The sequence below is a fragment of the Haliotis rufescens genome, unplaced genomic scaffold, assembly GCF_023055435.1.
Source record: "Haliotis rufescens isolate VD_foot unplaced genomic scaffold, xgHalRufe1.0.p SCAF_8, whole genome shotgun sequence".
NCBI classification, from domain to species: domain Eukaryota; kingdom Metazoa; phylum Mollusca; class Gastropoda; order Lepetellida; family Haliotidae; genus Haliotis; species Haliotis rufescens.
Window position 1 is genome coordinate 31180820 of NW_025964372.1, and position 71972 is coordinate 31252791.

Sequence of the window (71972 nt, forward strand, 5' to 3'; positions counted from 1 at the left end):
CTAAATTGAAAACACAGTTGGTTGGTTGGTTGTTTAACGCCGCACTCAGCAATATTCAAGGTATATGACGGCGGTCTGCAAATAATCGAATCTGGAACAGACAATCCAGTGATTGATATCATGAGCATCGATCCACGCAATTGGGATCGATGACAAACATCAACCAAGTCAGCGAGCCTGACCACCCGATCCCATCAGTCGCATCTTACGACAAGCATAGTCACCTTTTATGGCAAGTATGGGTCGCTGAAGAGCTATTCTATCCCGGCTCTTCACGGGTGGAAAACACAGAAGGTTTAGCTCCATTCTAAAATGACCGGTTTGATCATGAGTTGGAACTCTATGTAACGTTTGGTTGACCGAGCAGGACACTCCATATATGAAAAGATTGGTTTACTTTTCTATACTTTTCCATATAATGCAAACATAAAATATATAACAGAAAACAAATATGTATAACAATGTTTCTAATTATTCAAGTGACTATCTTATGTTTAATTGTTAAATATTATCTCATTGAGATATGTCACTGAGAACTTCAATTTGAATATAGCCATGACCCCTCGAGTCATAATGCACTCGACCAAGAGCTACTTCCGGCGAAGTCAAGCAAATGTCGTCTATGTGTTAACTTTATTCGAGTGAAATTTATTAAAACATATCTGAAGACTATCTGAAAGGAGCACCAAGTGCAGATGCATATCAGTGCGCGGTAAAGTGTCCGCCAAACCAGCTGTTTCAGAGGGGATTTATCCTGGTTTGAAACCTCTGACTGACCAATCAAAATCGAGTATTTTTCAAATTCATGTTAAAATATGTTACCATCAAGTAAAAGCCGATTACTTTAACAACTCTTTCGTCAAATTAAGGTATCAGCTACAATTCCCACTAATGGAATTTGATATCAAGATTACGTCTCCCTCATTATTTTATTTAAACATATGTAACTTGTTTAGTCACAATACTTTAACAACTGCCGATGTGACTATAAATGACATACCCATTCATTTAGCGCGTGCCGAACTGAACTTCCTGTTTGGTCATTTTGGTCTCTTTTCGCGCATCGCCATGCAGCGCATTGAAGCAATCAGGTTCGTATGTAAATTTTGTGGAATGGTTGGCATCGTCATGGTTTCTTATACGAGTAAGCAATACACAATTACTTTGATTTGTCCTAATGAAAATAAAGATATCCAGACAATCGTTTTGAACACTTATTACCCATCTGGATTCAGGGTTTTAAAAACCTCATCCTCAACCGCTGCTGGTCTGAAGAAGCGACCATTTGGATCCCGTCGACAGGCTAGTTGCCTTGGTGTCATCGTGTCAACAGCTCACATACATGAAGCTGGAATATTGTGGAGTGTGGCCTTAAACAGCAAACAAACGAAACGTTTGAAATAAGACACATGGAAGACCACACTCGCGGTTTATGATGAATATTTATGTGACATCCGAGGAGTTGAGGCGTTTCAGGTGAGTTCGCTTCTAATTACTTTTCCAGCAGAAAATTCAAATAGATGCACTGAGGGCATCGAAGAGTTACACTTGGGCCAAGGATCATTCTATTCAAGCGTACATGTTCTTAGAACAGGTTTATCTCGGTATTATTTGCTACCAGCTTTTAAGATATTTGTAAAAATATTGTCCCCCGCCACGAAGTGAAAGAGGGATATAGGATTGGGTGCTGTCGGTCCGTCACGTTTGGTGTCCGGAGCAGAACTAAAAAAACATTAACTATCTTTACCAAACTTGGCGCACAGATAGGTCTAGTTGGACTGGTGCTTTTGATAGTTTTAAATGTTTGAAAAAAATATTTTTCGTGTTTCAAATGCAACGACTTTAACTTAGACTGAAAGTGGCGGTAGTACTCGTTTCCGGTGCAGGTCTTAAAAACCGTTCTATATTTCTTGCCTTGCAGACAACCGGGCATGTCATATTGGCGGGTGATATGATTATTTTTTGCTTGTTAATTTTTTACCTTGTTAAGAAAGAACAACAGAATGCAATCATAAAAGGTGAATATTCTCACGCGTTGACGTTTTGAATTTACTCGTCACGACAAAGGCCATGGATCGATCGATTCCCCACGCGCGAATTTGTGAAGCCCTTTTGTGTGTCCTCTCTTTAATGAGCACAAAACCCTCCTTACTTAAGATGTGACAGCTCAAACGTTCAAAGACTGAGTCACATTACAAATTAGGAATAACACACTTGTAAACAACGATTGATATCGTACACGTTAAAGACAACGCTCGCGTTTAATAATGAATGTTAATGTGATTGTACTCCCTTGCCGCCGTCGTCAATCGAGATGATAAATATTCAAGTAGTTCCAGGTGTGTTGTCCTGTCCTTAGATGTTTCATTTTGCTCGTTGTTAAACAGCAATATTCGAGCTATGTGGGGGCAATCTGTAAACAATGGAGCCTGGATGAGACAATAATCCAGTGATTGAAATCATGAACATCGATATACGCAATTGGGAGGAGCGATTTATAAGTTCAGTCCCATATAGTTGCATAATATTAAAAGGTTTTGTTGTGGTCTGTTACCTGAAAAACGTACAAACATTGGGAACGTGCAGCGAAAAAACACAAAAGCCATGATCCATCATGATATGAGTATATCAGCAGTGAAGGCATCTTCCCGAGGCACGCGTGTCCACTAGCCTATATCAAAGCCTAGTTTCTACCCTTGCCACATCAAGGCATTTTTTTGGCCCGACCCTTGCGCCCACCCCGCGTAGATCACGAATTGTGCCCCTTGACATGAAAATGCGATATCGTCGTCTAACGCGCCGCGATTCACTGTGCAGACACGCCGTTATATAACTGGAATACTGTTAAAAGCGGCGTTAAACACAACTCACTCACTCACTCAATGTGGAATTTAAAAAAAACAAACTATTCAAGTTTGAGCAATGCAATTTTACACAATGTTTTACTGGTCAGGATCTCAAATGTGTTCTAAAATTGGTGTCAGTTTACATGTTTATGTCCCTTGCTTCATGTTTTTCAACTTATTGGGGACCAGTTTTCTGAGCAACTACTGAAATTACATCAATGAAATTACGTCATCAATTTGTCCTGTCAATTATATTTTACAGAGTTATGGCCCTTGCTCCGTGCTTTTCAACTTAGTGTATTGTGTGTTCAAAGTGGATACGTTTTCTCACTACTGAAGTTTTATGAATGAAAGTTTGCATGGTTATCTGAGAGTTACGTTCGAAAATTTGGGTCCGTGGTTGGTTCCGTTTATTGAGTTTCTTGATTCATGTTATGTTACTTAATGCTTACATCTTGTCTACAATGGTGACAAACTTTCTCAGAAACTACTGAAAGTAGCTTATCTAAGAGACACTTATGGTATCTAAGGTTTTCTTTCCAGAGAAGAGGCCTCTTGTATTAATTTCACATTTAATCATTTTTTCAGATACCATGAAGCAGCCAGTGTGCCTATCTTACCATAAAGCTTAACAGGACTCTTTTCATAGTTTATACAAGATGAACAAACAAAATTCTAATGTGCACCAAGGCGGGGATAATGATAACCCTGGTTTCTTGTTCCAAACTACAACGAAGCTGGTTCCACCTCTGGGGATCGAAATGAAACCTCATATAACAGCAGGAAATATAGATCTTGATATTTTTACGCCATGCAAAAAGCTGTCTTCACCTTCTTGGCAACTCGTCTAACCGGAAGGACTTACAAAGTTATGAAAATCTGATAAAAAGCAGTTAATACTTCGGCATTCATATGTCCAACTGAGATCCAAATACGACTCTTATCTTCTTTGTTGGATCCAACAATGGTGGAACAGTTGCTAGTGAGATAAAAAGATAAAAAGTTCTATTTACTGATGAAACCAAGTCTTTTAAAATAGCCTTGGGATTTATTCAGAAACATATAAAATACATCTTAACACTTTGTCATCTTCTCTAAATCCTTCTTCTCTAATTCCTTGTAGTGCCCAAGGGATCTTAAAACAGGCATCTTGAAACATCCAAAACATCCAACAAAATCTTCATATTTTAAAATGAAATCTTACTATTGTCCATTGTTGCTTAACTAGCCATGGTGATAATGCTTGTAGCACAAGAGCTATTCAAATATAATGATTTCAACAATGCCGCAATGCATGTGCCCATAGTTTGATGCAGAAAAGGTCGAACACCCAAGTAAGGTCTAGTCATGAATTTAAACTAGCTAACACCTCCTTTTCGTATGACGTCAATTACAGACACATTTGTCACGTTATGAATATATACTGAAGGCCGAAGATGCTAAAATCTCTCTCTCCACCCAACAAAACAAATCTGAAGCATGATATACTCTAAGTTATTTCACAAACTGCATATACTTGACGGGCAAAAACGGCATTAGCTTACTGGACCTCCCAAATGCACTTTCGTTGATAATGATCGAAACGGCTTGCATAGTAGTATTTGTCCTGACTAACATCAAGCCAGGTCACAACCTGAGTGTAGCAACCGTTTACTTTGGTGTCTATTTCAAAAGATTTGCAAACATAGGTTGAAGCTTCATTGCACAATTGAACACACTGCGCAACTGAAAATGAGGAGGTTCTTTTCTCTTTATCTTCTTGCCAAATAACCTGTCCCGGGAAATGGTTGTAGCCTGTCCCAAAGGTGGTACACTCTGAAAGAACGATGAATTTTTATTTATACACTGAATATTAGTTGGTGTATTCATCTGTCATACACAAACTGAAGAATTGGTTTTCAACAACCCATGCTCGTCGTAAGAGACGACTGGCGCGATCGGACTGTCAGACTCGCTGTCTTGGTTGATGCATGTCATCGTATCCCAACTGCATAGACTGGTGCTGATGATTTTAATCTTAATTTTAATCTGATTGATTTATTAGACCGCCGTCATATAGCTGGAATATCGGTCGTTGTTAAACAACAAACAAGCATACACGATAATTCCAGAACAGTATCATACTCATGACCATACCCGTTAAAACAATTCAAAGTGAAACTGATGACGGCGACGCTAAATGACATTCTTTAACAGACGAACATCTCAAAGATCGCAAGGTTGTGACACCCCTTTGCTAAAAAATAACATTTTGGCATGTGCAATATTACACGTTAAAGTAATGTTAATGTACCTCTTAAGTCCCTGCAAACTGCTCTGGCCACATCCAAATCGTACCCTATATTACATGTACAGAAACCATCACGGCAACTTGACGTCGGAAATACAGCACAGTCAGCACTCTCTGAGCATGAACCATCGGCTGAAAAAAAGAACCCAAAAGTCATAACACTTGATATTCATATACGTATTTCCTTCCTGATAACTACCTTATGGGGATCCGTGACACACAAGGTCACCAATACCATAGTGAAAATAGGAATCGGGTTGTCAGGCTCTCTGACGTCGCTGATTGTGTATGACTGGTTAATCTAATTTAAATCAGATTTTTTAACTCCGATACGATACCTCTCTTTGAGGACACGTCGCGTCTTTCTTATCAGCTAATCAGCTCCGAGGCTCCTAAATACACAAGAGTGATCGAAGCATTGAGTCCTGCTTTGATGATTTCTGTATCTCGAAAACGAATATAATAGAGAAGTCCCGAATGCAAACCCATAAAGCCACGCGCTCTAAACATATTTCTCCAACTTTCCTGCAGTCTACATTTTTTCACAATATTTGAGGTATACTCGAGCAAGCTCTCTCTACCCAGATTTCATAGAGCGTCATATGACTCTTGCTCAGAAGCTGTTTGATGAAGGTTAGAACATTCAAGGCCGCGGTAAAGCTTTTAAGGACTTTTCCAAATCGGACGCATCAATCACAAGAATCAGTTCGATGTAATTCCCTATTTTGACTTGTGCTCTATGTTCCTGTGTTTTTCAGGTGCCTTTAAATGTGTGAGAGGTGCACCGGTGGGGCAGGATATGCTCACCTTTTCGCGAACGCCTATGAAAACATTATTTATAAAAACATGCCCATTATGTAGTCGGAATAGTACAATGAGACTATGGGCAGAGATTTCCTATGAATATGGAAATGGTAACGTCACTTACATTTTCAAACATACTGTCGTTTCGTAGCGCCGTGCACGTGGCTTCTACATCCAAAAGGGTGTATGATTGGGGGAAGATTGGGGGAATATTTGTGTTCTTCTGCTACGATGGAAGTTTTCGAAGCCGAATCGTTTCAGAAAGCTGATATCTGATTTGCTTAATGGCCCACGCATCGTCCGTTTAGAATTGGCTATCAATGTTTACTTAGGGTTCACCTGACGCGACCTTTATTGGGGTATATTATCGGTTTAGAAGATGTGATCTTAATGAGATTGTATGACTTGATTGCCTGGTCAGCATCAGACGACATTCACTCAGGGCCCGGGAAGATCAGGGGAAAAATAGGTTTTCAGCAACCAATGCTTACCGGTAAAAGGCGACTATGCTTGTAAGAGGCTACTAACGGGGTCGGGTTCAGGTTCGCTGACTTATTGATGCATGTCATCGTATCCCAATTGGGTGAATCGATGCTCATGGTCAAGACTCGATTATTTTCAGATCGCCGTCATACAGCTGGAGGAACATTCACTCAGAAGATGTTAATGCTCCATCAAATGAATCTGCTCACAAAGCGCAGAAAGTGTCTGAATCTCATTATTAAATTACAATTTTCAACTTTTGAGTTTTATTTGAGCGCGCTCTTTCAACACAGATTTCAAAGAGCGTCCTGGGTCTATTCCTCAAATCTTATTTAATCAGGGTTACATCCCTCAAGGCATCACTCACTCAGTCACTCAAAGCCTTTGTAAAGCTTTCAAACAGTTTTAGAGTTGACATGCGGCGAACATTGCAGGAACCAAAATTATTTCCGATACAATCCCCAATTTCGACCGTTTGTTCAGATGAAACCTTGACTTGCCTGTGCATGTATTTTTTCTGCATAATATACTTCAAGCATGGTTCACCGACCCAGTTTGCTGTCAATATGTTTAAATGAAAAAAATTACGTATGTACAATAATGTTACTTACGAGCTGCTGTGGAAGTGGTTGTAGTGTCACCAGGGTTACTGTTAGCTGTGGTGGAAGTGTCGCTCACTTCAGCAGGGTTACTGTTAGCTGTGGTGGAAGTGTCGCTCACTTCAGCAGGGTTACTGTTACCTGTGGTGGAAGTGTCGCTCACTTCAACAGGGTTACTGTTAGCTGTGGTGGAAGTGTCGCTCACTTCAGCAGGGTTACTGTTAGCTGTGGTGGAAGTGTCGCTCACTTCAACAGGGATACTGTTAGCCGTGGTGGAAGTGTCGCTCACTTCCACAGGGTTACTGTTACCTGTGGTGGAAGTGTCGCTCACTTCCACAGGGTTACTGTTACCTGTGGTGGAAGTGTCGCTCACTTCAACAGTGTTACTGTTAGCTGTGGTGGAAGTGTCGCTCACTACAACAGGGTTACTGTTAGCTGTGGTGGAAGTGTCGCTCACTTCAACAGGGTTACTGTTAGCTGTGGTGGAAGTGTCGCTCACTGCAGCAGGGATACTGTTAGCTGTTGTGGAAGTGTCGCTCACTATAGCAGGGTTACCGTTAGCTGTGGTGGAAGTGTCGCTTACTTCAGGAGGAATTATGTTAGCTGTGGTGGAAGTGTCGCTTACTTCAAAAGGGTTACTGTTACCTGTGGTGGAAGTGTCGCTCACTTCAACAGGGTCACTGTTAGCTGTGGTGAAAGTGTCGCTAACTTCAACAAGGTTATTGTTAGCTGTGGTGGAAGTGTCGCTCACTTCAACAGGGTTACTGTTAGCTGTGGTGGAAGTGTCGCTCACTGCAGCAGGGTTACTGTTACCTGTGGTGGAAGTGTCGCTCACTTCAAAAGTGTTACTGTTAGCTGTGATGGAAGTGTTGCTTGCAGATACATCATTATTAATATAAGTGGTCGGAGCTGCGCTGCTGACCCCAGGGTTACCGGCAGTAGTAGTTGAAGAGACACTTGCCACACTTGATACCATCTGTCCGTATGTATCGATACGCAAGCAGACATGTGATGAAGATCCTGTCACTGGGACACAGATGTGCTCGTTCCTGCAAGGGCGATCTGAACACGGATGGTCCTAAGAAAGAAGCGTAATGAGTGAGTGAGTGAGTGAGTTGGGTTTCACGCCGCTTTTAACAGTATTCCAGTTATACCACGGCGTGTCAGCTTAATGTTGGAGGAAAGCCCGAAGTGATGAAGGTCTAAGACGTGAAACCCACGAGCACGGGTATGGTGCTGACAAACCTAGAAACATAATCGGGGCGAACCGGGATTCGAACCCACAATCATAGGTTTCTGGCGTGCCCAAGGGACGCAACTCTGCACAGCGAATCGCGGCGCCTTAGACGACTGGGCCACCCGTGCCCCCAGAAGCGTAATGAAGCATAATTAGCGCTCAGTGTAGCTGCAGCTCAACTTTTATATTAGTCTGTCATACAGACCCTGATACAAATATATCAAATACAGCCCATGCAAGTCTATAATTTTTGGCAAGTCTAGATTACTACAGTATCTGAAAATGAAGAGAGACTCTGGGCTCTCATTTATTATATTTTTATTAAGATAATTGAACAACTGTTTTTTTCTGTACGATATGTTCATTTCAGAGACTAGATTTTTGTCTACTTTTATATGTCAGCAACACTTTCTTACATTTGCATGTATGTACATGAACCCTATTCCTGCCATACATACATGCGGCATTATATATTATCAATCGATAATTCAAATTACATTCAGATAGACCAAATCATTATTATTATACCAAAACCTTTCGAAATGATAGATCACTAATTTATCTTGGATTACAATGAACTACGGAACCTATGAGACCGATCTCTGGTCGATTATTACCAATATGCTGTCTTACCTGTGAAGAAATTACTTGAACAGGCAGGAAAATATTCGTGTGAGAATCCTGTAAACTTTGATCCTCAACACTTCGTGAATTTAACTGACATTCTTTAGCCGTTCTGATCCAGTTTGACGAAACGCACCTTGTTGAGTAGACGCACAGCCTGTAGCACTGCAATAGGGAAGTCTTGGAAAATATTTTAAACACGGCACCAGGGAGGATTCTGTCCTGAATCGCATTTTCTAAGTACAGTCCCAGTTTATCACTCTGGCAAGACACGAAACAGGATGAAATAATTACCAATGTTACGACGCTGACTGTACCCATTTTTTCAGAGCCTTTACTAATGTTTCTTATGGCTGATGCTACTGAGCGAAGAGTAAAGGCAATGAGGAGATACTAGAATCAATTTGATGCTTCTGAATTAATCAATAATGCATATAAAACTTACGCGAAGTAAGTGGACCTTGTCTTACATCTGCAACATAGACTTACGATCGTTGACGCTTCGATCTGAACTGAGGGGGAAAAAACTATACGGGGTTTGTTTTTAGTGAATTGGAAATTGAAAGAACTGGTGTTGAATTGTATTATGTCTAGCTAACAGTTTGTGAAAAGTAATATATTAGTTTCATGAAAACTGTGGTAAGAAATACATTTGCAGCTACATGTCTCTAATCATGTTGTGAATGTTTGTGCCGAAAAAAGTAAATTTATTGAGTTTCAAAGATAAGGTGTCTAAGATACCATTCTGCACTTGTGTATCTTGCGATTTGTTTTGAATTATTCAAAAATCTAATTATATTTTCAAAAATGCAACCATATACAGGTATTCTTTGCGTCCTGACAAAGTGTCAGTACAGATGCTTTTCTGACATAATATTGTTCTCTTTATGTATTTTCAATTGAAAATGAAACATATGATAAAATCAACTAAGGGGTATGGTTTACGTTGCTCCTCAGTCTACTTGAGCGGAAGGTCCCTGGTTTAAGGCCTGGCCCCATTATATCAAAATATTTTTAAATGTGGTACTTGTTGTTGCCTGGCTTTCAACATTAAGGGGATAACACAAGGGCGCAGAAGTCAGTATAATGTGTCTGAGTCCGGTATCTTGTTATTGTTGAGAGCAAAATGTCAAGATTTGTCAGTCATTAACGTTATGCGATGGCATTAGAGGCACAGACACCTGTACACTGGTTCATCACTATTCGCAGGTACAGTTCAAAGCTCTGTACATTCTACGGTGTGATTTATATCAGTGTATTGTTTGGCCTTTTTATAACTAGGGGCGGTCGGGTAGCCTAGTGGTTAAAGCGTTCGCTCGTCACGCCGAAGACCTGGGTTCGATTCCCGACATTGGTACAATGTGTGGAACCTATTTCTGGTGTCCCTCGCCGTGATATTGCTGGAATATTGCTAAAAGTGGCGTAAAACCATACTCACTCACTCCTGGTATAAACTATAAATTATTGAAGCGATAAATTCTCCGAAATCTTATGCCAGAAGGCGGTTATGTTGACCTCCGTTTAATGTATGTCTGCATTTTTGTCATGGGCCTAACCAGTCGGACATCGGAGTTGGTAGACAAATATAGCTCTTTGTGTCATATTTGGTGGAGTATAGCATCTGTGTTTACATCTTGGAGATTCAGTGTAATTTACACATCCCTTGTTGGCGCTCCATGGTTGATGGGGAGCAGGGGTGCTGAATTATTGTTTCTTCATCATGTCACTTCAACAACCTGGTTTAAATGAAAATGAAAAGACAATTCAACGGAAAATAGATTTCAAAATGTAGATTTCTGTGATAGATTTCTGGTGATTGAGGCTAAGGATCAAATACCCATTTAACTAAACCTTTTTTCCATTTCAAAAGTAATTTCTAGTATTTCTTGCGAGTTTACAAATGTCACTCGTCTTCGTGGTGGCTCCCCTTTGCGGGAATATTTACAGAGAAACCATCTCCAATAATCGATTATCCTTTATCGATGTTCGCATATGTTGTGGTTGCTGTGTCTGCACGAAGAACATTAAACTCTTGCAGAGGCATTATTAGTCGGAAGAAGAAATTACTGTATTGTTGGAAGACTAGGCTGTCACAGCTGTTAAACGCCTCACCGTCAGGAAAGGGCCGCGTTGACAACACACAAACATTAATGCTGACCTTTGCACACTTATCTATTCCACATTCTATTAAAGCTGGTAATACCAACATCGGAATGGAGGCGAATGTCACTAATCCACTCCGATGCTTCACATCAAAATCATACCCAACTCTCTGGTTTCTTATCGCCATGGTGACGACAATGATGGTACTCGTGTCAAAGACATCAAGTGTGCTGACAGAGGCAATTACCGTGCTGCTGCATCAATGTACTGCCCTTTCTGGTAGACAACATCAACATTCAATGCGAACAAAACATTTCCTACACTGACGCATAAAAGCTGATTTAATAGCCAGTCAACAACACTCTCAACCCTGAATTCTTCCGCAGCTGTCTTCCGACCTGTTTGCTCACATCTCCTTCTGTCCAACAGTCTGAACTTCAAGCTCTCTGTGATTTACTCTTCAATCACTGTGGGACACCATCGACTTTGGTTTAGTGCTCAGCAAGTAGCAAGGGGAAGCTTTTAGAACAACAACGACTTGTGTATATCGTCGGATCGTATGTTTTCGGACGGCAATGATGTTTATTGGTATTTCTCGCCCTGTAACGAGCCGTGTGACGCCATCGAGGTAAGAGCGCTACCTGGAAGCGCTTCCACAGTCGTCTGAACAAAATGCTTCGTCTAAAACTGCCAAAGGTAAGTACTATAATACAAAAAACAAAGAAACGTCTCAGAATGTATCACATACCTCAGATTTAAATGTGGTTGAAAAAAGGTACGACTGATTTCAATCGGCTAGCGATGCGTCGTCTGGTAACTCGAAGTGGTCACATGGCATGAGGGGTTTCTTTCACCGAATTGTGAATATATGGAAACGTATTTTGGCCATATTTTTAACGGTTTTTTTTGCATTTTCTAAATTATGGTGTTTTTCTTATTTCAGTTTCCTTCTCAACATGGAGGGGCGGTCGGGTAGCCTAGTGGTTTAAGCGTTCGCTCTTTACGCCGAAGACCCGGGTTCGATTCCAAACATGGGTACAATGTGTGACGCCGATTTCTGGTGTCCTAAGCCGTGATATTGCTGGAATATTGCTAAAAGCGACGTAAAACCATACTCATACACTCACTCTCAACATGGCAAGGATTCCTACAGAAATTTCTCTTCTGGTACACTAACTAAAGCATAAGATGTTGTCACTGAAGATGTTGTGCCAGTCCGTAAAACTGCGTATGTATTTGGTGTCCCAAGATCAACTTTATTTGTCACAATCAAGGGGGGTGTTGACAAGCCATGCACTAAGTCCGGACCAGAACCGTTTCTAACTTGTGTGGAGGAAAGCAGCTTGGTTAATCACATACAAAGTATGGCAGCTTTCGGCTATGGCTATACAAGATTAGTTGTGTTCATTACAACAGATCCTGCTGTTTACCTTTGAAAGAAAAATAAGGCTTGTTTTTTATAGTTTCTTAAAGAGGTGGCCACAACCTAAGGTTCAGAAGCCAAGATCTCTTGAGATTCAAAGAGCAAAAGCGACATCCAAGAATTATGTATGTCATTATCGTAACTACTTGGAGGACATATTGGACAGTTATGATCTGAAGGACAAACCAGAGCGAATCTACAAAGTAGATGACAATGGACCGATTGAACACCATATGCCTACGCTCAAGCACAACCACAGTTATTGGATGCGGAGATGCCATCGGAAATGTCATACCTCCTTTTTCATCTTCAAAGGGAGACGTAGCATGAACAAGCATTTTGCAAGCCTGCCCACATGGAATGGCTGGCACTGTTAGCGATTGAGGATAGTCCAACAGTGAAAGTTTGATCTGAAAGTAAAAGAGACATCTAGCTGTTCACTTACTCAAGGATGCCATATCAGCAACACCTGAAAGACCACTACTTATTCTGTATGACCAACATAGATCTCATATCAATGTTGCTTTGTTTAGATGGACCAAAGAAAGAAATATCATCTTGTTTGTATTGCCAGCCCACTCATCACATGTTCTCCAGCCGAAGGATGTTGGGAGCTTCGGTCCTTTTCTGAAAGTTTATAATAAAATGCGTCACAGATATATGCCAGAGAATACAACCACAGGTGTCAACAGGTGTTCAAGTATGTTCTTTGGGCTTGAAGGCATACCTTACTGCCCTGTCATCTTTTCGGAAATGTGGCATTCATTCCTTCAACCGAGATGCTCAATGTACGACCCAGCCAAGATATTTGTGGAAACTGCAGAGACAACCGTTGATGACCAAGCAGAACATGTAGAAAAGGATTATATTTCTACTGAAGTGTTCTTTGAAGAAATTAACAGGTCAACTTTCCAGAAAAAAAGACAACAAAAAAGGAGAGTAATCGTACTGCTATTGGTGATGCCAGAAGATTCTGCTTTCGCTGAAATTCTGAATATTCAGAAACTCAATCCACCACAATCACAGAAAAAAATCAAAGGATTCCAGGAAAGCATCACCGACAAGCACTGTTGAAAGCTTCCGCATGCCGACTACAGATACGACGCGACAGTTTCTTGGCGTTTACAACCCAAACCAACCGTCAACATTGGGAGTAAGCCACGCCCCACGTTCGATTGACCCTGGGCTCTGAACTTTTCCGCGTGTCAGCAGTGGACTCATCTAAAGTAATGCGCTCCAGTTAGAGTTGTGTGGATGTCACAATGACTGCATCACACTGTTAATGTGTTAAAATCCTATTCACGCTGAGAAAGTTATTTAAACTTTTCTTGGGGCTAACTTTGTATTTCATTGATATGATGACCAAACGTGGCCACCGTACATTGACTGGATTACCCCATCTTCCGCCAACCAATCAGGCCTCCAAAAACGTATGACGTCACAGATATGGAGGGTTTTGCGCCTGCCGGATTCCATCGAGTGATGTGCCAAACACAAACATTGTAAATGCTCGGATGTTGGCTTGTTTTTAAGACAAAAGTTGGCATTTACAGGTGAGTGAGATGTTTTACAGTTGTTACGTTATTAGCGACACAACTAAGAATGTTTCCTTAGCGTCCGAAAACCAATAACACAGGGATACATAATGATGACTCAAAAACATATCTGCATCGCGGCACAGGTACTTACTCTGCTATCGATTTATCAATATAGATTCAGACCCACAAAACGAATTTGACTGGTCAGTCCACGAAAACGTCTGTTGGAGTGGCTGTGTTCCTGACATCTAGAAACCCATGACTTCAGATCTTCCTCGTTCAGCAAATTGGAACTTTACTTTGGCCAACTGCCATTGTTTGAAATACATGCATCACTGAGCTTCATACTTCTCTTGGACAAGCTCATGATACTGCTGCAGGGGCTGATCAGATCAACTCTTGACGCACATACCTCAACCATGTTAAAACCCTTCTGAAAATCTGTTGAAATATGGACATCGGGTAATTTTCATTCATTAGTTGTACCCATACCAAAACCTATACCAAAACCTGGACGTGATCATACCGATCCCAAAAATTATCGACCCATTTTATTGACTAGCTGCGTTTGTAGACCATTCTGTATCCCTTATGATGGCAGAATCGCGATCAAGCATGACAAGGGATAAATATTTTCATCTTTAGAGGATCAAGTTTCATCTTTAGAGGATCTGTTTGATCAAATAAGTCAGTGCTTATTTAATATGTGTTTTGTTTTTCAAGTGATAGAATTAGATATTTGTTTGATAAATTGATACAATACGATTATTAAATGAGATTGTTTCTGGACGTGCCCTTGACGGGGGTTGACTTAGCGTAAAATTGTATTCCCCCTTGAGAGGGTATGTATACACAAGTCACCCAAAGTATGTTAATGTATATCAGTGTTTAAATCGTAGAACATTGTTTGTTTTTAACCTCCTACTAATCCTTGTCAATAATCTCCTGTGATGAAGGGATGATGTTAACCCTACTTGGGTCCACGCGAGTGGCAAAGGTTCCTGGTATGGTGGCCTAATCTTGCTGATGATATATTGCCCAAGTTTATAATGTATCGTTATTAATATTTAAATGTTATGGTTATATGACAGTTTTAAAAATATATATGACACTAAGACCAGAACAACGTGTGATTAGGGTTTTTGTTAGATTCATCCATGTATTCAGAAAGCATTCCCGTTTAGAGATGAACGGTTTCTCACAAAACATACAAATACTTTATTTTCAGAGAGGCTCGACGCTTCTCATTGTGTCAACCACTGGTTTGTCTGGCCCACACTCGAAAGTTTTTCACGCCAGAGCGCTACGCCTGGAATATTTCTGAAAACGGCATCAATCAAGGTTTACCTGAAAATATATATTGATGGAGACTATTGATTGATAGCGGTTAGCAGTTCTTCAATTTTTGTCGCGTGAACAACTGATTCACCGTCATGTGGAAATAATGAAATAGTATTGAAAATAAAAGCGACAAAACCCTTTCCTTATTCTCTGCCAAAATTGTCGATTGAACGATTCCGACCAAATCATGAGGATATGTACGTATATGAATCACTATCATTGTGATAAATAGTGATAATACCCGTCACAAACATGCACTCACTTAACTCACTTAAGTCATCATGGTACATATATGGAGAGTCAGAAAATAATAAAACGAATGGAGAAGGCCAGCGACCATGTTATTTTAGGAGTGAGGGAGTGAGCGAGTGAATTTGGTTTAACGCCGGTTTTAACAGTATTCCATTTATATCACGGCGTGTCAGCTGAATGAGGGAGGAAAGCCCGAAGTGATGCAGGTCTCAGACGTTTACCACTTCGGTGAGACCCACGAGCACGGGTATAGTGCTGACAAACCTAGACACATAATCGGAGCGAACCGGGATTCGAACCCACAATCATAGGTTTCTGGCGTGCCCAAGGGACGCAACTCTGCACAGCGAATCGCGGCGCCTAAGACGACTGGGTCACCCGTGCCCCCTGTTATTTTAGGATTGACATTCAAAGGAAGATGTTGTGATAAATTATTTTTTTTAAATTACCCTTTGGTAGCCAATCGTTCCAGGCTAAAAGTATATAAACGGTTAAATAAGCAAGATCTATTCACGAATGTTTTATTGTGCAAACTTGTTGCCTCTGAGACAAAGAGTTGATAAACACACCAAACTTAAAACCCAGCTGTTGAGAGAGAGAGAGAGAGAGAGAGAGAGAGAGAGAGAGAGAGAGAGAGAGAGAGAGAGAGAGAGAGATATGTGAGAAACCTCTGATTGACAAATGAGTATTTGTCTTAAGATTGAAAGAATTCATTTTAATTATGATTCCGCAAGAAGATTTCGATAGAAGCGACTGAATCGATCAGGTGGTCAACGCGTCAGACGGCGAAGATCGTATATGGCATTAATCACGGGATTGCCTGATCCAGACTGGATCATTCTCAGGCCTTCGTCATACAGCTGGCATATTGCACGGAGTGGCGTTGAACAACAAACACGAACACATTCTTAAGACATAATGCAGGACTTATATCATAATAATCAAGACCTACATATGGTTTGGGGATCATCTGTCTCACCAATTACATCTACGTTGGTAATGGTCGCTATCCCCATAGGATGTTGATGATTTGCGTTTATAATATGCGACTTCAAACCAGGTGACCTCTTGTGTGTAGCAACCACCATTGATCATGTCAAAGGTCTTGCAGGTGTAGCTTGCTGCCAGGCACACCTGTGAACACTCCGACAGCGTGGATGGCTTTATCTCTTCCGTGTTGTGTTGGTAGATGTACTTCGACCGATATTTGGTAAAGTCTGATCCCAAACTGGAACATTCTGGGAAAATATGAAATAGCTTATTAAAATACATGGTCATGTCCGAAACTTACATTTACCCACTGAGTCATTTTAAATGAATGAATCGTGCTATGTATCTCTGGAAAATCACTGTCCAAAAAGCGACAAAACCCACAGTTGACCACCGATCACAAGTAGACCAATGTTAACCTTAAATCCCTGTCGGACAATCTGGACAGAATAGGTCCCCAGTATCCCTTGCTTGTGGTAGGAGGACTAATGAGGAACCTGTGATAACAACGTGTCACCTGGCTGGCAGTGTGTCTCCTGACCCTTTCGCTGGTTTACCATTGTGGGAGATAGGTGAGGTGAGGTGAAATTGGGTTTAACGTCGCGTCCAAGATTATTGCACTTATATAGCGACGTGCATACACGTGTATGTGTTTGTGTGTGGCTGCTTGTACTAGTCCGGACTGATGCCGATTTATAGTGGTAGCTCACTGAGATACCATGCCGCAGTTTAACATGAATACCCCACTCAGACACAGTATACTGACTCCAAGCCGACCAGTCCTTGTTTTAGCCCCTTAATGCCGAGCGCCAGACAGGTACAAGTACCATCTTCCAACGTCTTTTTGTATGACGCGGCCGGGGATCGAACCCCGGACCTTCCGCTCTCCGGGCGGACGCTCGACCACAAGACCACGGAGGCGGTCCATATGGGAGATAGAGCACTGTTGGTACTAGGCTATTGTACGTTTCAATTAACGTCACCGCTATGTCAAAACATAAACAATCAATTGAAAGCACAAATGCACCAAACATAATTAGTTTTGCCAGTTGGCACTGTTATTGTCGGGAACAAATACATCATGACTGAAACTCACACCAACCTATATTTCAGATGAACGAATCATAACGGCAATACTAAACTAGGTGCATACCCTGTATACTCCTGCACACGTCTCTGGCCAAGTCTAGGTCGTATCCAATGCTGCAGGTGCATAGGCCATCAGAGCAGGTCGTATCGGGGAAGGAATTGCAGTCGCTGTCTCTGTCACATGTTGCGGACGCTGGAAAACATCACAGTGGTGGTAATGATGGCCTCATACATGTACACCATTTGTTAGAATGATATTGCCTTTATATTTAACACTTTCTTGCTGAATCTATTAGCTTTTTATGTCAGCAAAAGTATGTGAGTGACTTGGATTAAACAGTACTGCTTTGAACAGTACTCCAGTTATATCACGGCGTGTCAGCTTAATGTAGGAGAAAAGCCCGAAGTGATGCAGCTCTCAGACATTTACCACCTTTACCCACGAGCACGGGTATTATACTGACAAATCCAAAAACATAATCGGGGCAATCGGGCAAGTGAATTGCACAGCGATTTGCGGCACCTTAGAAGACTGGTCCACCCGTGCCCAAGACAGCAAAAGAAACTATGTTGATGTCATATAGCTTTCAAATTCATTGCAGATCACTTATCGTGACTGCTGGTTAATGAGGAGAAGAGGTTGGCGTGAAAGCTGTATTTAGCACTAAAATAGAAAAAAAATAGCAATTTGAATTGTTGTTGTATCCAAGCACTATACTAGATAATAACATTGACGTCTTTAGGTTCTGAAGATTGAAAGTTGGATAACTATTACGTGACGACTGGACTGCCGACGAACAAAGACCCATGGCGTTCACGCTCACAAAAATGCCAAATGACATTGCAAATACAGCCGCTTTAGAAAGGATGTTGAAAATAGTATCGTAATTATGTAGACAGGTTTCACTGACACTATTGGGATCATCTATGAAACATTTCAGCGTCATGTGGCTTGTCAAGAGGGGTTTAAGATGAGAGATGTTGAACATGCAATGAAAGGTGAGGTAAAATGTGGGTTTCATGTCACATTAAGATCGATGATTTGGTCGCTTACATAAAGGCGTCAGTGCAATCGAACGTGTGGGTAACAAGAAGTGCTCCCAATAACGTCTTTTGATATCACAGTGCCAGAGGATCGAACTACCGAGCTTCCGCTCAAGACAACGTAGCACGTCATAAGATGACATTGTATATGAAACTAGGGTATATTAAACGCGATTTTTGGCCCCTTTAAAATTATTTTGGCAAATACAGAAAGTGACATTTTGTTGCAGGGTTGACACAGTTTGAACTGAAAGTAGTTTAGTTTCAGGTTTAAATTCAAGTTTACATACGTGTTTGGGTTGCTGTTTCGGTAGCAGCTGTGGTTAGATCTGGGGTGGTTGTTTGTTCCTCTGGAGTAGTTGTAGGTTGTTCTGGGCTAATCGTGGTTTGATTTGGGGTAGCCGTATGTTCCTCCGTGATAGTTGATTGTTCTTGGGTAGCCGTGACTTGATCTGGGGCCGTTTGTTCTTCTGTAGTAGTTGTGGTTTGATTTGGGGTAGCTCTTTGTTCCTCGGTGATAGTTGTGGGTTGTTCTTGGGTAGCTGTGGTTTGATTTGGGGTAGCCGTTTGTTCCTCTGTGGTAGGAGTAGGTAGATCTTGGGTAGCCGTGATTTGATTTGGGGTAGCTGTTTGTTCCTCGGTGATAGTTGTGGGTTGTTCTTGGGTAGCTGTGGTTTGATTTGCCGTAGCCGTTTGTTCCTCTGTGGTAGGAGTAGGTGATGCTTGGGTAGCCGTGGTTTGATTTGGGGTATCTGTTTGTTCCTCGGTGATAGTTGTGGGTTGTTCTTGGGTAGCTGTGGTTTGATTTGCCGTAGCCGTTTGTTCCTCTGTGGTAGGAGTAGGTGATGCTTGGGTAGCCGTGGTTTGATTTGGGGTATCTGTTTGTTCCTCTGTGATAGTTGTGGGTTGTTCTTGGGTAGCTGTGGTTTGATTTGGGGTAGCCGTTCGTTCCCCTGTGGTAGGAGTAGGTTGTTCTTGGGTAGCTGTGGTTTGATTTTGGGTAGCTGTTTGTTCCTCGGTGATAGTTGTGGGTTGTTCTTGGGTAGCTGTGGTTTGATTTGGGGTAGCCGTTTGTTCCTCTGTGGTAGCAGTAGGTTGTTCTTGTGTAGCCGTGGCTTGATCTGGGGTAGCGGTTACTTCATCCATGGTAGTTGTCTGTTGCTCTTCGGTAGTTGTTCCTGATTCCGGAGTTGGTCTTTCTGATGTGGATGGTAGGTATGTGTAGTCACCGAGATTAACACATATGTGGGATGTGGACTTGATGACAGGGACGCACATGTGTTTGGTAGAACAAGGGCGTTCGTTGCATGGACTCATCTACAAGTAAAAACAACATCAGATCACCAGGTGCACTCAAGACATCAACGTGCGAATATTTTCATCTTAGGTTAAAACATCAAAGGAACAACAGTGGAAATATATATGAAATCGATTTGACATCTGTGAAATATAGGCATAGGTCAACGCAAGAGAATAGCCACTTTTGAGCATCTGCCGAAACGGGTTTCCTTGGGCCTAAAAGGCAAGATAGTGGTGATAATTATGTAAATGGATCACCGAAATGTGATGACACCAATTGTTCACCAAAAGGGTAAGCATATCCTGCCCTACCAGCTACTCAAGCATAACAAGTTAATGGTCTCTTGTAGTTTGATAATATACACAAAGAAAAAAGTTAAGCACACCCCTATTTCTGAACCATGACAAATGGCAAAAATATTGGCATGGGATGACTGAGCACAGGAGCTGGGCTATACCAATGTCATCTGATAGAACAAACATTTGACAACAAGGAAGAAGATATTGATGAGTTGCGATTGAAATCTACTGACAAAAACATCATGGTAACACAGGTACAGTTTTTGACCTTAGACAATTCCTAAAAATGTATGGAGCTGCAGGATTAAGTAAACGAGTTACGTATGATGTTTCATGTGAAACTGTACCTTAAAGTCTCTACTTGACATGACACGCGAAACAGATCAGTAGCGGGTATATCCGCCACGTGTCCGGATGGTTGTCAAAATGAGGAACCACGACTGGCTCAAAACGTACTTAGCCCCTGTTAGGTTGACCCTTATAGTGACCAAATCCAACCTGCAATCATGAGAAATACATCCCCAAACTATTACCGAGCCCCTGGCCTATGCAACAGTCGGTTTAATGTTCCTGTGGGTGTTGGCCGTGTTCCGGTGCCTCCAAACTCTCGTTCTTCCATCAGAGACGTGGAGTAGGAAGCGACTTTCGTCTGACCAGTGGATCCCTCTCCAAGTTCTCAGATTCCAGTTCTGTCGCGCAATACACCATGCTAAACGAGCAGCTTTGTGCTGATCTCTCAACAGGGGACGCTTCAGGACTCGTCCAGCCCTTAGTCCTGCTGCTTTCAGTCGGTATCTGACGGTTCTGGCGCTGAAACGACGATTGGGCAACCACAGCTGTTTCAAACGAGTACTTGTTTAAAAGGTTTCTCGGCGTATGAGACGAAGAAGGTCCCTGTCTTCGCGATGTGTCGTCACTGGAGGTCATTTGGATCCGGGACGGTCTTATACATCACCGGTCTGAGCATGTTTCTCGACAGTGTGAAGATAACCCAAATTCCGACCGATGGCAATACAAGACATTCCTGTGGTATGCATGCCGATTATTTGTTATTGTGGCGTTTAATAATCGCCTTCGTGCCATGGTCACAAAATGTCATTGAATAATTATTTAAAACCGAGCTTGAGAAAGCTATGTTAACGTTTAGATACACTGCTTTTCGAGATACTCGAGGGTAGCATGCTGCACGGGCATACCATGCATGGCACGTGAGTTTTCTTCACGCATGACTGATTAAATCATCTCGAGAAAACATAATTCTTCCCGTAAGTATATCTTTCACGACTGTTACAAATAATGGAACCAAGCATGGGTTTGACGCCGTGATATCATTTCTTGTACCAGCAGGCATAGCTATGTCACAACTTCATAGCCTGTTATGCACCCTTTCCAACGGTATTCTGATGCTACACATAGTCCGGAAAAATGCCAATCCGGATAGATTTATTGGGAACATAGTCAACATACTGCATATGTACGGTCATGATGGGCGCAGCTGTATTGAATTACACTGTGAAAATCGAAAAATGTAAATCTAACTGACAATAGGTACCACTATATCATTAGAAAAATTTGTATAGAAGTATGTGTACGCAGCTTAAGTGCATTTACCCCAAAACATTAGATTAAACGATCGTGTTAATGGTTTGAATCGATTATACAGCCTAGCGTCGAAGGCTAGAACAAAGACACCAATAATAAATATTTTAAGTGGTTTGAATAGCTCAGACAACAGAAGTAAAAAAAGATTAACCCGTTTTGAAAATACAATGTTCTCGTCCATTAATCAAAAATAAAACCGAAAGATTTTTTCAAAAAAGAACTGAGAATCCAAACGACTGTGGAAGCTTCTAATATAGAGAAAACGATACTCACGAATCAATGTATACTGAACATCAAATGTTCCTGTGACATTGAAAAAGATTTAATGCAAGGTTAAGTTTTTTACCAAATCCTAAACAATTTTGGTTTGCAACAGATAAAAGACTCCTGTAACTGTTCAAATGGTTTAATTTGCCACACCTCTGGTTGCGATGCAAAGAACATATCTTCGTCTCAAGGAAAGGACCAAGCGTCGCAAGTCCTGTGGGATACCTGTCTATATCTACTGGAGCATTTTCCTGGAGTGTCTGTGGAAGGTCTGTGTCGAAGGCGCCGATCCATCTCATCACACATGTGCTCGATTGGTGGCAGATCAGGGGAGCGGGCCGGCCAGGGGATGACATTCGCGTTGTTTTGTTGAAAAGAATCTTGAACACGTCGAGCAATATGAGGCCGGGCGTGGTCATATTGAAAGGTAATGCCTGGGCCATGACGACGCAAAAACGGTAGAACAACAGGGCCGATGATCTCGTCGCGGTAGTGCTGTCCACTATCAAACGAGTCCTCTGTATTGCTGTAATCCCACCCAATACCATAATGCTGCCGCCCCCGAACCGATCTTCTTCCATGACACATTGATTGACGTAACGTTCACCTCGACGTCGGTACACTCGAATCAGTTCATCGCTGTGTCTGAGGTGAAAACGAGACACGTCAGTGAATAGAACACTGACCACTGTCTGGCCGTCCAGCGTAGACGCTGTCTGCACCACTGTAGACGTGCTTGGCGGTGGCTTCCTGTCAAAATGGGATGTCTGGCGGGTCTTCTGGCGACAATCCCTGCACATGTGAGGCGACGACGTACGGTTTGTGAAGATTTTAGTTGAAGGCCAGGGATGCCTCTTGCAGTCACTGTTGCTGGCTGGAATCGATTTCGTAGGTGTGTTGTTTGAATCCAGTTGTCTTGTCGATTATTGGTACGCGTGGCCTGCCACTCCGGGGATGGTCTCTGACTGCATTCGTCTGTTGCCAACGTTGCCATAAACACCAAATGGTGTTTCTGTGGACGTGAAATTGTCTTGCAACATCACTTTGACTCGATCCTGCTTCAAGCATACCAATGGCTCGCAGACGCTCATTTTCGGACAGGCGTGGCATTTCGTAATGTTGAATAATTGCGTAATTTTGTTGTTTTTCTGAGTGGCTGTTGTCAGCACGATGTTAAACACTGCATATGGAATCCCGTTAATGCACGTGTTTTTATACCTATTCTTGGTGGAGAAATGCACGAGGCTTGCATAATAGTCAACTTGGAATGCATGTTTTTGTGACTTCATTCAATACATGTGCTACAATATTGAAATCCAAACTTTACTTGTTTGAAAAATACACTAAAATATTGGTGTCACAGGAACTTTTGTTGTTGAGTATATAACGACAATGAGAAACTTACTATGAGATAGATTGAGTTAGAGAATGCTTTACATCGCAGTCGGTAGCTATCCAGCTAAAGCAAACGTTTACATTGTACAGACAAATTCGTAGTTGATAGTGTGAGCACCATCCAACGCTAACGGGATAAGATTACACATTGTAACTATCCGTTCCGTTAAGCGGATTCGCCATGATATAACTGTAACTGTTCAAAGCGGCTTTAGGCGGCACGGGTGACCCAGTCGTCTGAGGCGCCGCGATTCGCTGTGCAGAGTTGCGTCCCTTGGGCACGCCAGAAACCTATGGTTTGTCAGCACCATACCTGTGCTCGTGTTTCACCGAAGTGGTAAACGTCTGAGACATGCATCACTTCGGGCTCTCCTCCCACATTAAGCTGACACGCCGTATAACCGGAATACTGTTAAAACCGACGTTAAACCCAACTCTCTCACTCACTCAAAGCGGCGATATATCCAACCAACTCACACACTCCTAGAAAAATATTTATGTCATGAGGCGCTGACTGAAAAATACTAATCTGTCTCAAACAAAAATTCATTTTAGGCCCTTTTAGACAAGCGTAGGTTACTGTTCATTATTTCTACTGTTGGACTTGACCGGACAAGGAGAAGACTGCATTGTGAAAACATACCTGTCGCAGCATCCGTCCAACTGGTACATAGATGTTGAATTTGGAATCTACCAAACCGCCAGCCTCGTTATCCTGTGAGTTGATCTGACATTCTCTAGTAGTTGACCTCCAGTTGACCGATGCGCAGTCTGACGAGTAGACACACAGTCGGTAACACTGCTGGAAGGACGAGGTACGAAAAATACGGAACACAGATCCAGCAATAATTTTGTTCAGCGACCCCCCTGTGAGTCCCGGTAATGTCATGCAGGGGCAAAACTGAAACAATAAACCGAAAATAAGCATACCAACCAGCTCCACCACGGTGACAGACATAACATGAGCCTGTAACACTGACAGTCGTTAGTAGTACACTGTATAACTAATGTGAACTAGCACATGTCTTGTATGTAGATGTGAGAACCTATTTAACCCTGAAGGAAAATAATTTGTGGACACATGAGGGTCGTTTGCCATGAATTAATAATTATCAATAAATAATGTTAACGATTTTATGATAATCGAACCATTTCTAGATTGCATATTTGATAAAACTACTCTATTGTTATTTAATTGTCTGACACTGTCTAATTATCCGATATTTTGTTATAAAATACTTAACTACCCGTTGAGCCACTTTTTGCTGATTCAGAGATAAGATTCAGAGCGAGTCTTGATCCATATCATCAACCAATCGATGGTTCCCCGCACCATGCTATTCTTCTGCGTAGACCATAAACAAAGAAACACGAATACAATATTAATCTGTTTGAACGGTTTAAAAGAGAATATCGACATTGGCGATGCTAACCAAAGTACGGAAATACTAATGTTATGTTGTGCAACGACGACATAGGGTGGGGCCGTTTCGTTAGAAATTGTGGACCTAGCGATAAAAGCCATTCCAAATATTTTCAGATATGGGGCCACATAAAAAAAACATCCGATATGGCCACTAAGTCCAATTGAGGAATGAAATTCTAGTATACCTCGTTTGAGCATGACCCACAGCCTGAATATATTATGAAAAATGACCATTTTGGAAATCATCGTATTTACCCAATACTGCACCTTTAACGTAAATAACTGAATCTTAGTAGACTATTTGTTTTAGGTAATCTAAAGTGTGGACAAATGAAAAGAGTATTCTTTCTTTGTCGGCATATCTTAAAGGCACATTTTTAACATTATTCCAGTTATATCACGGCGTGTCAGCTTAATGTGGGAGGAAAGCCCGAAGTGATGCAGGTCTCAGACGTTTACCACTTCGGTGAAACCCACGAGCACGGGTATGGTGCTGACAAACCTAGAAACATAAACGGGGCGAACCGGGATTCGAACCCACAATCATAGGTTTCTGGCGTGCCCAAGGGACGCAATTCTGCACAGGAATCGCGGCGCCTTAGACGACTGGGCCAACCGTGCCCCCCTCACATATTGTAAATAACAGAATATTTAAAGAACAAATTTGTATCCATTGAAAAATGCTTCTACATGGTTAATGTGTTTGTTGGCTAGTGACAATTAAATGTTATCACATTTGCAAAGTGATGAACTAACCTAATGTGACACAACACAATCACACCCTGCTCTGCACCCTCTCTTGTACTTACAAATACATCTCAGAAGCTCTTGGCACGACTTAGAAGCTTGTGATGGTATAGCCAACAAAGGCTCATAGCCACGTGCTACTGATATTACCCACTTTCTCTCAGTTGGTGTGGGAAGTTCTGTTTCGACCTCCAGACTTCGTCCAGCCAGCTGGACAGCTTGACTTTTGACATGATGGTACAAATCAGCTGATGTAGAGGAACAGAAATCAATTTCTCTAACTTCCTTAGTGAATAAGTCTTTGCGTGCCTCGTGAAATCGTGTACAGATACTCGACCGATCATACATTAAGACCACAAAACGCTTAATATAATGTCCCCATTTGTTTAATAGCCATTGTTGTTCACCATACAGATTCCATGTTTCCTACGGTTTCGTCTTTTTTGTTTACCCCTGGTCACAGCGAGTTATTGCAAGAAAAGCTCGAAGTGAAAGGCTTTCTCTGGTCCATGGAATCCGACAAGGACACGAACAGCCGCATGTCTGAATTGCTTGCCGATTCCAAAAGCTATACAGAGGTGTGGCACGTCTATTCTTTTAAACAATGCAAAGGTCAGGACTGTTACATCAGTATTAACTGTTCGAATCAAAATCCTATCATGACCCTGTCTGGCAGTAGTAGACATGTGCAAAGAGACTCTTGTGACAGTTTCTTCATCTCAATATGGATGCAGATCATTGACAACATCTGAACTTTGTGATATAGAACCTGTTTGTCGTAAGTGCTCATATGTTTTTTATCGCAACATGCTTTTCAAAATTGGCGATATGTGGCAGTAGTTTGCTGCGTTGTCAATCTAACAAGTTTCATGTGGGATAAACCTTTTTCAGATAACCATTTGGAATGTTATTCTTAATATGTTTCAGTGTCTGTTAACATGAATTTGACTGGAAGCAAATATACTAGGAAAATAACTGGCAAATTACTAAAATTGTATGCTTATATTGATAAAACTGTATAGTAGTATAAACTTAATGCAAGATAACTCGTTGCGCCCTCCTCACTCATCAAACTTTTTGGGGGCACGGGTGGCCCAGTCGTCTAGGCGCCGCGATTCGCTGTGCAGAGTTGCGTCCCTTGGGCACGCCAGAAACCTATGATTGTGGGTTCGAATCCCGGTTCGCCCCGATTATGTTTCTAGGTTTGTCAGCACCATACCCGTGCTCGTGGGTTTCACCGAAGTGGTAAACGTCCGAGACCTGCATCACTTCGGGCTTTCCTCCCATATTAAGCTGCCATATAAAGCTGACACACCGTGATATAACTGGAATAAAGTTATAAGCGGCGTTCAACCTAACTCACCCACTCTCTCAAACTTTATGTCAGTGAAAGAAGGCTGGGATATCTGTTTGCTGGTCGTCAAACACACGAGTCCATCCTCGGGTCCACAAAACTTATATACGTGATTACATATACAAGAGCCTGGTACAATAGCAATGGCTAGGCATCATCGTGGAGGCGCTAGTCGGCCAGCCTGCCTAGCCGCTGTCCGAGGGTCATGTCCCGACTCACCAAAAGCACACTATATGTTACCTTTAGGCGAATCACTGTAAGATTGTAACGCGGGATGGAGGCGGGAAGAACAACGCTCGCACAGTGGGGATTATTAATGAGGCACTCTTGATTCGGAGTAGGAGTGACAGACTGTTGAAGAGTAGGTGGGGAATCGGAGTGAGTGGGGTTGGTTTTCTTGAACGTTCAGGATCCTCCACGGGGTGTAGATAACGTACAGATCTAACACGGTGGCCTCCAAGGAACAGGAACTTCTGACTTTCATTTCTAATATTTCTTGAACTTGTTTATATACAAATGTGCAAAGTGTCTTTGATGACAGCTGAACTACCGAAACGAACGTTTAACCCATCTCCGTATGGTGAGTGAGTGAGTGAGTATGGTTTTATGCCGCTTTTAGCAATATTCCAGCAATATCACGGCGGGGGACACCAGAAATGGGCTTCACACATTGTACCCATTCCGGGTCTTCGGCGACGAGCGAACGCTTTAACCACTAGGCTATCCGACCACCCCTCTCCGTATGGGATTTTAAAACACATACATACCGCCACCTATGTGTACACATTTTCAAAAAGTAGACGCATAATCTTTGTCTGGTTAAAATATTTTTTCTATTCTGAGAGTTTCAACCTATACAATTTACTACGAATGATCGAAATTGTGTAAATAGGATATAATGCTCCCTCACTAAGAGGAATAAGGTCAATAATATCTGAACTTTATCTTTACAATCACAGTTAGGAATACTTAATATCTTTGATCCCTATAATGGGTTTGGGAGTATCTTGCTTTCAACATATTTTAACGTAAACACCATAAGAGGTATTCCAATATCCGACAAAATCATCTTTTTATTTGATTACTTTTAAGTACGGATACACATCTTCTTTGTTAAGCCTTTAACTACAGACATTGACAGCATTGACAATTACATATATATTGCTGTTGTTGTCCAACTGAGCGTTCTACTAAACGTTATGCCCAAACACTTATAAAGCGGCACATTTGTAGATCGAACGTTTTAAATTCGGAGAATTCCCACCATTTGTGAAAACAGTAACCTTGGTAATTGTACAAATAACCTTTAGAGACCTTTTGTGACAGTGGCGTTACAAAAAATTAATGTGCAGTTGTAAGCAAACTACCGAGTCTGAAAAGAGGACAACGTAATCTGCAAACACCTGCAGCAATATCTAAACTTCATCGGGAATTATTTGTGTACAATTTGTACACGTGGTTGTGATTTCACCATCAATTCATTATTAAAGAACGGAATAAAGAAGCCGAAACACAGAAAATTCAGCCTTCATGTAATCCGACTGTACAATCAAATAGGTATACGTTTTAGTACATACGCATGGTGTTACATTGTCGTCAACATATTTCAATACCAGTACGGTAAATAACCCTCTTTGATTATCAAGAATGTGTACAGAGAAACGAATGTTTTAGTAAAACCTACAAGCCAAGCGGGGGCACGGGTGGCGCAGTCGTCTAAGGCGTCGCAATTCGCTGTGAAGAGTTGCGTCCCTTGGCTATGACAGAAACCAATGATTGTTGGTTCGAAGCCTGGTTCGCCCCGATTATGTTTCTTAGTTTGTCAGAACCATATCCGTGCTCATGAGTTTAACCAAAGTGATAAACGTCTGAGACCTGCACCACTTCGGGCTTTCCTACCACAATAAGCTGACACGCCGTTATATAACTGGTATACTGTTCAAGGCGGCGCTAAACCCACCTCACTCACTCACTCACTCACTCACTCACTCACTACAAGCAAGGTGCAGAAGCACTGCCATTTTAGCTGAAAAATAGATTGAAATATAGAAATGACAATTTATTTGCATAATAAGCTCTAAAACCAGCTTGTTCTTCACACATCTTCCTCAAACTAGATGGCAAAAATATCAGTTGTATAAATTTGTACTACACACCCACTAAAGAAAAACACGAAAGTTCTCTGGACCATTTCTATCGGTTTTTAAGGAAAGGTACAATTATAAATTTAGACCATGCTGCGGGACAGTGACGGCACGTCTGCCTCACCAGTTACATCTACGCTGGTAATGACGCGAACCACTCCCGGACCTACGTTTGTTGCTGACGACACTGAACCACGTGACGTCCTGCAAGTGGCAGTTATTATAACCATATTCAAACGATCTGCACACTGTGTCTGCTTCCAAGCACAACTGGGCACATTCTTCAGACGTTGTATACTCAATGGTCTTAAAGTTCGTTTGCTTTATATACTTGTCCACATGGAGGGTGAACTCAGATCCAAGTGATGAGCATTCTGTAACAAAATGAAAGATGTGTGCCTGAGCCGGTAGAATAACTATTTGGACATTCGAACTAAACCGCAATGATCAGGTGATAATCATCATTGTTGTGTAAAGATGCTGTTTGTTGTTTAATGCCTCACCAACAAACCAGTGATTAACATTAAGAGCAACGTCCCATCGCATTGTAATATGAAGACACGATCAACACCAAAGACGCCTAGAGTGACGATCCATTATATATATTCATAAACTTGGAAAAATGCAGTTTTCAATTTAATAAAAGCGACAAAACTATTTGCATAATCATGGTAACCCACATGTTAATTTTCAAATTCAAAACTTAATGACTGGGTGATGCCAGTGTTACTGCGTGTTACCTGTCAGCTTTCTGCACACAACGCTGGTCTCGTCCATGTCGTATCCGATGGAACATATGCAGACACCACCAGAGCAAGCTCTGCCAGGAGGTGTAGTACAGTCGACGTCCGTTACACATGTGTCGTTATCTGCAAAACACACGTGTACATTACACACATAATGTACACCACGTATACCCTGTGTGTGTAAGAAGTTAAAGTTACCGCCCTTGTGTTGTTTTGGAGATGGGTTTAAAATCAAATCTTTAATAAGCGGCGTCGTAAATTGAAAATCCTCGATAAGTGATTACTGACGGGCTGTTACACCTAATAAATAAATAAACATATTATCCTTTCAGTGTGTTATTATCCATTATTCCCTGCAGCATTGTGTGGTATTTGAATTTAAGTTTATAATAATTTGCTTTTGTGTAATCAAATTACTCGAAACATTGCAGAAGTGTATTGTGGGGGCCGAGCTGACACATGTACACATAGCCGAGATTCAGTGTCACTGTATTTGAAGTTGATGCAAAAGTGAGTGAGTGAGTGAGTGAGTGAGTTTGGTTTAACACCGGTTTTAACAGCATTCCCCTTATATCACGGCGTGTCAGCTTAATGTGGGAGGAAAGCCCGAAGGGATGCATGTCTCAGACGTTTACCACTTCGGTGAAACCCACGAGCACTGGTATCCTGCTGACAAACCTAGAAACATAATCGGGGCGAACCGGGATTCGAACCCACAATCATAGGTTTCTGGAGGACCCAAGGGACGCAACTCTGCACAGCCAATCGCCACCGTGCCCCCTTGAGGCAAAAGTAGCAACGTCGGTTCCACTACTTATGATAGCAGACTGCAACAACCGCAAGCCATAAAATGAAGTGGGTACAGAGTTGATTGCACTGGATAATACCGCCTTGAATCGACGGCGTGAAATGACGCCGCCGTTGGACGAACATGGCGAAGGAAGAGCAACAGCGGTTGTAGTTTTTCACAGCAGTATGTTTGCTAAATGCCCCATGCTGATGTACAGGTGGAAATGTGGTTATGGGCCTGTTCATGGAATGACCATTCTTTAGTCCAGATACAGACATTATAGTCCCAGGGCACCAACATCCGTCTCGGGCAATTTTATGGCTGCTGTGGCATGACCCAGTGGTTTAAATATGTTTCGGATAACCCCGCCAGATTGGAGATGGTTGACATCATCTTGGCATATCTCTTCCCAGGAAACAATATCAATTATTCTAAAAGTTGAAAGAAACTATTACACCTATGGATTATTCATGAGGATGCCATGTTGCTTGGCAGTAATGACAGAGCAGTGTTACCAAGACTGGCAGTACAGTAGTTTAAGCGTTCGCTCCACACGAAGGGCCAGGTTCGAGTCCCCACATGGGTACAAATATATTTTGAAAATTTCTGGTGTCCCATTGCGAAAAACGACAATATGTTGCTGCTCTAAACATTCTGTTATCGGCTCTCTGTTAGTTCTGGAGTCATGGAATCAGCCAGACGGACGTGTTTTGTAATTAGTTTTAATTATTCGTACCTGTCATCTCACGTAGTATAATTTTTCAAATGTTCATGTTCTTATATTGGTAATTCAGAATGCCAATGTCCAAAAAGGGTTTAAACGAACAGAAATATATTGAGGTGTGCTCTTTGTGAAATACATATAGTCACTGAAATAAAACCATTACTTCTCGATGTTTCATATATTCATTTTTTTTTTATCTCGTCAACGGCACAGAAACCCAAGTATGGCTTTTAACTATAATAGTTAACAGTACCGCTGACGCATACATACATGGATCAGACGTGCTCGCCAGTTCGGCAGTTGACGTTGATGCTGGAGCTGATGTTGTCGGTGCAGGAGTTGTGGTCGTTTCAAGACTTGTCATTTCAAATTCGGTTGTATCTGGAATCGTTATTGCATGAGTTGAAGCAGGCTTTGGGGTGATGGCAGTAGGAGTGGTAGTGGTAGTGGTAGTGGTAGTGGTAGTAGTAAACGTTGATACAGGGGTGGTGGTTGGGGTGGTAGTAGTAGTTGATGCATGGGTAGTAGTTGGAGTAGTAGTAACAGTAGTAGTGGTTGATGCAGGGGTGGTGGTTGGAGTAGTAGTAGTAGTGGTTGATGCAGGCTTAGGGGTGGTGGCAGTAGGAGTGGTAGTGGTAGTGGTAGTGGTAGTAGTAAACGTTGATACAGGGGTGGTGGTTTGGGTAGTAGTAGTAGTTGATGCAGGGGTGGTGGTTGGAGTAGTAGTAATAGTAGTAGTGGTTGATGCAGGGGTGGTGGTTGGGGCAGTAGTTGTAGCAGTTATAGTCACTTCAAGTGAAGGAGGAGGTACAGTAGATGTAGTTGAAGAGGCTGCTTGAGAAGATACTGTTGCCGTAGCTGTTGTGGTTGTTGCAGACGCTGTTGCCATTCCTGCTTCAGTAGTTTGTGGTATGAACACACCAACACGTACACATATATGGTCTTTAGCAGTGTTGACGGGGATGCACATGTGGTTGGTACTGCATGGCTGATTTGCACATGGATGAGCCTACAAATAACCATAAGTACGCATGATAAGGTGCTTGTATGATTGTTCCAAAGTTTGATAACATACGAGGGGCGTTCAATAAGTTTTGCAACTTGGGCATTTGTGTTAACACAATAATGTCAACTTGTGGCAGGTGTGCCACTGGTCATAACATCAGGTTGACACGTGTCATAACAAGTTCCAGACACAACAATAAGTAAGATGTGATGGCTTCGTTCACCTAAGGTTGGTCACAATCATGGATTCTCTCAAACATGAACAACGCGCTGTAATAAAGTTCCTTACCAAGGAGGGATGTAAAGTAAAAAAAAATCCATTGTCGCATGTGTAAAGTGATGGGTAAAGATGCTCCTCACTATTCCACAGTTTGACGTTGGTCTCTACAGTTTAAAAGGGGTAGGGAGTCCATAGACGATGACCCAAAGTCAGGCAGGCCTTCAGATGCCACCAAACCGGAAACCATAGCTGCTATAGAAAGAAGAATGTTGTCTGACCGACGAGTGAAAGTATCTGAACTTTCTAGGGAATTCCAAATATCAGTTGGAACTGTTGGAACCATAATTCATGAGCATCTTGGTATGTCCAAGGTATCTGCAAGATGGGTACCTAATTTTTTAGAAACCTCAGAGCTCAAGATCGCCATCAGAGAACTGAAAGTTGTCGAGACTTCCTGGATCTCTATGAAGCCGCATTTCTTTCTCGTCTAGTGCCAGGTGATGAAACATGGATCCACCACTGGGACCCAGAAACTAACTTGGAATCCATGTAATGGAAGCACTCCAATCCTCCACCTCCGAGGAAGTTTCGCACTGAACCATAGGCTGGCAAGGTAATGGCCACCATATTCGGGGATGCAAGAGGCATATTACTGATTGATTACATGCCACCAAAAACTACAATAAATGGACAGTATTATGCTAAAATTGCGAAAATCTATTCGCCAGAAACGCCGTTGGATGTTACCACGGGGTATCCTAATTTTGCATGACAACGCTCCGGTTCACAAGTCGAGAATTGCACAGGCCGCCATATGTGAATGTGGATTCGAACAGTTAAATCACCCGCCCTACAGCCCAGACTTAGCCCCCAGTGACTATTTCCTGTTCCGGCAAATGAAATCTGCCCTACGTGGAAGACGCTTCCAGGGTGACGAGGACATAAGGGCTGTCGCAGAGACGTGGTTAGAGGGCCAATCTGCGGATTTTATGAAAGTGGTATTGAAAGCTTGAAGGACAAATGGAATAAGTGTATTGAGGTGAATGGAGATTATACTCAAAAATAAAAGGGCAAAATATATTCTGCGACTTGGTCTTATATTGAAATTGCAAAATTATTGAACGTCCCTCGTACTATGGGCGACCTTAAAGGTGTAAATTCTTAAATCATGAACACTTCTGTATTTGTTAACAAATACAAATCAAACCTAAAGGACTGAACACGAGAGTGTGACTTTGTTTTCGCAATTCGCTGTCTTTGATTGTATTAATGAATAATTGAAAACCGTCACGATCACATTCGGTAGGTGTTACGACCCACCTACGATTTACAGGTATGCTTTGCAAGAGGGAATGGGTCTGGTCAAATTGGGTATTCTACATCTTTCAAAGCTATTTCATTTGAAGTAGACCTTTCACTCCGAAGCAATACATCTGCACGAAGATCTGAGAAACTCTCCGTGGGGTATCGCGGCAGGTTATTCCTGAGCAATCTTTAACCGCCCAAACTAAATAAAGGATGTGTTGGTTCTTGAATCAGTCAGATGGCAGTTTTCTAATATGATACACTATCTTGATAAGTACATTTCGATCTTAATTGAACAGTAAATCCACACTGAACACGCATTTTGCCTCGATAGTACACAAGTTATGATGTAGATGCCATGTTCCTCGGAAACGGCAGGTATAATTTCAGAGTAAAAGATCTGAAATGTGTTTGCAAGTACATGAACAAACAGAGGCAGACATATACCCATTTGCATGCCTCTAACTACATTAAAAGGAAATGTTTATATAATTATATAATACAAGGAAGCGAGGGCAGTATCCTATGGCACATTCTTTCTGGCGAGTGTATAACAGTTAATAGGAAAGGAAACTGAATATCGTAAGCCTAATTATAAATCATTTCTATTATATGGTCATAGAGGTTTATGCCATCCGAAGTGTGCTGAGAAAATGTTGGACTTCCTCATTGATAATATCCATGTCAAATTTTGGGGCTCAGCTATTTAGGCAAGAAGTACATGTAGTCATCCCCATGGGCAACAATTGTGCTCTTTCTCGCTGATCAGTCTCTTTATGCATATGGGGCGGTCGGGTAGCCTAGTGGTTGAAGCGTTCGCTCGTCACGCCGAAGACTCGGGTTCGATTTCCGACATAGGTACAATGTGTGAAGCCCATTTCTGGTGTCCCCCGCCGTGATATTGCTGGAATATTGCTAAAAGCGGCGTAAAACCATACTCACTCACTCACTTTATGCATATGAATCGGAATTTGTGCTCTGATTGCAGTGCTTGCTTATTATTGTTGTTGGAGAGGTGGGGTAGCCTAGTGGTTAAAGCGTTCGCTCGTCACGCTGAAGAAGTTGGTTCGATTCCGCATATGATAACGTGTGAAGCCCATTTCTAGTGTCCCCCGCCGTGATATTGCTGCAATATTGCTAAACGCGGCGTAAAACCATACACACTCACTAACTGTTATTGTTGTAAAAGTACTTAACCTCTCTGAAAGAAAAATAGATTATTTAGTTTTGAATATATGTATTTATTTGGCTAGCAATAATACTCATTCATTCTTGGCTGTCATGACTGAATAAGTCTTATAGACAACGTTAGCAAATATTACACACATTTTATGTGTTCATTACCATACTTTTAGGCAGGAATGTCACATACATCCACTATGTCTAGAGATAATAAAAATATTTTAAAATACATACAAACAACATAGTAAGACTATTTTATTATTCAAACCCTATGGTTATTCCCAAATAGCCTTTGCTCATCATTATGGGTGGGGTTGTACAATTCAGTAAATAGGTTGATTGCGTGCCAATTTATCAAGACGGCGTGGATCGTTGCCTACAGTATGAAATACTGATTGGCCTGGCCAGTGTCGATTGTATGTACTCAAGTTAAGGACACATCTGTCTGAATACACACTTTATGTTTGATATAAAAGAAAACAGCTTTGGTATAGTTTGTTTTTAACTGAAGAAGTTGGGAAGAAAATAAATGTCCGCAAAGCTACAGGTCCTGATAATCTATGCGGTATGGTGTTGAAGGAATGTCGTGATTAACTCATTTTCAAATACATATTCCAAACTTCTATCGTCACTAGTAATGTTATTCCTTTACTTTTGGGGACATCTAGTGTTATCGTTCTTCCAGCATTTACATATCATTATGTTAAGAATGATTACTGACCCGTTGCTTTGACACCGATAACTATGAAATGCCTGGAACGTATTGTTCAATATTTACTTTTTAGACAGATAGAACATTTACTTGACCCACGTCAGTATGCCTACAGAACCGGGAGAGGAGTAGAGGATGCCACTCTTACACTGTTAAACAATATATACAAACTTCCAAATTATTTGTACGAATCTTGTTTCTTGACTTCTCTGCTTTGATACAAACATATTTATTTCCATAAAGTGGAGGGATTGGCAAACGAGCAAATCTGAATGCCTCTCCCAAACATGATACATATACAAATAGCAAAGTATTGAAAGTGACATGAAAAATAGCATACATTGTATAATTGGCATTAAATATAAGTATTGTTCTGTAAGTGTGTAATTACTGGATTATCTTCCATAACTACAGTTACATTATTATTTACATTCAGCACAACAACATCGCAGTATCATATAGCAAAGCCAACATCTCAGACAAAAACTCTAAATCGACAAGAAGATAGAATTAAACTGTGCACCGATTTCAAAATTTTAAGATTTGTTACTGTCGTTAAATTTGAATTACCATTTAGAATTGAATTTAAATCGTAGCCTTTTACGAAATAATACATGTTTTGCCTTACTGTACTGTTTAAGGGACACGTAAGAAAGAAATGAAGTGCATCTTCCGCCACAACAACATCTCGGGCTGTCGGATATAAATCTGGCAAATTTGTCGGCGTTAAGATCACTGCAGCCAAGCCTGAGACGGGAGTGTATAACCTGACAGAATCTTGTTCCATAATTTGTATCAAAGTATAAACCATTCCTATCATTGCCTTTTATAAAACTTTTAAAACTTCCTTAGCTACTGGCATTGGTGTATTCAATAGGTAGTGAGCTCCAAATATTAACTGTATCTGGAATAAATGATTTTGGCATAATTATTTGATTTACACTTTGTGGTTTGCAGCTGTGAGCAGTTTCTCAAATTATAATCACTTGCATCCGACACTCTATTTGGAACTACGGATGTGAGATAGTCCGGTACTCGATTGTTAACCATTTTATAAAAAAAATATTTAACTTTTGAAAATGCATTCTTTCTTCTTATGACGTAAGATTTGTTTCTTTATAAAGTTTACTGTGACTTGTGCCACGAACAGCCCCCCAAATAGTTCAGAGTGCATCTAGATTTAGTTTTTCAAGTAGTAAAGCTTGTTCTTTTGTGCAGTTGTCCCATATGTGCCAACAATAATCAAATATCGGTAGTATGAAAGATTTATACATAGTTTCCAGTGTTTTTCTATTTAAACGATACTTGAAACTCCTGAGACAAAATCGTTGGACTGACTTTCTTGACTAGGCTATCAATGTGATCGTTCCACATACAATCTTTTTGGAGAGTAAGTCCTTGATGTTTATGAGAATGAACTTCCTGAACAGTAGTGTTACTCATTTTCAAAACTGGTTTTACATTTGGAAGAATCTTCCGGGAACATTGGATAGATACTGTTTTATTAGGGTTGAAATCGACCTGCCAGTTTTCTGCCCAAGAGGATATTCTACTTAGATCGTTATTCAGATAAGGTGCTGCTGTAATCGGGTCATTTACCACGAAATATAGGGATGTGTCATCGGCAAACAATCTTATATTACTATCAATATCGTCTATAATGTCGTTTATGAAAATAAGAAACAGTAGCGGTCCTAAAACTTACCCTTGTGGAACTCATGGTCGTAAGTCTGAACTATTCCCATTGATAACAACCCGTTGGCATCTATGTTTTAGGTAGCTTTCAAAAGCTTCTTTGCTTTTAATACCAGCCTCGTCTGCTTATACAAAAATTATCTGACATGTCTGTTAATTCAACAATGATAAAATGGATAGAATATTTTCTTGTTAACAGACCACAGTTTGTGACTGTAAATGGTATCAAATCAACTGTGACTTTAACATCTACGGGTGGCCTCAAGGTTGTGTCCCCTCTCCTGTTTTATTTAGATAATACACAAATGACTATATCATTAATTTTCACATTTGTTTAACCGTTTAGTTTGCACTGGTCGGATTCATAAAGCAGTCCGAAAATGATTTATCGCTCTCAAATTTCAAAATTTGTCCAATTGTGCATGGTTAACTTTCTTACCCTAATGGTCAATAAGACAAAGGAGATGATTATAGATTTCAGAAAAAAAGAAGACCGAAGTTCTGCTTGCTGTTGTTGATAACGAAAATATTGATTTGGTTGACCAATATAAGTGACTTGGGACCATTATTGATTCGAAACTCGCTTGGATGCATCACGACTGCTTTACTGAACAAGCTGGAAACTGACTGCACACCCTCGTGTACTCGTTAGCGATACTTAAGACACTGTTCTTTCCATGTAAAATAGTTCGATCCACGACACTAACATTTTTAAACGAATCCCTTTGTTTTTGGTATGTCTCAATAACTTTGCCTTTGAGCTTATAATAGTATTTCCTTCATGACAGACTTTTTATGAATTCAAATCCGTGGCGACAGTGCCTGAAAAGTAGCGATTTTACGAGCGCATCCTAGAATTGGAGAGAAAAAAGAGGATGTTCCATTAACGATGATTAACTTTGCTTTTGTTCTGGAAAGTTGTGTACTTTTGATGAATCTACCCTCGTGATTCAAGAGCTAGGCCACTTTTATTTATGAGTCATTTAAAACCCAATTTCTTACCGGCCGTCATAGCTGCTGCTGCGTAGAGGGTGTCATTATGATGGCATTTATAATAAAGAAGACGTCTCAATATACACTGTGGATGAAAGGTTGTGTTATGTCACATATTGTAATTCAAGTGATGATCCATGGAGTACAACATTTCAATTTTAGCAGAATACATACGTCAATCTTAAAACGTCTCAAATATAGTATGTTTCTTGACGAGGCAAAGAAATTATATTGGGTGCTCAAATTCATTTAGAAACTTACACACACAAGGTGTTCTAAATATGACAAAAAAAGGTTTGTATCCAGATCAGTAATGACTTCATTAATGGCATGTCAATTCTCCGATACTTGAATCCTTGTCGTATGAATAATAGAATGCTCTTCTTGAATGACATGTGCCATACCTACTTGATTCTCTGCAAGCATACATACATTTTTCTTAATAGCGCTTAGGTCAGCGTCAGAAACAGTGCCAAATAAGAAACTCAAGGCACTTCCAACAAATGGCAATAGTGAAAGCTTGGGTCGTGTGTGCAACCTACCATTTTCTAAGAAATTGTCTGCTCGGCTATTTAAGGTTGAATTCAGTCTTGTAATTTCTTCGGCTATTTTGATATACATGCTTAAGATGCCTGTAGATTTATCAGAGTGGTAGCGGCTCAAGAACCGTCTAAACAATCCTTGCGACTTGATCAATAAAATACCTGCACTTCCCAATAAACTGATTATATGGTTCTAAATCAATAACGAAGGTTACGAGCCATTTCGACCTGGTCGTGGTAATATCATTCAGTTTTGGAAATACGATGTTTTCATACATTACCGAACCCTGTGTTAACCACACAAGGAAGAGTAAACCCAGAGGAAACATATTCTCTCAGAAACATAAGAGTAAATAATCATATACACTGGTTCTTCTCCCAAACCATACAAAACTATAATAAACAAGCAATTGCCTGGAGCAACTGTTTAACCTTTTTATTTTTATTGGGATGTGCGTTTTCAGTAGAGGCCCTAGTTCGTTTTAGTTCAGTGAACTCTATCCACATGTCTTCTTCGTCGCAATCTGCAACGGAGCTTTGGGACTCTGCTTGTTTGTCGGCCTTTCCATAAATTTCGGCTGACTTTTGATCATTTTCCTGATGCGTCTCAGAGGACCTGTTCCTTGCATTTAGTCTCTTTTGTAACTCCGCTGGTGGGGAATGTCTGCTCGATGACTCAGTAGTATGGCTTCTATTTGTCTTGCTGGTCCTGTCAGCATACATGTACTTGGATTGCCTTGTCTTTGCCATCTTCACATGCCAGTGTACTAACACAAATGACTTCTGTTGTTGTTGTAAGGCATCCTTATGCTCCCTTTCCCCATGGTACTTCTTCCTTGGTTTGAGAAGAGTTTCCAATGGCAGTACTACATCTCTGTTGTACAAGAGGAAGAATGACTCACAGATATTGAACCGAATCGCTGCTAATGTCTGGTTCAGGTGTAAATCCCATGTCATTAGGTTGTCATCAAGTTTCTTTGCAAGGATATCGTGTAATGTCCCGTGGAAGCATTCTACTCTACCATTGGCCTGTGGGTAGTAAAAGGAAGTTGTCACATGATGAGTGCCTAATGATGCGAGGGTTTCTCTTATTACACGATTCACATTCTCTGTTCCGTTGTCGGTGACAATCTAGCAGGGAGCCGTATCGAATGAAGATCTCCTCTATTAACAGGTGGGCGATGGTTTCGGCAGTCTTGCCTGGTACTGCAAAAGCCTCAGGCCAACCACTGTAGAGATCCACAAAACCGACAATATACTTGTTACCTGACAGAGTAGTTGGTCCTGATAGATCCATGCTTATCTTCGCAAAGGTTTCACATCAGTTCTTTGTTTGTGTAGAGACCAGGCTTGACAGGTTACGCAACTGGAAATATACTCGTATAAGTCTTTGTACATATTTGGCCAGTAGTACTTTGACTTCAAACGTCTTGTCAATACCCATATGCCCATTCTCATCATGGTATTGATTGATTAGTTGTCCTTTCAATGATACAGGTACGTACAATCTGGTGACTGGCTCATCATCAACATGTGTAATGTAGTATAGGAGACCGACCATTTCAAGAAATCTCTTGAGGCTATTGCGACCTTCCTGTCCATTCTCCAGTGAGGTTTTAATCTTCTGTATCTCTTCATCCTTTGACTGTTCTTTATTCATATCTAGATATGAGTCCTGCAGCATTGCCTCAGCAGGATCTTCTGGTTCTGGACGAGCATACGTCTTAGGATCAAACTTCGATGAGTCTAGCACATTGATTTCCAGATCGTTGTCATTCGCGAAATGTTCACTTTCTTCATTGTCTGCTCGAGGTGTATTCCCATCAGACGGAACTCTGGATAGTAGATCTACACAGGTATTTACTATATACCTGACAGTTATATCCTGCTATTCCCGGGGCCAAAAGTTGTACCTTCTTGTTTTGCATTGGGGACTCAAATAGGTACTTTAATGGTTTATGATAATTTTTGATCACAAACAACGCATTATACAAGTAATGGTCAAGCTTCTGTAGGCCAAAGTGTATTGCATATGCTTTCTCAATGGTTGCCCAGCGTGTCTGTGTGTCACTCAGTTTGTGTGACAGAAAGAGAATAGGCTTCTCAGTCCTGTCAGACTTATTTGGGATAAACAAGCACCAATGCAGCTATCACTCGCATCCGTATATAGGATGTAGGGTTTCTTTGGGTCAGGATACGTCAGCAGTAGTATCACCATAAGACTTGGTTTCAGGAAATTAAAACCTTGTTGGCATTCTTCTGCCCAGGAAAATCTGACATATTTCTTTGTTAACTGGACAATCGGTTCGGCAATCTTTGAGAAATTAGGATTGAAGCGACGATAATATTTGCACATACCAATTAAACTCCTGACCACTTTGACAGATGTTGGGGCTCCCATCGACCATATGGCTTCCACTTTTTGCCCCTCAGCCTTGATTCCATTCTGGTTGTTCACGAATCCTAAGTAGTTTGTCTCAGATTGGACAAAGCAACACTTAGAAAGTTTCAGTGAGTGTTGTCTTATTCGACCAAAAACACTTTGGATATGAGACCTAAGATCATTTAGAGTTTTTGAAAAGATCAAGATGTCATCTAGATATGCTATGGCAAGCACTTCTAGTTCTTGTAGTACTTTATTCATGAAGAATTTGTTAAGTGCCCTGAATACGACACAGAGACGTTTGCTGCCATCTTTCTTCTCAACTTCAACAATGGGGAAACTCCATGGTGACCTTGATATGTTTATGGTCTTCGCATCCAGCATGTCCTTAATGGCTTTGTCAACCACTTTTCTTTTGTTAAGTGATGTCTGGTATGGCTTCAACTTGATAGGTTGTGGTCACCTGTGTCAATTTTCATTTGGACTGTGTTTGTATGGCCTAGGTCCAAATCGCTTGTTGCAAAGAGATATCTATGTCTATCCACTAAATCTTGTATTTCTCTCTATGCCCTTTGTGGGCTGTTGACATCCTGTGCTGTGTCACCGAGAGGTGATGTGGATGAGTGCCCTAATAGGTCTGCTAGTGTCACTAGGTTTGTCTCAGGCACATTCTCTAGCCGCACCCTCTCCTAACCTTAAAGTTTTGTTTGTAGTGTTCACAATCATGATTGGTACGCTCCTATCCTTATTCATTCGCGCTAATGAGTTAGAGAATATTAGTCCAGGTTCACTTGACAAGTAGCCAGTACCTATAGCTGAAACTTGGTAAAGAATAGTGTAAGGAAAATATGGCCCTCGCTTAGACTCCTACTTTGAGGCTTCACTATGGTGTCCCCTGCCAGGCGAATAATGGAGGCAATGTGCAGGTCTTCTTCTGAAGGTACATTGGTTTTTCCTTTCCTTAGGCTACCAAGGTCCTAGTAGAACCTGACACCATTTTGATTCAGCCAATCTCTCCCCAAAATGATGTTCCTGTTCATGCTGATTACAACATAAAATTGATGAGTTAATGTCACTCCTCTCATCCTAAATGCTATGTATACAAAACTATCTACTTCTAAGTCATTCAAGTTGACAGATTGTAGTGAAACCTTCTTTATACCTAATTCATGGAGCCCTTTTAACTTATGAAAAACTATTCTATGGATAATAGAATCAATTATCACATTCCAGTTTGCGTGCCTTTTCAGCCATATTGTCATACCTATTTGGCACATGATATACAATGAGTTATCTGTGTGTGTTGAGATGGTGTATATTTGTACATGTGGATATTTTACGATATTATGACAATTGAGTGTATATAGCAATGCCTCATTGTCTTATCATTGCTCCATTTCATTAACCTCATGAATTTTGTGTTTGTGTTCACAGTAAGTGAATCATTATCACTGCACAGAAATGCACACCAAATCTGTGGGTGCTGTTGCTTTGGCTCACAACTCAGAAACATCTTTGTGAGTAATTTATCAGGCAGTGAGTATGTCTTGTGTGTCTTGTGGTCGATTCTACAAAGCCTTGTTTCACTTTTTGTCCCCACGGCATGTAATGCGGGGGGATGTAGTTGATGCCTTTACGCCTTGTTGTCTTTTGCTTCTGGAGCCTTACTTGAAAACCGTTCAATATTTTTTTTTTTGAAATTGGTAGATATATCAAACAGATATTGAAGTTGTGCCTTTTGCTATTTGCCGATTTTTGGCATTTTTATTTTTCTCGATTTCCATGGAAACAATTTGTACTTGATAAGGGGGTGGATTTCTTTTTGAGAGCACAACTAAAAAAACGTTCAATATCTTTCAACAAAGCTTGGCAGATATATCAAACACACCCTGAAGTGGTGCCTTTTGCTTCTTTCATATTTTTGGCATTTTTCATTTTCTCGATATCCATGGAGACATTTTCTACTTAGACTCAAATAGGTGTGGTAAGTGTCATTTCCGGAGCACAACTTGAAATCTGTGAAAGACTTTCCATCCAAACCTGGTGCATATATTAACCAAGGACTGAATTTTCAAAATTTGATTTTCTTCTGTTTCCATGGAAACAAGTTAGACTTAGCTGTCATGAAGGGTGGTATCGTTTCCGGCATAGAACTAAAATACTATTCAACATTTTTTTCAAGGGCTGAAGCCTTTTGCTTTTAAGAATTCGTTTTCATGTTTCCATGGCAACAAGTTTGACTTTAACTGTTTATGAGAGAGTGTCTATTACGGTAAAGGGGCCATCGGCCCATTATACATGAAACTTGACATGATAAGCGGTGAAGCGCCATATAATATGATTACAGTTTCTGTTTATGCAAATATTAAATGATGGACATCCATATTATGGAAAATATTTACTACGTTTCTTTAAAGCTAAAAAGATAAATTTAGCCAAATTATTTATGACCGTGATTTTCCGTGATGTGAATAATAAAATAAGCTCATTGTTAGATGGGAATTTCTCTTAGTATATAGTGGTGTGTTTGTCTTGACCATATATCTAAAACGATAGGTACTCTTTCTTGAAACTATGCTTGCAGAAAGATGAGGATGGAACTGGTGGCTTTTGCTATTTAGGAATATTTTTTTCTGTTTTCATATCAAAAGTTTGATTTTGACTCTGTTCATAGTGATGTATACCTGAAATAGAATCCCATTTCCATGGTATTGTTTTGATAGTTCAATAACGTGTATACAGAGATACAGATTAGATAGTTCTCTCATCAAGTTGGACTTAGAGTAACAGCCGGATGATTTGTTCTTTTTCATTTGTGTGGGCCTGGTGGATTTGTCATCTTCTGATGACTCTTGCTCAATGTGTTCTACCAAAATCAGTGCAAGTTTTAGTTGCCCAAGCAAACCTTTATCCAACCCCAGATGTTGGCATGTATGTAACCTTTGATACACTTATCAAATTTTTTCAAAGTATATTTTCTCTACGCCGTTTTTTCTAAAACAACAATGTTTACTGTCAGTCTCATTTACCTAACAGACATGGATGTTAATACACATGGTCTATGTGGTCTTAATTGTATGATAGTTACAGCTGTTCACAGAGGTATTTTGTCTTTTAGTTTATATTGGTTTACTTTCCAGAATAATTATGAATGATTGGTATTATGTAGATTATCATGTTATGTTATCATTCAGTGTTTGGTAGCCAAGGACTAGTTAGCCAAGTTAGTTGGCATTACATTGGGATTTAAGATTGTAAGATTTTTTAACTGACTATTTGTTTCCTACTGAAATAAATGGATTGTGATTACTAAACGTATGGCACTAATACTGAATATTGTGGGTTGTTACCTGGTTTAGAATAGGTTCCCAGGAACCAAAGCATGGTGTTAGAGATGATTAAATTGATCCAGTGGATTAGACTCAGTGACTTGATTCATTGATCTGTAGGACCATAACATTTCATCATATATAATTGTTTTGTCTGGTCGAGACTTGATTATTTACAGCCTGTATGATAATTTCTTGTACAAAATGTGTAAAAGGTTTCATTGTGTTTAAGGAATAAAATGTTCTAACTGAAAACAATTTCTTAAAGTCATTTTAAACTCAAATATCTGCAAAAGTTTCCCTGTGTTGTATGGTGGCATTTGCCACTCTTCAACTTATTCTGAATACAGGAACAACTTACACCTTAAGTCAATGGATGTCTACAATCTGGCAAAAACAGACAGTTTTCATCTTGACATGATAACCATGATCATGTGTATATATGGGCAGACGCATAAACACTGCATGAATGTCCAATAGATCATCTTTGGTCTTTGAAATTCCAAGTGAGTGTTAAGTTTTGCATCATCAATAATTTCATGAAAGTATTTAGTTCTCCATCCCAATAAAACATTTCAGTTATTTACAATGCCTGTGGGGGCAATGTTCATCCCAATAAAACATTACTATTTACAATGCCTGTGGGGTCAATCTTCATCCCAATAAAACATTACTATTTACGATGCCTGTGGGGTCAATCTTCATACCAATAAAACATTTCTATTATTTACAATGCCTGTGGGGTCAATCTTAATCCCAATACAACATTACTACTTACAATGCCTGGCGGGTCAATCTTCATCCCAATAAAACATTTCTATTATTTACAATGCCTGTGGGGTCAATCTTAATCCCAATACAACATTACTATTTACAATGCCTGGCGGGTCAATCTTCATCCCAATACAACATTACTATTTACAATGCCTGGCGGGTCAATCTTAATCCCAATACAACATTTTTATTATTTACAATGCCTGGCGGGTCAATCTTAATCCCAATACAACATTACTATTTACAATGCCTGGCGGGTCAATCTTCATCCCAATACAACATTACTATTATTTACAATGCCTGTGGGGTCAATCTTAATCCCAATACAACATTACTATTTACAATGCCTGGCGGGTCAATCTTCATCCCAATAAAACATTTCTATGATTTACAATGCCTATGGGGTCAATCTTAATCCCAATAAAACATTTCTATTATTTACAATGCCTGTGGGGTCAATCTTAATCCCAATACAACATTACTATTTACAATGCCTGTGGGGTCAATCTTCATCCCAATAAAACATTTCTATTATTTACAATGCCTGTGGGGTCAATCTTCATCCCAGTACAAGATTACAATTATTTACAATGCCTGTGGGGTCAATCTTAATCCCAATACAACATTACTATTTACAATGCCTGTGGGGTCAATCTTCATCCCAATAAACATTTCTATTATTTACAATGCCTGTGGGGTCAATCTTAATCCCAATACAACATTACTATTTACAATGCCTGTGGGGTCAATCTTCATCCCAATAAACATTTCTATTATTTACAATGCCTGTGGGGTCAATCTTAATCCCAATACAACATTACTATTTACAATGCCTGTGGGGTCAATCTTCATCCCTATAAAACATTTCTATTATTTACAATGCCTGTGGGGTCAATCTTCATACCAATAAAACATTTCTATTATTTACAATGCCTGTGGGGTCAATCTTATCCCAATACAACATTACTATTTACAATGCCTGAGGGGTCAATCTTCATCCCAATAAAACATTACTATACTACGCTTATATGATCTATCGTCAGCCAATTAAAACAACTATTTATATTGCCTGTGGGATCTACATTCATCAAATAAAAACCATCACTACTATTTATAATGCCCAGTGGGTCAATCTTCATCCCCCAAAAAACATTACGATTATATATAAGCCTGTGGGGTCTATCTTCATCCCAACTAAAACATAAGAGCTATTTATAATGCCTATGGGATCTATCTTCATCACCAATGAAACATCAGGACTATTTTATATGCCTATGAGGGTCTATCTCCATCCCGAATAAAACATCAGTGCTACTTATAATGCCTATGGGATCTCTCTTTATCCCTAACATCACTAGTAGATACATTGCGTGTGGGGTTCAGTGCTTTTTCTAATTCCCATGGGGTCTATCTAACAAAACACCACTACTATTTATATTGCCAATATGGTCTCCCTTCATCCCAATTAACAATCACTATGCCTGTGTGGTCTACCTTCATCCAAAAATATAACATCAATACTATTTATCATGCCTATGGGGTCCATCTTCATCCCTAATATAACATCAATACTAGTTATCATGCCTATGGGGGGTCTCCCTTCATCCCAATATAACATCACTACTATCTATATTGACTGTGGGGTAAATCTTCATCCCCCCAAATCAGAAGTACTATACTGAACCGCAAAAGAAACGTCACCCCAAGTAACATTGCATGAAAAGTTGTCACTTAAATATCTTGGTAATTTTTGTCAAAGTTTCTAAAATTTAACATTACCTTGTCCGCAAAAAATGAAATTTCATGATAAATAAACAAAGCAGATGACAAAACCGATCGCCCAAGCGCATCACGGCAACGGCCATGGTAACCCGATTCATGTGAGTTCCGTGCAAATGGAAATGCACATGCGTTCCCCCATTTCTTGCCCTATAAAAATCCACCCAGATCGGATAACATTCATGCGTAATTGAAATGCTACCACATGCCAAGATTGACACCAAGCCCTTGGACGGTTGCAAGCTGGACAAACCGCCCGGCAAGTAGCCAATGCATTTCAAGTCCACGAAAGGACCATATACAGGCTCCAGCAACGGCACCATGCCACCAACACTACAGATGACCGACCACGAAGTGGAAGACCAAGGGTCATCACCCGACGTCAGGATCGTCAGATTGTGCGACAGCATCTTCAAGATCGCTTTGTTACTGCTGCGGAAACTGCTCGACAGACCATGGGGAGACACCAGCGACACATTAGTGCGGACAGCGTGCGTCGACGATTGACGAGTAGACACCTCCACTGTCACAGGCCACACTGAGGACCCATTCTGACACCAGGTCATCGCCGGGACCGTCTTCAGTGGACAACACAGCACCAGCATTGGCGCCACCAGCAGTGGAGAAGAGTCCTCTTCTCAGACGACAACCGTGACTGTATCTCAACAGCAAATGGCAGACAGTTTGGCGACGCCGTGGGGAACGTTATTCGGATGCTTGTGTTGTTGAGAGAGATTCGTGGGGTGGTCCGACCATCATGGTGTGGGGTGGAATTGGACTTGCACAGTTGGGTCGGCCCTGTGGTCTTCCAGAACATCGGTCCAGGGAGAGACAATGGTGTCACAGCAGCTCGATACATTGAGTCTTGAGACCACACGCCATACCTAATTTGGCACGTCGCCGCAACCACGAGTTTCAGCATGATAACGCCCGTACCCACACCGCGAGAGCAACAAGAGACTTCCTCCAGCAGAATGGCATCAGAACCATGCAGTGGCCTGCCCTTAGTCCCGATTTAAAACCCACTGAGCACCTGTGGGACGAGATTCAAAGACGGCTGAATGACGTCCGACCAAGGCCGACAACTGCATCTGAACTGAGGCGTTCCACAGGGTGTGGGCTCAAGTGCCTATGGCCTTCATCAACTGCCTCATCCATTCCATGTATCGACGTTGCACGGCAGTCATAAATGCACATGCGGACACACCAGATATTAACTTGTGATGTCATTTTCTCAGATATTAGAGTTGTGTTTCACTTTAAGAACATTTATTTGACACTTTAATTTCAACCTTGATGATCAGTTTTGCCAAGTTTCATATTTGTAATATGTCTCAAAGTATGTTTACAGTGTTTGGACAAATAAGGTTTTTCATATATCTATCTATGGTGACGTTTCTTCTGCGGTTCAGTATATTTATAACGCCTGTGGAGTCTATCGTCATCTCCAATGAAACGACATTGCTATCTATAATGCCTATGGGGTCAACCGTCATCATCAATGAAACATCAGGACTATTTATAATGCCTATGGTGTATAGTTGTATCCCAATAAAACATCGTTACTATTTATAATGCCTATTGGGTCTATATTCATGTCCAATAAAACATCACTATCATATAAAATGAGTGTGGGGTCTATCTTCATCCCGAATAATACATCAGTGCTTTTTCTCATGCCAACATGTATGTGGTCTATCTTCATCCCAACAAAACTAATTTGTATAATGCCTACGAGCCCATTAAACCATTACTACTAACCTTTGATAATGCCTACTGGGCCTATCTTCATGCCCAATAAAACATCACTACAAATTATTATGCCTATGGGGTCTAACTTCATTTCCAATAAAACATCACCGCTATATATGCCTGTGGGGGTCCCTCTTCATCCTCAATAAAACGTTGCTACTGTTTATAATGCCAATGAGGGTCTATCTTCGGCCTAATAAAACACTACTGCTATTTATGATGCCTATGGTGTCTATTTTCATCCCTAATAAAACATTAGTAATATTTATACTGCTTATGGACTCCATTTTCATTCCTAATAAAACATCACTACTCTATATTAAGTCTAGATGGGGTCTATATTCACTACTATTTATATTGCCTTTAGGATTTGTATTCAGCCCAAGTAAACATTTCTGGTGAGAATATTCAGCATCCCAAGCTTATCGTAGGAGGCAGCTATATCTACTTTTGGTAAGAGACGACCAGAAGGATCGGGTTGTCAAGACTCGCTGTTTTGGCTGATAGTTGACATCGTATCCCAATGGGTCAGATACATGTTCCTGATGGTGATCACTGGATTGTCTGGCCCATAGTCTATTATTTACAGGCCGCCGTTACGCAGCTTGAATATTGCTGAGTGCGCCGTAAAACAAGTAAACAAACAAAAAAATCATTACTAATTATATTAGGATGCCTAAATAAAACGCTACTTTCATATATCTTCGATCAGATTGAGATTTGTGTTCGTTTTCGCAAGATGCTTTAACATACAGCACCTCAACAACTGTACGTGTTGTTATGACGTACTGGTGTGAGAAAATAAAGAAAAAAATACTTTCATATACCTTTTAGATTTGATTTTTAATATATTTGGCACATGTTTCAAGCATTTAATTTCCAGGACCACATGACAAAAAGAAAAGTGACAATCTAAGAGATTACATGTCCTACCGTAACATTCTTGCCTAATAAAATACACAATCTTTCAACACCACTTTGTAATATAGAGTTCGCGTTGTTCATTTCACATGGATTCATTGATATGATCGTTTTCTTATGTAACAAAGAAGTTACAGGTTGATTAGGTTATAGTGATCGTACCGCAAACAATGGAGTGACGGCATAGACGCAGTATGGTGTCACAAATCGACAGAGGTACGATGCACTACCGTGTTCAGGTGAGATGCAGTGCGTACCAAACAAGCGTGACGTGCTCACATAAGCTCCGCCCACTGATGAATATTGTAAACTTAAGACCATTTCAGGTTTAAGAGCACAACAGACGTCAGCAGTTACAAGAAATCGATGTAAAGGAGAATACTTCACAAACTGCACCAGTGATCAACAAAAAAGGACAGCGATGCGCGAGAAATTATTCCATTTGTTTCTAGCTGCTTCTGTAGTTGAGCAACTGCCTGATTCTTTTTTTTCCGACACGTAGACAGCAGTGGAAGAAAATTTGTCAATGCATTCTGTCGCGTTGTCGTCTGTCATGTGCGTGTATGTCTGTAGTTCATTTCTCGAGAAGGGGCACGGGTGGCCTAGTCGTCTAAGGCGCCGCGATTCGCTGTGCAGAGTTGTATCCCTTCGATACGCCAGAAACCTATGATTGTGGGTTCGAATCCCGGTTCGCCCCGATTATGTTTCTTATGTTTGTCATCACCAAACCGGTGCTCGTGGGTTTCACCGAAGTGGTAAACGTCTGAGACCTGCATCGCTTGGGGATTTCCTCTCACATTAAGCTGACACGCCGTGATATAACTGAGAAGCGGCGTTAAACCCAACTCACTCACTCATCTCTCGAGAGCTCATGAATCGTGTTTTCTCAATATGTAAATGTATGTCTGCGTATGGGAAGAGAGACCAGATAAAACACCGAGATACATTCAGACATATCTTGTCAAGGCACTTTAAGCAGTGTGTTTCACCATCTAAATCAAACGACATGGACACACATTGTATACTGCATTTGCTGGCTTACACTCAATCATATCAGGTGACACCGTGACGACAAAGAACATAGCATATAACATTTTATATAGCTATTATGATATAAAGTAGGGACTAACAATTTGATAGGGGGATGGGTTATCGAAAGAACTAAATCTTTCCAGAAATAGCTTCAAAAAATAAGTGTGGTTCTGTCTGTTGAAGAAAAGAATTGTCAGCTACAGAAAATACATTTTTGCATGTCGTTTGTTTTGTAAAAATATCTATGCTCTTATGATGAGAACATCTATATTCATGTTCCGTTATAAAGCCCTTGGAAAATCGGTTCTGGCAATATGCGTATTGTCTTCGTCCGAATATAACGTTCGAAGATCGAAGACAGAGTGTATATACCGCCGGAACTAAGAACGGCGACGATCTTGCGACGATAGTTTCACAGTTATAGTATATGATGAGAATACCTATACCTATAACTCGTAGATTCCGGGGTCTTCAGCAACCCATGCTTGCCATAAAAGGCGACTATGCTTGTCGTAAGTGGCGACTAACGGGATCGGGTGGTCAGACTTGGTTGATGCATGTCATCGATCCCTATTGCATGGATCGATGCTCATGATATTAATCACTGGATTGTCTGGTCCAGACTCGATTATTTACAGACCGCCGTCATATAGCTGGAATATTGCTGAGTGCGGCGTCAAACAACAAACCAACCAACCACCCAAACCAACCGACCTATATCTAAAGTCCGTAAGAAATTCGGTGACGATATGTTTCAGGCACTGTAAACAACGGCAGTGCGGCGCGTCAGATAGTCGAGGAATACGGGAATGGGGGGGGGGGGGGGGGGGACTATTTTGAAATGGGACTTATAACGGAGGCAATTATTCACTTCCTTTATCTGAAGCCACATCTATTTTTCATTATTAGAAACCCCTATGGATGCGGTTACGGGGTTGATTCATCAGATTTAACTTGTACCTATATATTCTTCCCCGGCACGGCGATGCGTGCGATCGACTACGCCTGCTTACTGAGTTCCAGAGACCCGTGAAGAACCGGGGTAGAATTGGTCTTCAGGAACCCATGCTTGCCGTAAATGGCGACATTGCATGTGGTAAGAGTCGACTAACGGGATCGGTTGGTCAGAGTCGCTGACTTGGTTGATACATGTCATCGATCCCAATTGCGTAGAGCGATGCTCATGATGTCAATCACTAGATTGTCTGGTCCAGACTCGATTATTTTCAGACCGCCGTCATGTAGCTGGAATATTGCTGAATGCGGCAATAAACACACACAAACAAACAAAATTGAGGTCGAGAACACGGACGTTGAACGTGTTGCATACTTGGAGCGTCCCGCCCTCGAGCAGGGTCGAGTAGTTGGTGGCCGTGTTGACTGCGTGTGTAATTGCGTGAGTAACCCGCTGGTTTCTCAAATAATAACAGGCGGTCATGAGCAGAACTCAAACAAACAAAAATTAAAGTGCAACATATAATCGGCCTGGGCACAGCGATATGTCTGGCCTCGCGAAACGAGATCGATTCTTGGCAGGTTGCACAAATGAGAGATTGCTGAAAGCAAGTATAAATTTTCGAGTTGCAGCTGGAATATTGCTGAGTGCGGCATTGAACAACAAAGCAACCAACCAACCAACAACCCCTGGAAGAGTGGTGACGGCAGTGTAATGATGTTCTGGCCTGACGAAACTAGATCGAGTCTAAACAGGTGTATCAAGGCGAAATTGTTAAACAAAAGAATAAATGCCCATACGGAAGTGTGGTGATGGCAGTGTAATGAGGGTCTGGCCTGACGACACCATGGCGGATGGATCCAAAACTGAGTTGACATGAAACATGAGGCGATGTGCATACGGGACGACCCCAGAAAGAATATTTTAGACGTTCATTTGCTCTTCTGTTTATCAATCTTGACGGGTTCTTGTATATTATTTGCTACATATAATCACCATCAACAGCATTTTGTAAGCATTTTTTTTTTCTTTTTCTTTTTACTCGATTTCTTTGGAAACAATCTTGACTTGTCTCTAAAGATGGGGTGGATTTATTTTCGCAGCACAACTAAAAAAACCGTTTAATATATTTTAACAAAACTTGGCAGATATGTCAAACAGACCTTGAAGTGGTGTCTTTTGCTATTTTCGAGATATTTGGTATTATTATTATTCCTGATTTCCATAAAAAATTGGACTTAGTCTCAAAAGGGTGGGGTAGGTGTCGTTTCCGTAGCACAACTTGAAAACTGTGAAAGACGTTTCTTCCAAACCTGGTACATGTATGCACCAAGTGCTGAAGTAGGGCCTTTTGCAATTTAGGATATTTTTCAAAATTTGATTTTTCCATCTTTCCATCGAAACAAGTTAGACTTAGCTGAAATGGAGGTAGGTGACGTTTCTGGAGAAGTACTAAAATCTATTCAACACTATTTATCCAAACTTGGTACTTGTTACTCAAGGGCTGAAGTGGTGCTTTTTGCTATTTAGGCATTTTTAAAAAAATCCTCTTTCCATGGGAACAAGTTTGATTTTGACTCTGTTCATAGTGGTGTGTACTTGATATATAAATACAAAGATCCGAACCCCAATTCCATAAACAGAAAAGATAGATTAAATACGAATTCTCTCATCATGTTGGACTTAAAGTGACAGTCAAACGATTTGTTCTTTCGAATTTGTGGGGGTTCGTCAACTTATGATGACTCTTGTTGTTCCTAGTGGCAGCTATACCAAAACAAAAAACCCAGAAGTCACGCATACATCAATGTGCCAATGTTCTGTTGTGGAACCTAATATATACTAGGCACCAAATGAAACTGCATGCGATAAAACCACATGCACTTGCACATAAGTAGCAGGGTTCTAGATATATTTATGTAATTGCAAGGTGGGTGACTTACATTATCACTCGATATCAGCCTAAATGGACTTGTATCTTTCTATTGCACATTTGGGCCTTCACTGCAAATTCAGTAAATATAGTATTATTTCAACATGAAGACTGCCATGACATACCATAATATAATGCTGTCATATGTTGATAATATAGGTGAACAATATTCGATTCAAAGTAAAATACAATGTTCTTGTTGTGTCTCCGGCCGTGCCTTACAACACTACCGAAAGAGACGTAACACCATGAAATCATTCTGTGATTCCTTCCAGCCTGGCCAGTGAAACTTGTCGTTTGTATATCCTGAGTAGTAAAATTATATTTTACAAGGATTTTCTGGAACTATTTTTTTCCTAACAAATCCCGCCCTCTTACCTGCGGTGTCATCTGTTGGACTGGTAGGTAGATGTTCTTGTCAGATAATTGCAAACTTTCCCTGTTCCCGGTCTTTGAATTCAGCTGACATTCCTTGGCCAACGACGACCAGTTGACCGAGAGACATCTGGATGAATAGCCACACAGTCGGCGACACTGCTGTAACGTTGTTCTTCGAAATATCTGGAACACAGACCCGGACAAAATCATGTCCTGTATTCCATCAAATTGTCCCTTTGATGCCACACAAAAAGAAAAGTGTAGAATGAGAACAGCTACAAATATGGTATTTGTATCCATTTGCTCCCGATTACTTCACGCAAATACAGTTAAAGCAGTGAAGACAGACCGAGCTCGTCTCCTGAACCAGAAGATAATGATGCAAAATTGACAAGTCATTTCCAAAATCGATACCACAGTGGCTTTTTGTTTGTTTGTTTGGTAACCCGGCAGTCAACTATAATAATCCAGCTGTATGGTGGTGGTCTGTCAGTGATCAAGTCTGGAGCAGTGAAGCCATTGATGTCATGCCTATGTCATGGCTTATACTTGTATTGGTAACAGTTCTCTGGACAGAGACAACGATATAATAACGTTTCAATATAACACGGACGGTTACCTTGACCTTTTTTGTGTTTTAGAAACTATACGTTATAAGAAACAATACGTTAGTTTCATCGGGTTTTAACGGTTAACAACACACCGAATGATCAATTTATACATGTTTTACATCTATTTTGCCTTTTCCGCCCACTGGAATATGTCGCGGAAGATGACTGAGATTGATTATTCTTGGCGTTGACTTTTTTATTTTCGAAAAATGGTTGCGTTGTAGTCACACGTCAGCAAAGTAATTATTTGTGATACTATGACCATTTGACGTCCCATTTGAAGCACATACTGCGGATTTAAGACCAATGTTTTGTGAACGTTTCGTGAATGAACGCATACATACATTATCTTCACGGGTCTCCTTCACTGTCCGCGCCTTTGTCACTCATCGGGTATATGAGCATAATGCTACTTACCCTCTATGAGATACTAACAAACTTATTGGTTCGTAACGAAGCGTCGGTGTACCCGACGAAACTTTACACAGCCGAGTCGCTGTCCATCTGTGCTCACAGCCAATTGAGGGGCGGTCGGGTAGCCTGGTGGTTAAAGCGTTCGCTCGTCACGCCGAAGACCCGGGTTCGATTCCCGACATGGGTACAATGTGTGAAGCCCATTTCTGGTGTCCCCCGCCGTGATATTGCTGGAATATTGCTAAAAGCGGCGTAAAACCATACTCACTCACTCACTCACAGCCAATTGGTAATGCAACAGGTTGTGTGTTCCAGTGTCACCTAGAAGTATTTAAACTGAGGTCGTAGGTGTTTATAACAACGTGAATTGCTTGTGAATTAAGTGATATCCACTCTTCTGGTTACAATGTTCATACTAAAAGTGTACAAGAAAATGATCGCATGACTGATAATGTTGATGTTTTCATTGAATGTATAGATGATAACAGTGAAATTGTTGATGATGATGATGATGATGATGATGATGACAATGATAATGTTTATGATGCAAGTAACCACAATCATCTAAGACTACTTTTATTAAATGTATGTGGCCTTAGAACGTGGTTAGAATATCAAGAATTCACCAATTTGATTAAAAACAAGGATTTCAAATGATTTCAGGAAACCACAACTGTGACACCAAACAAAATTTGTTTTTAGGAACAGTATATATATATCAAGAACATTCAGTTTACTTTACAGGTGAGACTGAATGAAAATGAAAAGAATTTACGTCATTTTCTCTTTTTGAGTGAGACTATGTTATCTTGACTTCAATGCAAGACCTGAACAGCTTTGTGATTATACCATATTCAATATCAAGTACTCAAATAATTTGACCATATTCAATATTAAGTACTCAAAGAATTTGATATTGATATAAATGATATGGGTAATGAACTTGAGCCTGATAAGTTATTAGATAAACGTAATATACCACAGGTCAGGGTTAATCAAGATAATACAAGGGTTAATAATTCAGGTAATAAAATAATAGAGATATGTAAAAATCCTAACTTATTTATCTGTAATGGTAGACTGGGACAGGATAAACATGTAGGTAAAACAACATGTAATGATGTTAGTGTAGTTGACTATGTTATAGCCTCTCCCATGTGTTTACCTCTGTGTACTGACTTAGCCATTTTAGACCCTCACCCCTGTATTAAGATGTGCACTGTCCAGTATCTTTTTCTTTAGCCACTACTGTACTCCAAGAACAAACGGTAGGTATCCAGTGTTAAGTAAATATAGTAACAATACTCACCCTTGACCAAAACGTTATAATGTCGATAAAACTGACAGGTTTCTACAAATTTAATAGCTGAAAAGGTAAACATTCTCACTCGGAAAGCACATGTGGCTAGACAAGTCCTAGCTGACCCACATTTGATCAATGACATTATTGAAGAGGCCGGGCACGTGCTGATAAACGCTGCACGTGCTGCCTTCGGAACCCGGTGGCAGGGTGTCGGTAAGAAATATAAGATGAGTGAGTGAGTATGGTTTTACGACACTTTTAGCAATATTCAAGCAATATCACGGCGGAGGACACCAGAAATGGAAATATAAGATGAACAAACAATGGTTTGGAAAGGAATATATAAATGCTAGAAAAGGTTTTTAGAAAGCAAAACGCCGCTTGAAAAGATTTAATTCTATTTATAATAAACGCCTGTTAAAATATGAATCTAAGGCGTATAAGAAATGTATGGATAAATATATAAAACAATATGAAGATAACTTAGGTAAAATGTTAAGACAAAAACACAAGCACTCTCGAAAAGAGTTTTGGAAAATGTTAAATGGAGATAAAAAGGATGATAATATTTGTCCGGAAATTGAAGTATTTTACCAGTTTTTTTAAATCACTGAATGAGACAACTTCAGAAGACGAAGAAATGGAGGAATGTACTATGGATACTCAATTTGACTGTGAAACTTTAAATAGAGATATCACATCTGATGAAGTTATGATAGCAGTAAGAAAACTAATGAGAAAAAAAGCATATGGTACTGATTTTATAGAAAATGATTACTTAATTGATAGTATTGGTTTATTAACCCCTTTGTTAGTTGAACTATTTAACCTGATATTTGAAAAGGATATACTTCCAGAATCCATTGGTTAGTGGGAATAATTAAACCGATTTACAAGAAAAAAGGTTACCCACTTGATCCTAACATGTATAGGCCTATAACTATCCTTAGTTGTTTTGGAAAACTATTCACCAGAATTTTACACAACCGTTTGACTAAATTCTTAGATAAATATAATATTCCAACCCCTGCTCAAGCAAGATTCAGAAAATCTTTCTCAACTGCTGACAATATATTTGTAATGTATATGCTTATGCAAATATTAAGAAATAGTAAACAAAAATTATACTGCGCTTTCATAAACTTTACTATAGCTTATGACACTGCTTGGCGTGTGGGATTGTGGAGGAAAATGCAGACTATTGGCATCAAAGGTAGATTTCTTACGTTAGTTCAAAATATGTATAAAAATATTAAATCGTTGATACAGTGTGATGATAACATGTCTGGTTACTTTCCTTGTAATACAGGTGTTAGACAGGGAGAAAACTTATCCCCTCTATTATTCTCAATTTTCATAAACGACGTGGAAACCTTTTTGCTTTCATCTGGGTGTGGGGGAGATTTAATCTCAACTATGATGAATACAAAGACTTACTTGTATGGATCCAATTTATAATTTTATTGTATGCAGATGATGCTGTATTATTTGATGAATCACAAGAAGGTTTACAGAAAGCATTAGACTCTTTTAATGAATAGTGTGAAGAGTGGAAATTACATGTAAATGTAAATAAAACAAAACTTGTGATTTTCGGTGGTGGCACTTCGAAAAATTCGAAACTTAAATTTACCTATTCTGATAAAATCCTGGATATTGTCGACACTTAAACGTATTTAGGAATTGTACTTCACAGGAATAGAAAAGCAGCATCAAGTCTTAAGTCCTTTAGTGACAGTGCATCGAAAGCAATGTACCGTCTGATAAAAATATCAAGAAATTTAAATTTACCTTTGGACTGTGTATTATCAGCTTTTGATACGATGGTATTACCAATATTAACTTATGGTTCAGAAATCTGGGGCTATGAAAATTTAGAAATTATAATTATATTATATTATTACACACCTCAAATTCCTCAGACTTATCAAAGGATTGAGAAATTCAACTCCTCTTCATATGATATATGGCGAATTAGGTAGGCTACCATTAAGAATAAGAATTTGTAAACGAATGATATCTTTCTGGCACAAATTAACAAATTGGTGTGTGTAAACTTTCACAGCAGTTATACCAATATTTGTCACTTAATAGGAACAAGGCTATTGAATCAACAAATCCCTAGGTTAGATGTGTTATGAATATATTAGACAGTATTGGATTATCTTATGTATTTAACAATCCGTCAATTTGCACAACAAAGTGGCTAGTGTCAGGAGAAGATCAAATACTTAAAGATCATGTTTTCTGAAATGGAGAAGTGACGCTAATTGTAGTTCTAAAAGGATTATATTATAAACAGTTAAAGGACGCTCCGGTTCTCGATAAATATCTTCTATTGCCAAAACGAATATCATTTCCAATACTACGATTTCGAACCTGTAATCATGATTTACCTAATGAGACTGGCCGATGGAAAAATATTCCAAAGGAATATAGACCTGTAAATAATGTAATTCTCCATCTATTTCTGATGAATTTCAATACTTATTCAGATGTATTTTTTTACAAGAGAGAGGCAAACATTTCTATCACCATATTGTACTGAATTGCCAAATATTATAAAATTTGTAAAACTCTTATCAACAACGAACACACAGGATCTAAAGAATTTATCGAGATTTATTGTAAAAATGTCCATCAGTATTCAAAATACTAGGAAATCACTTGTTATTATTAACTGCCTTTTTGTCTGCTGTTTGTACATAAACCTAATTATCCCCCGCCCAACGAAGTTGGCGGGGGATATAGAAACGGGCTCCGTCTGTCCGTCACGTTTCATTTCCGGAGCATAACTCAGAAACCGTTCAATATTTTTTCATGAAACTTTTCATGTCTGTCAGGTACATGCTCAACTTAATTTTACCATGGCAACAAGTTGAACTTTTGGAAATTAATGAATTCTCCTTTTAAATGCCAAAAAATACAACTTGATACCCATTTAACCTGACTAAGGAATCTTATAAGTCATAATAAAGTTTTTTGTGTGACTACATTTTGTTTTTGTCATCATTTTGAGGTATCTCCATAGTAGGGGAAACTGTGCATGCCTTCTACCAAGTTGTCAGTATGTGCTTCAATAATGGTTGAGTGTAACTTTTGTTTAATGACTTCATTATCAATTCCATCATCCCTACTTTTGCATTGATAATGACAGATGAGTGTGCGATAAGATGGCATACTTCTCTTTGAAACTTTTTACAGTTTTCAGAACATGTTGATCTGAAGACTTTTGTGCTGTAGAGTTTCAACATTCACATTTATAATATTGTCTTGTTTTTGTTTTTTACTTTATCATATCACATGATATGACCATATTGTTAAAAAGCCACAACATAAAATGTGTGTGGCACTCGTGGCAGCCTACTTCCTCGCAGTGAGTGTAGTGTAGTGAGTGAATATCCTCTGTGTATTTAGATCTGGCCATCTGTGTACTAGAACTGGCAAGTTGCCATTATTACTGCTAGCATGTATCCATTGAGCTGCTAATTGCTTACGTTAATATTTTATCTTTGTTGTAGCTTGGGTCTCCGGTCAATTTAGTGATCTGATTGTTCATAAATGAGTATCGTTCAAGTACCTTGTGAAAAAGGTTATCAGTTTATTGTTGTGCTTTGTGTTTGTAAATCTTTAAACTATCGGTTGGTTTATTTTTGTCACTGAACCTTAATGCAACCGTTCTGTGTATTTAATTGTTTTTCGTATTCATGTGTGTATTCATACCAGCTCTAAATCGTCTTTTCTTTACGATTCAGGGCTAAGCTTCACTCTAGCTTTGGCAGTCGAACGGTTGACTGATCATCGTGACAATGAGGTAGCTACATGTCTGGATCAATACAGTTGTCAAGGCTATACTTGTTTACTTTTGACATATTTCTTAGAGTCCGTTGAACTTGAATGGTAGAGATCCTGATTAAGAAGGGTACTTAAACACAAATACAGGGACGTATTACATTGGACTTAGAATTAGCAAAACATGTTTAGTTATAACACCTGGGAATATGGAACTGTCGGACTCTGGGAAGGTCGTTTGATTTCCTTGGCACGGTGATCTGCACTGTCGACTGTTCCGCGACAACCTGGAACTATGCATTTTCTTGAAAATCAATTATCTGTGCTTAGATCTTAACGTTCTACATTTAAGAATGCTGTAAAGACAACGATGCGCAAATGACAATTCATACATTTGTTTGAAGTTCAGTCATAATACATTACATGGACATGTTCATTGAATCCCAGAGGAGTACATCTTTGAGCATGCAATTTTAACACATACATAATTCAAATCACTAACACCGCCAGAATCTAGTCTTTTGTAACTAATGAGTCTTTAGACATAGTGTGGCAGATACACATTATTGTATGATAGTCATGTACATTTTAGTTTGTATTATTGTATTGTACAGTCATGTTCATATTAGCTTGTATTATTGTATCATACAACCATGTACATATTAGTTTGTATCATTGTTATACTGTCATGTACATATTAGTTTGTATTATTGTATCATACAGTCATGTACATATTAGTTTGTATAATTGTTATACAGTCATGTACATATTAGTTTGTATTATTGTGTAATACAGTCATGTACATATAAGTTTGTATCATTGTTATACAGTCATGTACATATTAGTTTGTATAATTGTTATACAGTCATGTACATATTAGTTTGTATCATTGTTATACAGTCATGTACATATTAGTTTGTATTATTGTATCATACAGTCATGTACATATTAGTTTGTATCATTGTTATACAGTCATGTACATATTAGTTTGTATTATTGTATCATACAGTCATGTACATATTAGTTTGTATCATTGTTATACAGTCATGTACATATTAGTTTGTATTATTGTGTAATACAGTCATGTACATATAAGTTTGTATCATTGTTATACAGTCATGTACATATTAGTTTGTATTATTGTGTAATACAGTCATGTACATATTAGTTTGTATTATTGTGTAATACAGTCATGTACATATAAGTTTGTATCATTGTTATACAGTCATGTACATATTAGTTTGTATCATTGTTATACAGTCATGTACATATTAGTTTGTATTATTGTGTAATACAGTCATGTACATATTTGTTTGTATCATTGTTATACAGTCATGTACATATTAGTTTGTATTATTGTATCATACAGTCATGTACATATTAGTTTGTATCATTGTTATACAGTCATGTACATATTAGTTTGTATTATTGTGTAATACAGTCATGTACATATAAGTTTGTATCATTGTTATACAGTCATGTACATATTAGTTTGTATTATTGTATTATACAGTCATGTACATATTAGTTTGTATCATTGTTATACAGTCATGTACATATTAGTTTGTATAATTGTGTTATACAGTCATGTACATATTAGCTTGTATTATTGTATTTGTAACACAAGGAACAATGGTCATTATGCTCCTTCTCTTTGCTGATGATGTTGTCATTTTTTCCTATTCTGTAAATGGCTTTCAAAAAGAGTAGTCACTTACTATAAATATTTAGGTCTTATGTTCTCCTCTAGATTGTCATTGTCTATGGCAAGTAAGCAATTAGCTGTTCAGGCTTCGAAAACCATAATGCCTTTTTATAATTTATTCAGGAAAAATAGTTGTGTGAACCATTTTTTAAGGCAAAGTTATCCGTATACTTTTGCATGGTTCTGACATAAGGGGTGCTTAGTATTACGCTGCTCATATTTCAAATGTTTTCTAGGTGTTGGTAAGTTTGCCTGAAACAAGGCAATCCTTGGTGAAACAGGCCGTGGTAATATTTTGGTAGCCAGCCAATTAAGAGTAACTAAGTATTTGATTAAATTACTTAGAATGATGCCTGATAGATACCCACATCAGTGTTGCAAAGTGTTAAAGGTACTTGGTGATAATGGTAAAAATAATTGGATTTCAGATGTGAGAAATCTGTTATTTGCTAGTGGCTTTTCATATGTTGGAGTTATTTTTACATTCATTTAAGCAAAGACTAAAGCATATATTTTGTCAACAGTGGCACCAAAGTATTTCTGAATCACTATATCCTAGCAATTACAGCAAAGTAAAATCATTGTTACAAACTGAAAGATATTAAACTTGTTTAAATGATAAAATTTTAATCAGAGCTTATTGTTGAAAACTTCGAGTGTCATTGCACAATTTTAATGTAAATGTATGTCGCAGGTCCAAAGACGGTGAAATTGTGAACTCTATTCGTACAAACTGTTCATCCGGAGGAGTAGAGGATGAATACCATGTCTTACTTATCTGTGAAACGTATTCCCATTTAAGGTATAAATTTCTCACCATGTTGCAAGGTATTTAAGACCGACAGTTAATGATAAAACTGCTAAACTCTGAAAATTCTGATATGATCCATACTTTTTCTGTTTTCTTAAAACATGTCTTTATAATGAGGAATGTGTAACTTGATTTAAAATCTAATCATGTACATCACGTGACAAATGTTAATATCCAATCTGCATTGTACTATGGACCTTGACGCCTACATTACTGAATTAACCGTGGAAGGAGTGGAACACCCAAGCAGGTATAAACAAACGTCAGGAGAATAAACCAACCATCATTGCTAGATTTTTCCCTCGCAAGGGATAATTATTATCACTCAACGGCTTTAAAGGATTTTTTTATATAATATCAATGCTCGCTTATATCTCGGTTAATTAAAAGAAAAAAAATTATATGATGATTTTAGATTTTTCAATTGTGTTTTAAATAAGTGTGATGTCATCACCAACTTAGATTATTCAAGGCGGTGCCACTCAGGATAAAAGTAGTGTATAATTGTTGTCCCCCTAACAGTGGCACGGGAGTCCATTTAAATTGAAGTATATAACATCAACGAGTGTTTGCGTTCCTTGGCTGTAGTTTGTGCATACATCCACTTGCTTCCATCCTGCGTTAAATAGGTTGGGATATATGTTTGTTGGTCTTCCAAAACACGATTCCATCTTGGGGTCAACAAAACTTTTATTCGTGCTTTTTTTTTAAACACCACTGTAAAACAACAAAGACAAGGCTGCATCTTGAAGGCGTTAGTTTGCCAACCTGCCAAGCCGCTAGCAAACGGCGAAGTCCTGCCTAACCCAAAACAAACAAAAATATATATATGCTTAGTAATCATACTCATGTTAACAGCTAAAGAGTGAGACTGCATGAAAGAGCTAAAAAAACTTGATTCGCAACAGAAACCTTTTTATTGCTAAATTTTGATACAACATTCAGACAATTAACATAGGTCTGTTGGTCAGAATAAAAAGTGTCCTCCCAGCAGAATTAAAAATAACCACTGCTCTGTTTGGCCGTAACATATTCATACATGTTTTTATATATTAGCCTTAACGTGAGTTGTGTGTTGCTCTAGGTTCTGTGCATGAGAACCAAAGAAATAACTAGCAGGTAGCTGTTTCATAACAGGGTTACATTTTAATCTTTGTAAATGTGGTCAGCGAAATGATGAAGTGACTCGAATTTAGTGTGTTTTAGTAAAACGAGAAAAATGACACATTGATGCACTAGACATAAGTGATGGGTGAGACTAAGTTTCTCTAAACATGTGATGTGAACACTTCGGTTTCTGCGACCATGCTTGTCACAAGAGGAGACAAAGATTAGCATTCAGACACTTTTTTGTCACAGTAGCATTTCAAAACAAAAGTGATGCGATTACATGAGTACAACGTCGTCTGCAAGCAAATGCGTAAATACTTTATGTTTTTCAGGAATCAATTGTCTTACATCTGCACTTGAAGATGTGGTTTCACACACCAGTTCATTAATGTTGAAGGTAACATAGAGGGCAACAAACAGAAAACACAGCCTTGAAGTAATCTAAGTGGACTATCAAAGGTTTTAGATGTGTTGTTTCACCTTTATGTGAAAACAATAATTTATAACAATTCAGAAACAAATCCTTATGATATAGTCGGAATCGTACAATGGACTCTGCTTTTGGCAGAGATTTCTTATGATCATGGAAAGGGTTTCGTCGGTATCATAAAACCATACAAGGAACCCTATTAGTAATAAAACGTTTCATATAATCTGCCGACTAACCTAGGATGTAAACAGGTTGATATTTGTTAAGTATCTGACTCAACAACGATCTCAAGTTCATCTTTTGATTGCAGTCCTGTTGACAAAAATAGACATCTTCTCTGTCACAGTCCCAAGCGTAATTGATAAAGCAGTTATAGTCTGTAGCTTCTGCTGGACCACGATGACCAGGAGCATTTGACGGTGTGGACCGACCATTTATATTCGGGTTTGCTTGGGCGGATTTTTGTATGGACACCAGTTATTTTTTCAGCTACATCTGCAGAACCAGATATATTTTTACATTAGTACTGTGAGCCAAAAGATTCTATTGGAACAATCTCTTTCAAAACAATGTATGACAAAAAAATTAGATAGTATACAGAAAATGTCAGACTATAGAATCAAAGTAATTAGATAACAACCCAAATGAATTCTAAGGAATCCTTATTTGGAAATATTCTTGAATATTCATTGGAATTTTTGGAACAAGAATTGGATTTGTGTTTGGAATGAATGAGAGCCTTTTTTCTGATGACGGTGAGTCTGTGTGTATCACCAGTTACATCAACGCTGGTAATGAGCTTCAGTATTATCGGAAATACGCTCATTCTGCCGACATTAAACCACAAGACGGTCTGCAATAAGCATTTATTTCGACACATGTCAAAAGTTCTGAGCAAACAAAGTATGAAGACTGTATCTGCTTTCCCCACTATTCCCGCCAACGCATGTATAATACACATTGTAAGTCTACACTTATTGGCAAATTGGCAAATTTCTCTCTTTGAAACTGAAACAAGCACTTTTTTTGCTGAGACATCAAATTTTACAAAACATATTAGAATATTGTAACTATGAATGGCAATCCCAATCTCTTGCTTTGGCTAATGTTAGGCTATGACTCTAACATATGATTACTTAATCATATAACATTTATTAACACAGTAACTGTTGGCTAGGATCCTGAAGGCCAATGACGAATAAAGAGACCACACAATTAAATAATCAAATGCCAATACATTTTTGTCACAGAGACACACGACCAAATTCACAATCACACATCCACGAGCAGAACCGCAAAGTACAAAGGTAAAGCTTGAACTTCTAAAAGCGGCAAACAACAGAACACAGACACAATATGCCAGATACCAATCTGGACTACTCCAAATGTCCTGACCAATGAAAACAAATGGATTGAATTAACTCACTTATTTATAAAGAAGCTTAAATTCCAGTGACCTACATCATCACAGGAGGGGGTGATTTTAATTAAATAAAAACGCAAAAACACATTTGCATAATCATGGTTAACCACATCTTAAATTCAAAAGTTAGTCATTTCATACTTGGAAGATTACACTGTTTCTTTCATGCTGATTGGCTGAAGGGGTAGTCACCTGATCTGATAGTTTGAGTTCACACACCTGTGAAAGGACAAAAATAGTTCACACGAAGTGAACAATTTTTTGTGAAATTGATCGTGTGACCTTTTGTCGGAACTACTTTCCGGGGTTTCCCTGAATTCTCGATCGGAGTTTACGATCAACTCATTTTTCTATTTTCTTTTTAATACCTGCATTTGTCAGCAGTATAATTGATTTAGTATTCTTGCCTGGTCTTGTAACATTTCATCTGACTTATAAATATATAAATGCTTTGGTTCTGGTGATTGATGTCGAAATGTGGGTACCTTAGGTTTGGTAACTGACAATCTGGGTAATGCAGAAGGCTGCAGTGTTGGGGAGTCTTCACATTCTCCGAAAAGCTCTGGGTGGGTTTGACTTGGCAGCGCTTCCTGAAACAAGTCCTATTCGCTGTCTGGGCTGCGTGTAGAGGGGACAAGGGCCTTCGGCTGATGATGTGCCTAACCAGCCTGACTGTGCCAGGATCACCCAAACCCTCTTTGCTGCATTTTCTATTCTAATCTGTACATAATATTAATGTTATTTATAAAGCGCAAAATCCACATCACTGAGGGAAATGCTCAATGCGCAAATTCAGCATATGTACATATATACTACAGAGAGAGGACAGAGTAAACATATACACATTCAGTTGTAGTGTTCAAAAAGGAATGTTTTGAGTCCAGACTTAAACACAGAGATACTAGTTGCAGCTCTATTCCTCCGATCCCCTGATATTCCCACAAGTAGGCTATTTCAATAGTCCAAACCAGACAGGGCTGCTGTAGCATCAGTTGTGAGGCGTTACCATTCGGTGTCCCATTTGAAACATATACTGTGAACGTAACACTTCTGTTTTGTAACGATTCGGTAATGAATACCTCCGTATTCTGTTTTATACTTTTTCGCTCTGAGTAAATAAATACGTTGATTCATATATGTGTAAGCAACGGGTCAAAACTGTGCGTAAACGCACATTTACCAAGTGGAATACAAGTGACGAATTGATTACCAGTATTTAAAACATGTATCCTTTGTCTTTAAACCACGCATAATTAAATGAATTGTGAAGCAGCACTTGGCACTGACGGAACTTCTTTTTTACCCGCACCATTTTCCTTACTGATATGACTATGTCACGAAAGATATGTGTCGCCACGTTATTCGATAGATGCGATTTTAGGGTGTGTAAGAATCAGATTACTGCAATCGTGCCTGTCGTGTATCAATTATGTTACCATGCGTCGTATTCGCTCGTAAAATACGTGACACGCACTCGTAATCTCTATATCACTGTTGCAAATGAAGACATGTGGAGGTCACTACATGCCTGGAACAATGCAGGGTTCAAAGATAGTGTTACAACTTATGTATTTCTTTGTGTCGGTTTACGTAAATTTGAATGGTCTAAATATTATTGACAAAGAGTCATTGAAACATAGATACAGGAACATTTGACTGTATAGCTAACTACACCGTGTTGTGATCCAACACACACCGACCTCCATGAATAATAATGTGGATAGAAGAATAAAGCTTTTAGTAGCTAACTCTTTCACAATGCAGACAGCTTTGGAGCTAAAATGAGTGAGTGAGTTAATCTAAAGTCACATCAGCAATATTTCAGCCATATCGTGACTGGAACAAGTTATGCATTTATTTCTTTGCTGCTCATGTGTATTGTAACAGTTTGTACATTATATCGAATCCTATATGTAGGAGCATGCAATTTAAACACGTATTTAATTTAAATGACTAAGCAGCGTCAGAATCTAGTCTATTGTAACCAATGAGTCGCTGGACGTACTTCCCACCATACAAAGAGATATGTGAAATGTGAATCGATGACAGCTCTCCTCAACAAGCATGTGTGTTGGACGTACCACATTCAGCAGTATTCCAGCTATATGACGGCAATTTGTAAAATAATCGAGTTTTGTCCAGACAATCCAGTGATTGACATAATGAGCATATATGTACGCAGTTGGAATACGATGGCATGCAATAAACCTCGTCAACGATTCTGACAAAATGACCCATGCATTAGCCTGTTCCGGCAGACATAGATTCTTGGGGACATGTAATCTTTTCCTCAAATATATTTGCTGGAGAAGATATTCTTTTGTGAAGTATATCTTCTCAACAAAATGCGCATTATACACATAATATTATTATTATTATTATTGTAACGTTTCTGAATGCAAACGTGTGGTAATTTTGTCACTTGACTTGCAGCTAGAATTACATGAATACATGAAGGTCTTTGTGATCAAGTTAAGTATATAAAACAAACTTACATTGTGTTTATGGATTCTAACATAACATAAGTTAGTGTTTCCATTGATTATTTCCAGCTCCAACATTGCAATTTTGGAAGTGAAACATTTGTGGATTTTAGAAAGAAAGCCTTAAAGTTTCCTCAAACAAATACACGCTGTATGGAAAGTCGTGGTACCGACCTAATTTCAATAAAAGAAATATCACCAGTTAAGAGTAAATTTAGAGTAACCGCAAATATAACGGGTTAAATTGTTTATAGAGACTATCAAACCAATTTATTTACCCCGAAAAAAACGATTCGGAACAGTATATATTTTTTATCTAAATAAGGAATGCAATGTGTACATTTATAAACTGGATTTTAATAAATTTGTGCTTTGTTCGTTTAATTATCTGTACCAGGCATTGAAGTATATCCAGGTTAATGCAATCTTAACAATGCAACACTGCATGTTCCCGTAAAAGCTTGTTAAAAGATAGAATTGTTCTGTAACATTAACATCTGGGAAATATGAAGCACATTGATATGTTCGTGTCACCATTCTGGATCTGTACTGTTGACCTCAACACCTACATTCAATGAATATTGTATTATTATACATTTGACTCAGATGTGCAACTGCAACAAAGTGTTTATATGCTTTGTATATGATGAACAAATCATTTAGTATTTTCTACCTCCTTACAACACAATGTCATCGTATATTCCTTGCAGAAATTCAACAGCTTTGTGCCTTTAACAAGCCGATGGAATCAAACAGTATTTATCCCCTCACTTCACCACCACAATGCCTGTTATCTGCCATTTTTGCATACAACTTTAAAATATTTTGATATTTCAGTTGGCGAGTGTATTTATTACAGCATCCACAAGCATCAGTAAAGAAAGTATCGTTTCCGATTTTGACGAATTATTATTTTGGCAAAATGTGCCTTTGCTCTTTTTCAGGTGAACGATTTCCTTGCCTTTGCATGTGTTTGTGCCATGTGCCACGGCTGGGGCAGGATACTCGAACCGTTTCACTTTAAATCAAAACAGCAAAATACAGAGTGCGGTATCATCCCGCTGTCATACTGCTTGAGTACTGTTGGGTGCGTCATTAAACAAATAAAAACAGAAGCTATGCAGAAAGCTAGTCGAGGTTTGTTTCTGTTTATTTTTTGTTGTTGTTGTTGTTTTTATTTGTTTAACGCCGCACTCAACAATATTTCAGCTATATGACGGCGGTCTGGTAATAATCGGGTCTGGACCAGACAATCCAGTGATTGACGTCATGAGCATCGATCCACGCAATTGGGATACGATGACGTGCATCAACCAAGTCAACGAGCCTGACCACCCGATTCCCTTAGTCGCCTCTTACGACAAGCATAGTCGCCTTTTACGGTAAGCATGGGTTGCTGAGGACCTATTCTACTCCGGATCTCCACGGGTCAGTTGAGGTTTGTGCTAAATCTGAAGGTTGATGCCAGCCCATTCCATCACTGGACCACCTCCACATCGGCCATTCTGTTAAATAGTAAACTGATGGTGGTGCTCCAGATACGGCTAAACGTGCCTATTAATTGTTCCTCTGTCTCTTAATGCCCCTCCATAATGACTACTACGGGGATGCAAATGTTGCAAACAAAAACATGTCTGCGAATACATTGATTTTATTTGGGTAACCGGCAATAATTTCTTGCAGGTATAAAGACAAACATATATAAATCGCAAAGAACAAAGTATGAAGCGTGGTTTATTTCATGATAGATAGACATACAAAAGCATGATCATGTATGCGCATTTCATATCATGTTACAATTAAGTGTTTCTTTTTATAACAACATGATATAGCAATAAAAATACATTTCTGATAACATCAGTGTTCTTACTCTGCACGATAGAAATAAAGGTTTTCATTGTAGCATATTTTCAAAAAATATTTTACAATCAACTTGTTTCTCAGTTCAGAGTAGGAGTGACCTACATTAAAAAAAGTGCAATTCGTCTTCAACAGCAAAATAAGCTTGCATGCATACAGTATGTTACATTATACATTATAGCTTTATGTCTGCCAGTCTCAACAGCAAGCTAAATTGCAACACATAAATATTGAATAAGATTTCTCAAATGTTGACGAAGATCACATATGCATATATACTTTTCAATATTTAAAAGTGATTTAAATTAGTTTGTAGTAAAAACACTTAAGATTTGCATGTAAGGATGCTTGCTATAACTGAAAGAGATGATCATGTAATCTTTGATTAAAAAGTGCAGTGAAGGCTGCTTGGTTTCCTATTTCCTGACTAATCCAGGCAAATAGAAATTTAAACAAAATATGTTTTTTTGTGTTGCCAATGTATTACGACCGACACGATCCAATAACATAACATAACATAATGTTTTCGTAGCCTATTGTTTGCTTAATGTAATATTCTGCACTAATACTTACTTGCCTTTGTGATATCTACAAACTGCAAAGGTACTCTTCCACATTTCCCTAGAACCATATTACAAGTTGATTTACAAATCTTTAAACTAGATTTGCAAAATGTAATATGTACAGATTCAAAAGTAAAGTGCCCCATATTTCAGAACCATAACATAGATTAGGTGTGATCATACAATCAAATATATTAAATAGATCTTGACAGCTGATGTTACCAAATTTCCGTTGGTAATTATCAACTGAAAATATTGCCTTATTTGCTTGAGATACAAGACAGGTCTCAGCTTTGCTCCAGATTAACTTAGGTTGAATAAAACGTTCTTGTACATTAGTCTTTCTCTGCAATGGGAACAAGTCTCGGACATTGCTATAAGACATCATCAGCAAACATGAAGGATCACGACTCCTTAATAGAAGAGGTAACGATAATACATTGACCACCCTCACTTTCCATAAGGCTACATAGCTTGCTTATGAATATGATAAATATTTGTGGACTTAAACATCTTTGGCGGATGCAAAATGTTACAGGTCAAAAACTTGCAGGTTCTAACACAAGCATAAACATTATTATACAAAGATTTGATTATATCCAAACATTCGCCCTTAATACCATCTTCACACAAAGAGTGCAGAAGAACATCTTATCTGAGAGTGTCTAATGCCTTCGAAAAATCAATGAAAGGAATTAAGCTCTGCCTGTTTTCTTACCAATGTATTTTTAGACTCTAGCCTGTAATGAAGAAACATATTGTCAATGGTGGAGTTATGAACTCTAACATTAACTCGTTGTTCATTTATGATATTATGACTCTCACACCAATTCCGTAGACGGCTGTTCAAACTAGTCGTAAATACTTTACAGGTTGAATGAGAGAAATACCTCTATATAGTTGTTGGGGTCATTGTCACAGCCAGACTTGAAGAGACGACATATTGATACCCTTACCCCAGCAACTGGTGAATCTACTACCATCACAAATGTGATCAAAATTGTAAGATACGGTACAGTATGATGACGAGAAACTTTTAATAATTTTGCAGCAACACCATCTTGTCCTGGTGATTTGTTATTTGCAGCATTTATTATAATAAATAAAACTTGTTGATCAA

General features: G+C 39.4%; 3 protein-coding genes across 3 annotated transcripts; all 3 read right to left on the minus strand.

Annotated features, from left to right (window-relative positions):
* Positions 1 to 3946: 3946 nt before the first annotated feature.
* On the minus strand, positions 3947 to 8089 carry LOC124145484 (mucin-4-like). The gene is made up of 3 exons (XM_046515262.2): positions 7035 to 8089; positions 5140 to 5268; positions 3947 to 4661 (listed from the first exon to the last, which is right to left on the minus strand). Exons 1-3 carry the CDS (start codon positions 7996 to 7998, stop codon positions 4387 to 4389), a joined length of 1368 nt encoding a protein of 455 aa, XP_046371218.2. The 5' UTR covers positions 7999 to 8089; the 3' UTR covers positions 3947 to 4386.
* Positions 8090 to 16072: 7983 nt separating this feature from the next.
* LOC124145483 (zonadhesin-like) lies at positions 16073 to 24602 on the minus strand. Its single transcript, XM_046515261.2, has 4 exons — positions 24170 to 24602; positions 18954 to 19980; positions 17684 to 17812; positions 16073 to 16778 (listed from the first exon to the last, which is right to left on the minus strand). Exons 1-4 carry the CDS (start codon positions 24482 to 24484, stop codon positions 16516 to 16518), a joined length of 1734 nt encoding a protein of 577 aa, XP_046371217.2. The 5' UTR covers positions 24485 to 24602; the 3' UTR covers positions 16073 to 16515.
* A 4495-nt stretch (positions 24603 to 29097) lies between these two features.
* On the minus strand, positions 29098 to 54702 carry LOC124145482 (integumentary mucin A.1-like). Its single transcript, XM_046515260.2, has 4 exons — positions 54348 to 54702; positions 31728 to 32466; positions 29938 to 30066; positions 29098 to 29571 (listed from the first exon to the last, which is right to left on the minus strand). The coding sequence occupies exons 1-4, from the start codon at positions 54645 to 54647 to the stop codon at positions 29318 to 29320; spliced, it is 1422 nt and encodes a 473-aa protein (XP_046371216.2). The 5' UTR covers positions 54648 to 54702; the 3' UTR covers positions 29098 to 29317.
* Between the last annotated feature and the right edge of the window lie 17270 nt (positions 54703 to 71972).

What these genes read in the sequence shown, in the direction of transcription:
- LOC124145484 (XM_046515262.2), bottom strand. Translation starts at nt 7,998, where the DNA reads ATGGTATCAAGTGTGGCAAGTGTCTCTTCAACTACTACTGCCGGTAAC. An exon ending in AACCACTTCCACAGCAGCTC is followed by an intron (nt 5,269 to 7,034) that starts GTAAGTAACATT and finishes TCTTTTTTTCAG; the next exon opens with CCGATGGTTCATGCTCAGAG. An exon ending in AGTTTGCAGGGACTTAAGAG is followed by an intron (nt 4,662 to 5,139) that starts GTACATTAACAT and finishes TCGTTCTTTCAG; the next exon opens with AGTGTACCACCTTTGGGACA.
- LOC124145483 (XM_046515261.2), bottom strand. Translation starts at nt 24,484, where the DNA reads ATGTCTGTCACCGTGGTGGAGCTGGTTGGTATGCTTATTTTCGGTTTA. An exon ending in CGAAACAGCAACCCAAACAC is followed by an intron (nt 17,813 to 18,953) that starts GTATGTAAACTT and finishes GATGTTTTCCAG; the next exon opens with CGTCCGCAACATGTGACAGA. An exon ending in CGTGTGCAGGAGTATACAGG is followed by an intron (nt 16,779 to 17,683) that starts GTATGCACCTAG and finishes ATATTTTCCCAG; the next exon opens with AATGTTCCAGTTTGGGATCA.
- LOC124145482 (XM_046515260.2), bottom strand. Translation starts at nt 54,647, where the DNA reads ATGGATACAAATACCATATTTGTAGCTGTTCTCATTCTACACTTTTCT. An exon ending in GGCGAGCACGTCTGATCCAT is followed by an intron (nt 30,067 to 31,727) that starts GTATGTATGCGT and finishes TGTGTTTTGCAG; the next exon opens with ATAACGACACATGTGTAACG. An exon ending in TGTGTGCAGAAAGCTGACAG is followed by an intron (nt 29,572 to 29,937) that starts GTAACACGCAGT and finishes ATTTTGTTACAG; the next exon opens with AATGCTCATCACTTGGATCT.